Source organism: Pseudochaenichthys georgianus, chromosome 13, assembly GCF_902827115.2.
Source record: "Pseudochaenichthys georgianus chromosome 13, fPseGeo1.2, whole genome shotgun sequence".
In the NCBI taxonomy this organism is placed as follows: Eukaryota; Metazoa; Chordata; class Actinopteri; order Perciformes; family Channichthyidae; genus Pseudochaenichthys; species Pseudochaenichthys georgianus.
In genome coordinates this window covers 21,784,666-21,845,613 of record NC_047515.1, presented here as the reverse complement: position 1 = coordinate 21,845,613, position 60,948 = coordinate 21,784,666, and the positions used below count along the sequence as shown (strand labels likewise).

General features: G+C 42.8%; 2 protein-coding genes and 1 pseudogene across 2 annotated transcripts; all 3 read left to right on the top strand.

The window, feature by feature from the left end:
- Positions 1-2,376: 2,376 nt before the first annotated feature.
- On the top strand, positions 2,377-15,008 carry LOC117457003 (extracellular calcium-sensing receptor-like; annotated as a pseudogene).
- A 10,133-nt stretch (positions 15,009-25,141) lies between these two features.
- Positions 25,142-29,105, top strand: LOC117457731 (extracellular calcium-sensing receptor-like). Its single transcript, XM_034097951.2, has 9 exons — positions 25,142-25,281; positions 25,398-25,692; positions 25,930-26,016; positions 26,216-26,485; positions 26,660-26,868; positions 26,953-27,223; positions 27,571-27,798; positions 27,907-28,030; positions 28,207-29,105. Exons 1-9 carry the CDS (start codon positions 25,172-25,174, stop codon positions 29,103-29,105), a joined length of 2,493 nt encoding a protein of 830 aa, XP_033953842.1. The 5' UTR covers positions 25,142-25,171.
- Positions 29,106-52,100: 22,995 nt separating this feature from the next.
- Positions 52,101-56,520, top strand: LOC117457001 (extracellular calcium-sensing receptor-like). The gene is made up of 9 exons (XM_034096873.2): positions 52,101-52,297; positions 52,563-52,857; positions 52,998-53,084; positions 53,306-53,575; positions 54,157-54,363; positions 54,450-54,725; positions 55,083-55,307; positions 55,392-55,515; positions 55,601-56,520. The coding sequence occupies exons 1-9, from the start codon at positions 52,101-52,103 to the stop codon at positions 56,518-56,520; spliced, it is 2,601 nt and encodes an 866-aa protein (XP_033952764.2).
- Positions 56,521-60,948: the final 4,428 nt, after the last annotated feature.

Below are 60,948 nucleotides of genomic sequence, written 5' to 3'. Positions count from 1 at the left end.
CACGAGTAATTTTTCAAAAATGTGCTCCTCAATTAAGTATCATATTGGATAGGGGCTGAACCTGTCCTGCATTGGAATTTTTCCGATCATTCCCCTAGGAGGAGTTTGCAAGAACGTGCGTAAAATGGCTGAAAAACGCACATTTTTCAAAATGGCCGACTTTCTGGGGGGCGGGGCTAATGGAAGGCAATTTGAAATATGTGTGCAATCATAATAGCAATATGTATACAGCGTTTCGTAAATATCGGAATAACTATATCCGAGTGGTTTGGAGTAATTTGCGACATGTAAATCGTCAAAAATGGTGTATTCGCTGTTAGCTTACGACCTCCACGAGTAATTTTTCAAAAATGTGCTCCTCAATTAAGTATCGTATGGGATAGGGGCTAAACCTGTCCTGCATTGGAATTTTTCCGATCATTCCCCTAGGAGGAGTTCGCAAGAACGTGCGTAAAATGGCTGAAAAACGCACATTTTTCAAAATGGCCGACTTTCTGGGGGGCGGAGCTAATGAAAGGCAATTTGAAATATGTGTGCAATCATAATAGCAATATGTATACAGCGTCTCGTGAATATCGGAATAACTATATCCGAGTAGTTTAGAGTAATTTGCGACATGTAAATCGTCAACAATGGTGTATTCGCTGTTAGCTTACGACCTCCACGAGTAATTTTTCAAAAATGTGCTCCTCAATTAAGTATCATATGGGTTAGGGGCTAAACCTGTCCTGCATTGGAATTTTTCCGATCATTCCCCTAGGAGGAGTTCGCAAGAACGTGCGTAAAATGGCTGAAAAACGCACATATTTCAAAATGGCCGACTTTTTGGGGGGCGGGGCTAATGGAATGTATTTACAAATATATCCGCAATTCCATGAGAAATGTCTGTGCCAAAATTCGTGAAGTTTTGAGAAACTATATGTGACTACCACACAATAGGGGGCGCTAGTGAGCAGTTTTTTTGAAAATGTACGTTTTTTTTTTACATTTTCGAAAAGGTCCTGGGCTCTGACGTGTGTCCCAAGTTTTGCGTCCGAAGCTCATTTTATGCTATCGCAATTTAAAAATAATGTATAGGCCACGCCCACATTCTGAATTTGTTGCGACACTTTGAATCTAAGTTCGTAGTCTCCCCGAGAGTATGTGTAAACAAAAAACAAAAAGATTAGTCCATCCGCTCTTGAGTTATAAATTGGTGGTGTTTTTGGCGCCCCCTATAGTCCAAAATGAAAATACTTTGGTGTGCCTATTCCCCAAGACAGATTTAACGTTTCCACCAAAATCTGTGATGTTTGGATACATTGTTAATGAATTAGGAGCATTTCTTTCTAAGTCCCGCCTTTTTGCGAGTACGTTTTAATTCATGGCGGAAATATTTATCATTTGAACATGCTCATCTCCTAGGGTAATGTCTATAACCCTCCGGCGATGCTGTATACGAAGTTTGGTGTTGATAAATAAGAAATTGAAATTTAAGTGAATATTTAAGTGTTTTTAAAATTATGCTAATTTAAAAAAAATTAAAGTAGGCGGAGCTAAGGATTCCAATTGGATTATTTGTAGAGCAGGTCCACCCGGATATGTTTGCAAAATATTAGGTCATTCGGAGTTACGGTGGGACTTTGTGAATTTTTCCAAAATGGAATTGAAATAGGTGGCGCTAGCGAGCATTTGAACCCATTGACTCCAGAATATTGTATTTTTCACCAGTCCTGGCGTCACGTGGTCTATCAGCCGACATTATTTACGAACAATTTCGGTGCTTTAGTCGGTCGTTTCCCCTGTTTTTGGCAGGTTTATCGGTCGCTGCGCACCGATTTTTTCCAATTTCAATAGGGTCTTCGCCGACCTAGGTCTCAGACCCTAATAATAATGAATAATCCGTCCAGTTTCAATCATGTTCGATTTAACATTGACGCGGATGGGACCCCCTCACTGTACCTAGGCCGTCTGTCTATAACATGGAAGGACTTTTGGCCCTTTTTGACCCTGTTTTTAGAAGGTTTTGCATGGTTATCGCTTGCTTCGCGAGCGACTATGATGATAGTTACGATATCAATTATGCGATTTGCATAGTCGGTCGTTTTCCATGTTTTTGGGTGTTTTTGGCAGGTTTATCGGTCGCCGCGCGACCGATTTTTTCCAATTTCAATAGGGTCTTCGCCGACCTAGGTCTCAGACCCTAATAATAATAGCAATAATAATTGGGAGGGTGGGTGCGGCTGTTCTTATGTTCTCTGAGGGGAGGCTCACCTTCCCACACTTTGAAAAACCCCTGATATAAACCATCAGGGGGGCACCAAATCTCCACACTTGCTAGTGGTGTCCCAGACTCTCCTGACCTGGGCAGCCCCTTGCCTGGCCAGCCTACGGGCAATGTATCTACGAGGAGAGCAGAACGAAGTCGCTGACTTCCTCTCTCGTAACAAGCCTCCACCGGGGGAGTGGCGGCTTCATCCAGAGGTGGTGCACAGCATCTGGGGTGTCTTCGGCAGGGCAGAGGTAGATCTCTTTGCCTCGAGGATATCGACCCACTGTCCCCTATGGTTCTCCTTGACAGAAAAGACCAGCCCTTTGGGTCAGGACGCCCTGGCTCATTCATGGCCAAGGTGTCTTCTCTATGCCTATCCACCCCTTCTTCTGATCCTACCAACACTTCTCAGAGTGCTTCAACGAGCCACAGGCTTCTTCTGGTGGCCCCCTTCTGACCAGCCAGGACTTGGTTCTCCCTGCTGCACAGACTCTGTTGCGGGACGCCTTGGCGTCTCCCCAACAGGAAGGACCTCTTGTCTCAGCCACTGGAGGGCCCAACACACTGCTGAGCGACTGCATAGAGCCTGTCAAGAGAACTATTCTCAATGCCAGGGCACTGTCTGCTCGTATACAGTACAAAAACAGGTGGAAACTATTTACTGACTGGTGCCAAGAGCAAAACGAGGACCCAGTACATTGCTCGGTGCCTACTATCCTTGAGTTCCTACAGTCCCTCCTGAACAACGGCCGGTGTCCTGCTACCGTCAGGATGTATGTGGCTGCTATATCATCGCAGCCACATACATATTGTCAATCGCAAGGGTTGACAACAACACAGTGGGGAGCCACAGGCTGGTATCCCTCTTCTTAAGGGGAACTCTGAGGCTGCGCCCCCCGAACGTCCCAAGGGATCCTTGGTGTGTGGCTTATCTTTCTTACAGTGCAGACGCTTTTCCGCTTGCTCTTGCCTCTGCTTACTTTTTATGCTGATTTTCCTATTCTTATTCTCTGAAAACTTCGAGCAGCGGCTCCTGGACATTAACTTATCACTGGGACAGTTAATCTTCGTAAATAGACGGAGGGTTTCAGCCATATTTCAACATTTTTACGATAACCTCAGTCTTACAGTAGCGTGGCTTAGCAACAGCTAAAGCCTGTACTACATGTTATTTAGCTTAAGCTAGTTAGCAGCAAAATGCCTCCGTTCTCTACAGATGACTTCCACAAACTTATACAGAAGATGGCTGTGTTGGAAATGAAAATGCAACGGTTGGAAGTTAACGTGGAAGTGAATGGACTATGTCGTGGGAATGACACCACTTTACCAGTGTTGCAAAATAATGGAAAAGGGTATGCTAACTCACAGCTAGTTAGCAGCTACAAGGATTCCATGGAACAGGAGGGCTGTGTACTGGGTAATAAATCTACAAGTGGTAGTCCTCCCTGGAACTCTCTGGGTGCAAAGCCTAAGAGTAAATCATTTCCATGGGATTTGGGAGGACGGATAACAGGCAGAGCCCAGCGCTCTGAAATCTGTGATGCGACCGGCTGGCCTGCATTGTTATCGCCCAGGAAGAGTGCCTCTTCAACCCCTATTCATACTAGGAAACAGCCGTGGACAGCTGCTAAAGGGAGAATTACAAACAATCCTCCTAAACCACCAAGTTTGCCAATCCAGAACAGATACACTCCGCTGACCGGGAACCGGAGATCTCTTTCTGATGACCTGGATAACCTGTCCTCTTCACACAGCAGGGTAAGGACCAATAGCTACTCCAAAAGTAAAAGGCTAGAGGTAAAGCTAACGACTGGGCCTGAAACTCTGATTGTGGGTGACTCTGCTGTAAGAGATGTAAAAGGTCTGTGTAGTAAGAACAACAACAAAGTACTCTGTTTTCCCAAGGATGTGGTCTCTGACTTGGCTGAGAAGATCCTGCATATTGGGGCTGAAAATCTGACATTGGAACAAATTATGTTGTGAAACAACAGTCAGAAATGCTGAAAGAAGACTTTAAATGTTTGCTGGAAACTGTCAGCTCTCTAAATGCGGAGGTGTTCATCAGTGGCCCTCTACCACCAGTCAGAAGAGGAGTGGAGAGATTCAGCAGATTGTTTGCACTGAACACGTGGCTTTCAACTGTCTGTACTGACCATTCTGTCCATTTTATTGACAATTTTAACTTTTTCTGGGATCGCAGACATCTTTTCAAGGCAAATGGAGTTTGCCTGAACAAGTCAGTAGTGAAATTGTTTATCTCTAACATATTCAACTGCCTGCGTCATCAATCTGTTCCCTCTGCCAAGGACAAGCGGCAAGAGGAATCAAAACAGGAGAAAGACACAACACATCGCGCAGAAAACCCTGAAGAAGTATCACTGCACCCGCCTGAGGAATGTTCTGATTATGGGAGACCTATGAGACAAATGGAGGAGTTTCCACTGCCCGTCACCCCCCCTGTCAAGGCCTTTGAGGATACTCTTCATTCATCCCCCAGCTCTCTCTACTCTCCGCTCACCCTTTCACCCTCGCCCTCCCCCCTGGAGTTCGATGACCGCATGAAGGCGACACGCAGGGTTGGCAGCATGTCCTTTACCCCCGCCCCTCAACGACGCCCACCAAAATCACCGAAGCAGAGACGCGCACCATCTCCCCCGGCTTCATCACCATGCCTACCACAATCATCCAAACCAAAACAATACAAGGAAGATGGAAGCCGATTTCTAAACCCCCCTTTCTACAGTGTAGCCCTCACCCTGCCCTCCTATGATGAGAGGAGCAGGGTGGTGGGTCCTCCCCCTCCTTCAAAGCCTGATAGGGATGTGTGGGTACAAAACGCTGCAAACTGATATCTGCTGGGTCCAGGCTCAAGGGCGTATGGCACTCTCAACTCTTTCCAGGACATGCCGGGCCCTGCCTGCCTGTAGCTTTGCCGATATCTGTGTTGATAGGTAATAGATTAAGAGCGGTGAATCATCTTAGATACAGGAAGCGCTCAAACGTTTGTGTGAGTTTATCAAATTTAGCAGTGATTCCATGTCAGCCACAGCTTGTTACAAAAAACCTGACTGATAGTGTGTTTAACAAACTTAAACTAGCTTTATTAAATGTCAGGTCTTTGGCAGGAAAAACATTTTTAATCAATGATTTTATCACTGAGCACAATCTCGATTTTATGTTTTTAACAGAAACTTGGATTGAACAAAAATAACAGTGCAGCTGTTCTTATCGAATCAACACCTCCCAACTTTAGTTTTATGAGTCAGGAAAGAATGCATAAGAAAGGGGGTTGAGTTGCTATTCTGTTCAATGATTCCCTTCAATGCAGGAAGACATCTTATGGGAACTTTGATTATTTTGAATATGTGGCCCTTCAGCTGAAATGCTCCTCTCGAGCTCTGTTCATAAATATCTATAGACCACCCAAATACTGTGCAAGCTTTTTTGATGATTTTACTGAACTGCTGTCTATAGTGTGTATTGACTTTGACCGTCTAGTCATTGTTGGTGATTTTAACATCCATGTTGACAACCCCCAGGACAGAGGGGCAAAATAACTGTTTTGTGTTCTTGATAGCTATGGACTGACTCGGCATGTGACGGAGCCCATGTGTAACCCCGGTGTAATGTCCCCTCAGCAACAGACCACTCAGAGCTGGTGATTACTTCAGTTTATTTCCATACCTGCATTGCAATGGACAACACACAATGGACACGTGAGCTGCGTTTCTCAACAGATCCTCACGCGGTATGACAATCTCCTTTACAAAATAAGTGTCCAATAATCAACAACACAACAATGATCGTATAGTGGTAGTATAAACAACGTGAAACATTAAACATAAACAAACTGGTGTATAAAACTCACATACCTGCATTGCAATGGACAACACACAATGGACACGTGAGCTGCGTTCTGTTGGAGAGATAGCACCACACTCACATTAGCCTATTAGCTCAAATTAGCTATTGACGAACACATTAATAAATCATATAACACAAATAGTGAATCACACAAAAAACATGTTGCTGTGAGCATTAAACGACTAACATTAAACTAAACAAATACAGCAGAACGTTATTGTCCTAATAAAATAATAACATACATTTTGTCCACTGACATAATACAATAGCACCTTACTCTCAACAGATCCTCACGTGGTATGAGAACCTCCCACAATCCATTGCGGTAACAAAGCTACAGCAATGCAGGCACGCGTTTGTAACACCAGATGGCGTAATTCTCCAATTTAACCCGGATTTTACACCAACCTTTATAACTCTGTTACACACGCACAATAAGGGGCACACTCTGGACTTAATTATCTCAAAGGGTCTGAATATCTCTAAGGTTGTGGTGACTGATGTTGCACTCTCTGACCATTCCTGTGTTTTCTTTGAGAGCTCTATTTCTGTTCACAAAAATGTTCAAAAAGAGGTAACCACAAAGCGATATTTAACTGAAAATACTAGGGAAATGTTTACTCAGAATTTTTCTTCCACACTTGCCCCTGCTAACATCTCAGTACATGAGCTAGTAGATCATTTTAATTAAAAAATGTAAAATGTTATAGATGCCATTGCTCCAACTAAGGTAAAGGAAGTGTCTGGCAAGAAAATATCTCCATGGAGAAAGGCCATGACCGTGAAAACAGAAAAAAGAGAATGTCGAAAAGCTGAACGCAGGTGGTGAAAAACAAATCTCCAGGTTCACTTTGAAATCTATAAAGAGAGACTTGGTCTTTATAATTTGGAATTGAAAAACGCACGACAATCGTTCTTCTCTGACATCATTACCAAAAACAAAAACAACGCACGTGCCTTGTTTGCTACCGTCGACAGACTAACTAACCCCCCAGTGTCAGTAGCCTCTGAATTTCTATCCACCAGGGCATGCAATGATTTTGCCTCCTTCTTCACTGACAAAATTCAGAAAATCAGACAAGCAGTCAGCGCCTCTGCATCAGGTACAGCAAATGTGTTGTCTCTGTGTCCACTTAAAATCAATTCAAACACCATGACACAATTCCATCAGATTAATGAAAAAAACCTAGAGGACATTATTCAACTTCTGAAATCCTCCTCCTGCTGCCTTGATATTATTCCAACAGGATTTTTCAAAGATGTTTTGCCTTGCATGGCCTCAGATCTACTTCATATAGTACACAAATCTCTTCACTCAGGTATTTTTCCACAGGCCCTGAAAACTGCAGTCATTAAACCGCTCTTAAAAAAGAATAATCTAGATGCCTCAGTAATGAACAATTACAGGCCCATATCAAACCTCCAATTTCTAGGTAAAATCATTGAAAAAGTTGTTTTTCAACAGTTGAGTAATTTCTTGCATTTAAATAACTGTTTGGATGTGTTCCAGTCAGGCTTTTGTCCAAACCACAGCACTGAGACTGCTCTTGTAAAGGTCTTCAATGACATCCACTTAAACACAGACAGTGGCAGAACTTCAGTGTTAGAATTATTAGATCTCAGTGCTGCGTTTGACACTGTTGACCACAACATATTACTAGACCGACTGGAAAACTGGGTGGGACTTTCGGAAACAGTTCTAAATTGGTTTGAATCCTACTTAAAGGACAGAAACAACTTTGTTTCTATAGGTAAATACACATCTGAGTTGACAAATATGACATGTTGTGGGGTTCCTCAAGGCTCCATCTTGGGGCCTCTTCTCTTTAACATCTACATGCTACCACTGGCTCAGATAATGAAGAACAACAAAATAAGTTACCATAGCTATGCAGATGACACACACATTTACGTAACAATTTCACCAGGAGACTATGCTCCAATTCAAACACTGAGTAAGTGCATTGAATAAATCAATGACTGGATTTGTCAGAACTTTCTCCAATTAAACAAAGATAAAACTGAGGTAATGGTTTTTGGAGCCAAGGCAGAACGTATAAAAGTTAGCGCTGAGCTTCAGTCTGCAATGTTCAAAACAACAGATAAAGCCAGAAATCTAGGTGTAGTCATGGACTTTCAACAGTCACATTAAAACAGTTACTAAATCAGCCTAGTATCATCTAAAGAATATATCTAGGATTAAAAGACTAATGTCACAGCAGGATTTGGAAAAACTTGTCCATGCTTTTATCTTCAGTAGACTCGACTACTGTAATGGTGTATTTACAGGTCTCACTAAAAAATATATTAGAAAGCTGCAGCTGATTCAGAACGCCGCTGCTCGAGTCCTCACTAACACTAAGAAAGTGGATCACATCACTCCTGTTCTGAAGTCTTTACACTGGCTTCCTGTGTGTCAAAGAATAGATTTCAAAATACTGCTGCTGAAAAAAAAGCACTGAATGGTTTAGGCCCAAAATACATTTCTGACCTCCTGCTAAATTATGAACCATCCAGATCTCTCATGTCTTCAGGGACTGGTCAGCTTTCTGTCCCCAGAGTCAGAACTAAACATGGTAAAGCAGCGTTCAGTTATTATGCTCCAAATATCTGGAACAAACTCCCAGAAACCTGCAGGTCCGCTGCAACTCTTACTACTTTTAAATCCAGGCTGAAGACTTTTCTTTTTGTCGCTGCTTTTAAATGAACTATTCATATCTTAGACTGCACTGTAACTTTTATCCATGTATTTTTTCTTATAATGTTTATTTTATTAGCTTTTTTTTTTAATGACTGATTTTAAATGCCATTTTCTTAATGTCTTTCATTTTTTGTAAATCACTTTGAATTGCCTTGTGTTGAAAAGTGCTATATAAATAAACTTGCCTTGCTTTGCCTTGCCTTGCCTTACATGGGACCTGCCCTTGGTACTGGACGCCCTATTGGACGCCCTTTGAACCCTTGTCACAGGCAGAACTGGAGTGGCTCTCAGCCAAGACTGCTTTCCTTCTTGCCATCACTTCAGCAAAGCGTGTAAGCAAGCTACAGGCCTTGTCCGTGAACAGTTCGTGTCTGATGTGGAACTCAGATGGCTCGGGTGTCACTTTATGGCCGAATACAGCGTTCCTCCCTAAGGTGCTGGCACGCTCTCATCTCAATCGGCCGGCTGTGCCGCGCCCCCATGGGCATCCCGAGCACATTCGCCAGATACCACAGAGTGAATGTTGCCGCCCCTTACCCGTTGGGTGTGGTCCTCCTGCAGAGTCCACCTAGTCCATCCCTATGGGTACTCAGGTTTCCTCGTGACTCTGTTGATATAAGTCATTCATTGCTAAGCACCGCCTCTGGCGGTCAGTAAGGATGTAATAGAACGAAAGTTAACATATGTAACGACGGTTCTATGAATCCTGGATGACCGCCAGAGTTCTTAGTCACTCGGAATCTCGTGTTCCCGCGAGAAGATTCCATAAGACTGAACTCGTTGACAACACCGGAACTTATGCTTTCCAGGGTCATGCGAGGTCACGTGTGACTTTGTAATATATACAGAAATATATCAATATTGTGTGTTTTGGGAATACATTTTAAATGTAGATTTGTAACACTTTCGGCAGTTCTATCTCACTTAAGGCCTAGGGAAATTGTTTCAGAGCTATGAATGCACTGGTATATATAAGAAGACCGCGTTTCACCATGGTCACTGCTGTTACTTTGCACTCTGCAGATTTGTATACATGTTTTGATGTGTATTTCATCATATTTCTGTATTTGTGTTGTATTGTGGTTTTATAAAATTAAAAGCAATTTCTTTTTGTATTCTTGTGTTTTTGTATTCATTGTTACAAATATTTTATAAAGACTGCATGAAAATTAAGATCAAAATTAAGTCCAATTTGAAAAATCTACCCCAGTTTTGATTTCACCTCCTGGCTATCTATTTGTTGTCAGAGGTTTGATGCAACAGGACTACTGTATATATTGCTTATTCTTGGGTTTTCTGTTACACAGAGATGGCAAAAGTACAAACATCCTTTACTCAAGTACAGATACTCGTATTTAAGAATACTCTGGTAAAGAGAACCTTGTGACTATTACTTAGCGGTTTGAGAACAACGTTGTTTGTTGTGGGGTGCAGTGTTCAGAGTGCTGAAACAGAGCATTGGAGATCTACGTAGATAGACAGACAATGCGATTCTGACCTGGTTGTTTTTGGTGTTTGTATATACAACTTGTGGCCACAATTCCAAACAACCCGAGCTATCCAAAGAATAAAAGATAGAGATAAAATCAGATATTCATCAACACCATAGCCTGAATGGAATGAGTGTCTGTTTCAAAACCATATTTTCCTACTCTTGCAATAAAACAACAGGGTAACTGCCAGACAAATCCGTCACATTAACATCCAATCCTTGAGTAATCGACTATTCTGGGTTGATCCGGAACTGGAAAATAATTGCTATCTCTGTTATATTTATTTATTCTTGTTTACTTTTATTTTCCTCTTTATGTATTAGAGTTAGAAAGATGATTTTTTTCCATTCAGCAACATTTTACAGAGTTTAGGTTGCACTCCAATTTCAAATTAACAAACAAATTAAGTACCCGGATAAAGAAATTAACAGAAAATACAGCAAATAAATAATGTCATCATCACATTGCCTGTAAATCTGGTTTGATATGTATGCCCTGCCCTTACACTACTGCCTGTGCCCCGATGGGCGGTGTGAAACTATGACGAAAACCAGCATGACCAAAGACATGACTTAGCCCTACTTATAAAATTAGGTAACATTGCATGAAGCCAAATGGGTGTAGGAAGGAGGGCCATTATGGGGGCATTTCTAGAGACATTTCTGTTCTTGATTTGGTTCTTGTCTGAGTCTTCCTCTCTTTTCTCCTCCTGTAAATTAAGGAAACAGTTTAATTTGAATAAGATGCAAAAGGCTGGTGATGTGATCCTCGGTGGTCTGTTTAAGGTCCACTACACCTCTGTCTTCCATGAGCCGACGTTCACGTCAGAGCCAAATCAGGTCAGCTGCCAAGGGTAAGTTTCAAACACATGAAGTAGACACCATTTACCGATAATGATATATATATATATATATATATATATATTGATTTTTCAAGTGGTTAATCTAGAAATGTTTTTGTTAGTTTTGACCCTCCAGGGTTTAGACATGCCATGACCATGGCCTATGCTATTGATGAGATCAACAAAAACCCCAACCTGCTACAGAATGTGTCTCTGGGATACAGTCTTTATGACAACTGTGCCACACTTGTAATTGGATTCAGTGCTGCATTGTCACTAGCCAGCGGTCGAGAGGAGCAGTTTCTCCTTCAAGAGACCTGTTTAGGGACCACCCCAGTCCTTGGGATTGTGGGAGATCCCATTTCAACATTTTCAATCGCCACATCTGATGTGATAGGTTTATTCAAATTGCCCATGGTAAGTTTCCTGTCTTCAGTTTTAGCTTTCTTTTGATGCACCAAATGTGTATATACTTAAAAGTGAAAGGATGGTAAATGTTACATTACATCTCAGGCTTTATTTGGTAGAAGTTATTTTTTAATGCATATTTTAAAACAGTTCATTTGTATAAGCTGAAATTATTTATTTATTTACCCTGAATTGAAGTAATAGTAAAAAAGTCACACTTGTGTTAATACTGTATGTCTTTATAGGTCAGTTACTTTGCCACATGTTCCTGCCTGAGTGATAGGCGGAGGTTTCCATCCTTCTTCAGAACAATCCCAAGTGATGCTTTCCAGGTGAAACAAACTATGTTCTAGAAATGCAATACATATGTTTTACAAAGAGTTTACTGAGCTGTAATTTAGTGTAAATGTACTGTGTTTGCGTTGTGTATCCTTAATGAAACTACGTAGATATAGAAAATAAGTGTAGTGGTAAAATCGACTCTTATTTTATTGTGAGACATGAACAGATATCCCTGTGCTCTATTTTTATTTAGGTGCGTGCTATGATTCAGATTATGAAATACTTTGGCTGGACTTGGGCCGGTCTGCTGGTCAGTGATGATGATTATGGCCGCCATGTTGCCCGATCCTTCCAATCGGACTTAACTGAGTCTATTGGAGGTTGTCTGGCCTACTCTGAGATTTTGCCCTGGGGTGACAACCCAGCTGAACTTAAGAGGATTGTCCATTTAATGAAGAAATCAACCGCTCGTGTGGTCATTGTGTTTGCACATCTGATCCACATGATTCAACTAATGGAAGAGGTATTTACAGTATCAATCTATATCTCTATCTATTTATAATCTACCCATCTAAAATATCTGTTTTAAATATAATGTGTAGTAGTTTAAGTATTCATTCCTAGTAAGTAAATTATGTTATGTATACATCAGTCTGAAAAATTAGATCAAATAAGAGCAAATTACAGGTGGTAAGGCAGAATATGACAGGCCTGCAGTGGATGGCCAGTGAAGCCTGGACTACAGCAACTGGGCTCCAGACCCCCCGCTTCATGCCGTACCTGGGTGGCACCCTGGGCATTGCCATCCGTCGAGGAGAAATATCTGGGCTTAAGGATTTTCTACTTAAAACAAGTCCAGACAAGTCCAATAATCATAGAAATAGAATGGTAACCTTGGTAATTGTTACCTTACAATCATTTCTGCAAATTCCATAATTATAATTGCTATTCTGTGAATTCTTTGTTTTAATTACATTTCAGGTAAGTCAGTTTTGGGAATAGACATTTCGGTGTAAATTTGCACCACCTCCAGCAGGTTGGGTGGAAGCTGGGGGAGCTGTATGCACTGGGCAGGAAGATCTAGCAAGTATGGAGACTGAGTTTTTGGATGTTTCAAACCTCAGGCCAGAATACAATATTTACAAGGCTGTGTATGCCCTGGCATATGCCCTTGATGATATGCTGCGCTGTGTGCCAGGGAGAGGGCCTTTCAGTGGGCACAGCTGTGCTGCTTTGCAAACACTGGAGCCATGGCAGGTGTGATATCAGTTTGCACTACACCTGTTTAGTTTTTGAAATCTCCTGCTTCATCTTGAGTTAATTAATTAAATAGATTTGGGGAAAAGAAGACATACTCTCCTGATTGTCTTTGAGTAGAGGACGACATCTTTAATCATAGAAGTTACAAGACAAAATAAAATTCCCTTTTTTTCTTGTGACAAACTTAATTACTTAATGGCAACAGTGGTTGATGTTTTTGACTATAATAATTGACAAATAAATCCACAATATATCATACAGAACATTACAATACTAATGCAAAATCAACAACAGCAAATATTTGTTCTCACCTTCTCAAATTGTATGTCTGTGTTGTATCCCTGTGTAGCTTATACATTACTTGGAAAAAGTCAACTTTACAACAACATTTGGGGATCAAGTATCATTTGATGAGAATGGTGATGCCTTACCCATATATGACATCATAAACTGGCAGTGGCTCCCTGATGGAAAAATAAATGTTCAGAATGTGGGTGTTGTTAAGAAGTCTGCCGCCAAAGGTGAATAACTCACACTTGATGAAGAAAACATCTTCTGGAGCTTTGTCTTCAAACAGGTTAATCCTGTTTATTGTTTTTTCTTTTGATTTCTGTACTTTATGACACACAATAACACAATCAAAAAGTGTTGAATAACTGTTCTATAACTTTTACAATCCTGACAGCCACCCCAGTCCAAGTGCAGTGAGAGCTGTTCTCCAGGTAGCCGCATGACCAGAAAAAAGGGACAGCCTGTTTGCTGTTATGACTGTGTCGCTTGTTCTGAGGGAAAGTACAGCAATGAAACTGGTTGGTATCATTATAAAACGACATCCTAAACCAGCGATTATACATTTGTCACTTTCATGATGCCCAGGTGTAAAAAAAGCATATGTCCACTACTAGATACATAGCGAGCAATAAAGTTTTGGGCATTAGTGGCCCATTCAACTTAACTGTCAGTGTTCTCTTTTCCCTTATTTTAACAGACTCCATGGAGTGCAGCATTTGTCCAGAGGACTTCTGGTCCAGCCCCCAGCGTGACCACTGTGTTCCTAAAGAAACGGAGTTCCTCTCTTATCAAGAGCCTCTTGGTATCTGCTTGACAACCGCCTCTTTACTCGGCACGTGTATCTGTGCTGTTGTCCTAGGAATATTTATCCATCACCGTAGCACACCCATGGTACGCGCCAACAATTCAGAGCTGAGTTTCCTGCTCTTAGCATCACTTAAGCTATGTTTCCTGTGTTCACTGCTGTTTATCGGCCGTCCCAGACTGTGGACATGTCAATTGAGACATGCAGCATTTGGGATAAGCTTTGTACTTTGTGTCTCTTGTATTCTTGTTAAAACCATGGTGGTTATGGCTGTGTTCAAGGCCTCCAAGCCAGGAGGTGGAGCCAGTCTGAAGTGGTTTGGTGCTGGACTGCAGAGAGGGACAGTTGTGCTTCTTACATCCATTCAGGCAGTGATTTGTACTGCTTGGCTTGTCTCTTCCTCACCAGTGCCTCAAAAAAACACTCAATACTACAATGACAAAATAGTGTATGAGTGTGTAGTCGGGTCCACCGTTGGATTTGCAGTGTTAATGGGTTATATTGGCCTACTGGCTATACTTAGTTTCCTGTTAGCATTTATGGCAAGGAATCTTCCAGATAGCTTCAATGAGGCCAAACTCATCACTTTTAGCATGCTGATCTTCTGTGCTGTGTGGGTGGCCTTTGTTCCTGCTTACATAAACTCCCCAGGCAAATATGCAGATGCTGTAGAAGTATTTGCCATCCTGGCCTCCAGTTTTGGCCTCTTGATGGCGCTGTTTGGTCCCAAATGTTACATTGTGCTGCTGAGACCAGAGAGGAACACAAAGAAAGCTATCATGGGTCGTGGAATAACCAAGATGGAAATGTAGCACAAACAATAAATAGATTAAAATGTCTGAGGCCTAAAACATATAAACTTGTTTTTGTAATGTTTTATTTCCTTTGTCCAAATAGAAGTCTTGTTCACACAAGCACTTTAAAAGTCACAACACAATGAGGTAGTATTTGAGGCCAATGGGAAGGTTTGCCAACACAACGGGTCAAAAACCAAACAGGTCAATAACCAATGGCGTTGGCAGCCACATTTGTGTAATTACAAGCCAAAACTCTGTTCTCCTTGTCCATACATTTACATTGAAAATGAAGTTCCTGAACATCGTCACCTTGGTAGTTTTACATAAGCTTAATGATCAATGGACTTAGAAGCTGTTTGGGTGTGGACCAAAGGCCATAGTAATTGGTATGTTATTGGAAATACCCATGTGGTGTTGCCGGAGGACTTAAATATTTAATCTATTTCTAGAATAAATAATGAAATGTCTGGGTAAAACTGATTATTCCTTTATTATTCCCTTCATTCCCTGTGTTTTAATATAATAACACAAGCAAATATATGACAGTTTGATGTAAAGATACCATTGTCTAAGCAAAGAATCATAACTCAGCCTAGGTTGCTCTTACTTTACCATCTGAATTGTACACCTTTCCTTTATCATATTTTGCATTTTTGCATTTGAGACGAACAGATTAAATATCATGTACATATACACCAGTGCTTCTCAAAGTGTGGTCCGCAGACCACTGGTGGTCCGTGAGCGCCCCCTAGTGGTCCGTGAGTATATTGGTAACATTTCACATTTGAAATAAATTAATTAAAGTTATCCGCACTCTCGCGGGAATATCTCCGCAATGGAGCGAGTTTAAGTTTTCGATTGCATGATATAGCCCAGCGCAACACCTTCATCACACATGTTGCCACTTGTTTGTACCATTTTCAGGTGATTTGTAATCTGTTCTAGAAAAACGATGTGTTTTTGGATATTTTTGGAGTTAGGTGGTCCGCGAGTGTTTTTCTATTGGTTAAGTGGTCCTTGGTATGAAAAAGTTTGAGAAACACTGATATACACGAATGGATTGTTCAACTATTATTCCTAGATTGAAACCCTTTATATTATTGCATGTTCTGGCTTCTCTTTGTTGCTTTCATAAAAAAAAACGTTGTGTTCATTGTTCCATGAAGAAAACTTAAGAATACAAAATAAAATATATGGTTATAGACTTATTTGCTGAAACAAATAATGTATTTGCTGATATGACATAGCATTTATTCTAAAGTTTACTTAACATAATTAATTAAAAGGTGTACTTTGTCCTGCCCCCAGTCTGTTCCCTGATGGGTGGCACAACATATCCCTGCTTATAAAATTAAGTAATCTTATATGAAGAATAGAATCAGATGTGAGCGGGGAGGCCATTAGACACATCATGTTCATGTGTATCTACCTTGTCTTTTTGTTCTCCTTTTTGTTGTTGACCTTCATCCTTAATCTTAATGAAATGCAAAAACCTTGTTATGTGGTTATAGTAGGGCTGTTTTAGGTGCACTACACATATCTGTCTTTCCTCTGCAGACATTATCCAGAGCCACAACAGCTCAGCTGAAAAGGGTACGTTTCACACATGTGTACAAATGATGCGTTATTTATACTGAGGAAGAAAATCTTACTTTGCTGAATGTAAACACAAGAAGCAATCTTTCAGGAAATTCTAAAGATACTTTTGAATTATGAATATGTGTTAAAAATCGTTATTGTTATATTGTGTATTTAAAATGATATAATTCTTAAAGTAAAACTTTGTTAAAATGTCTTGTCTGATTAGTCAAATAAATATGCTCTTAACATATATATCCTGTATATAAATTAACTATTTACATTGTGTAACAAGTAACTGTATATATTCACAACAATTGTTCATTTGTTAAAGACTATAACAGCTGTGGTCGGGATGTTTGCAGACAAGTTCCACGTGAGTCAACGGGTCAAGAGCAGTTCTATTTCATCCTTACTGACCCCAGCGGCAGTGCTTAGCACTGGATATCTTCTGTCTCACGCAGAGGTCGCGTTAACCGATTTTTTTTAACAATGACGAAAAGATCTGAAAGCAGTCCGTCATTTTGACAGATTAGAACAATAGAACAGCACCAAAGTTTCCCAGCAGCGAGGCTCCGGTGTTATGCCTGGGATAGAGTGCACTTATGTTTTTCCCATGCTCCTTAGGGACCTGGGGAACATGATGCGTAGTAAGCTCCATACAGAGTCTTCCGCACTATTTTTTCCATGCACACTCTACACGAGGTAAGTGTGTGTGAGTGTGTCTTATCCAAGCTGCGGCCCCGACTTCTCCACGGTCATAACCGGATGGGAGGAAGTGGGGGTGCGGTGGCTGTTAACCAAAAGCCGATCAGGGGCAGTGTGATGGGTCGATGTTGTTGGACGACAGGGCGTTTATACTTCAGGGCTCCACCCACTGTACCCATAGAGTCCAGTAGAGGGCGGAGCCTGTGTGATATATAACGGGGGGTTACGTATTGTAAACCTAGTTATATAAGCACAGTCGGAGCCCTCTACCTGGGGGCCCTATCTTTCCTATGCCGCTCGCTGAAGAGGGTGTAGGATGACAGTCGGGAGGCGTAGCCCCCTTATATACTGTGGGCCTGCGCGCGCATTCAGGTAGGCTCGCCCCGATTGGCCGGCTACGTTTATGCAACTCAGTAGGTGAATGCCCGCATAGCATGATAGAGAGTAGTACCAATAGAGTCCAATAGAGGGGTCCGTCTGTGCTTATATGCCTAGGGTTACAATACGTAACCCCCCGTTTCATATAAACCAGCAGTTTTCAAAGTGTGAGGCGAGCCCGAGAGAGCTTCAGGGGAGGCGCAGCGTGAGAAAAAAATAACGAGAAACTGTGAAATCTAGCTGGTTAACTTCAGCTAACTTTATGCGAGCGGCAACATGGATCGATTTTTTGTGAAGTTACCTAAAGTGAAAGAGGCATTTGCACACTTTTGGCTGTCTGTGGAGACCGAGTTCCCCCACCTCGCCAAAAAGGCTGTAAAAGTGCTCATTCCCTTCACCTCCACCTACCTGTGTGAGTGCGTTTTTCCGCATTGACTTTGATTAAAAGCAAGTACCGGTCAAGCAGGGGCGGATCTACCGGGGTGGCATGGGGTGGCAACTGCCACCCTAAAAATAGCCTTGCCACCCCAGTTGGCAGCTTTGTTTTGAAATAAAGGTTGTGGCTCATCGGACATTTATGAGAGAAAATCCCTAATGTCCGAGTGCAAATGAATGCAGCACAAGACGCGAGCCTTGTAATCCCTCCCCCGGCCCTGGCGGGAACGAGGAAATGTGATTGGCGACGATTTCATTTGAACGGGACGGCGCATTCGCATATTATATTTTGACCTAAATGAAAATATAATATTATTTTCAAAAGCTTTTTTTGTCTGTGGCTTCGATTAATTTTAAACAGACAGTTCAACAAAAGGATACCCAAAAAATGAAATGTTATCATTTACATAATGAATTGTTCTCTCTTAGTAAGATCTCATTTTCAATACAATTGCGGTCTTACCTTGACTTGAAGATGAAGTCCATTTGCCTATCCTTCAGGACAAAAATCTCTATTACTTTTTTGCAAAAGTCCTCCTTATCTTCTTGTAGTTTCAAAAGTCTATCATAAATCTAATCGATAGATTTATGATTCGAAATTATAAAAGTAGGGTAGACATGTGGATATTATCCGGCTGAACAAAACATGCATTTATCTAACAGGTACGTTTCGCACAGATCTTATTTCGAGCTATTTTCTAAAATCCTATGGAGAAATCACATTGTTTTTTTGTGGAGGGAAGCCATGCGCAGCTTACTTCCGGGTTTTTTTTAAATATATTTTTCTTTCTGGGGGTCTGCCCTGTCCTGAGAAAGTCAAATAAGACGGTGTGTAAAACTACACTGCCCAGCCAAAAAAAGTAACCACTTTGATTTAACTAGGCCAGTAAGTAAGGACATTCCACTGGATAATAATACCCCTGCATTATAGCAACAATAATAATAATTAGTGGTGCACGATAATTATCGGCCCGATATAATAGGAATTATGACGTCATCCCGATAAACCCGATAAAAGTATTAATAGCCCCGATAATATACAATATATTTTTTGGGTAAAAAAAAAAGAAAAAAATACTGCGGTGTGGGTGGATTGGGATGAGGGGCGCTTGTTTTTCACTCGGCTCCTCCCGTTTTGCCAGTACTGTAGTATTAGTGGTTTAGGAAGAGGGGAGTTTTTCACAAATCCAGCGCTCCCTAACTCATGCCTGGCTGTGACGTAAATGGTGTGCGGCCGTGAAGCCAGGACAGTAAACAAACATGTTGTCGGTAGTATGGGACTATTTCAAAGTTTCAGAGTTAGATAGTTCGCTTGCTATTTGTAATGCAATGCAGAAGTTCAATCAGGAGAGACGTGATGTATGGAATACATGTTTATTATCGGTCACATTATATAAATGAAACATAATGATGACAGTTTATAACAGAAACAGAAATGAAATGTGTTTTGGCGATTAGGCCCAGGTTTTGTAGGACATCATTCGGGAAGGGAAAGAACCGTTTCCGATGAACCCCCCTGGGTCTAGACCTGGTGGTGGTGATAAGTGGTTAGGTCCGGTTGGAAGGGAGAAGGTTGAGCTTGGCCCTGAGTTGGAAGCAGGAGGCGAAGGGGTGGAGGAGGGTTGCGCGTTGACACCTGGAAGACGGCTGATAGAAAAAGGGAGAGCATATATAGAGGGATTAACAGGTGCGATAATTAGGCTTGTGAATGGAGGGAGGTGATAGGTTTAGCTAAGGAGTGGCGCTCCCTGTCATCTAGTGGAGGGAGCGAGTATTGCCATGATGAGCAATACGGAGTGATAGGTCTTCCTGCCTGAACTTGCGCTGAGCTTCATTTCCACGAGGAGGGAAAAAGGCAACGAGCTATAATACTTCCAACCTGATTAGTCACCTGAAACATCGCGTGTTAAAAGCGTACGAAGACGCCTGCACTGCTAAACTAGCGGGGAATCCAAAGCCAGCTGCAAAGGCACCGGGGCTTTTACCTATCGACGAGGCTTTTGAAAAAGGCAAGAAGTTTGCCAGAGTAATGCCAGGTAATAGTTGTTTCCATTTCTTAATATGGACCACTCATTGTTCACTCATTGTTCAGGGAAACACATTGTCATTGACATTGACTGATTGACTCAATTATATTTATTTGGGAAAATAAATATGGTCACTTTGAAGAGTCAAAACTGTTCTTGGCTTTGTTTTGTTCATAGTAGTAATGCTCATGTCATTTGCTCACTACTAGTCTTTTTTTTACCACAAGGTGTGCAAAAACTACAGGTACATTTAATATATATATATATATTATATTATTATCGGTAATCGGTATCGGTCTTGAGAAGCAGGAAGTTATCGGTTTCAAAAAACCAATATCGTGCATCCCTAATAATAATAATAATAGCAATAATAATTGGGAGGGTGGGTGCGGCTGTTCTTATGTTCTCTGAGGGGAGGCTCACCTTCCCACACTTTGAAAACCCCTGATATAAACCATCAGGGGATCACCAAATCTGCACACTTGCTAGTGGTGTCCCAGACTCAACCTGACCTGGGCAGCCCCTTGCCTGGCCAGCCTACGGGCAAGTTATCTACTAGGAGAGCAGAACCAAGTCGCAGACTTCCTCTCTCGTAACAAGCCTACACCGGGGGAGTGGCGGCTTCATCCAGAGGTGGTGCACAGCATCTGGGCTGTCTTCGGCAGGGCAGAGGTAGATCTCTTTGCTTCGAGGATATCGACCCACTGTCCCCTATGGTTCTCCTTGACAGAGAAGACCAGCCCTTTGGGTCAGGACGCCCTGGCTCATTCATGGCCAAGGTGTCTTCTCTAGACCTATCCACCCCTTCTTCTGATCCTACCAACACTTCTCAGAGTGCTTCAATGAGCCACAGGCTTCTTCTGGTGGCCCACTTCTGACCAGCCAGGACTTGGTTCTCCCTGCTGCACAGACTCTGTTGGGGTACGCCTTGGCGTCTCCCCAACAGGAAGGACCTCTTGTCTCAGCCACTGGAGACTGCATAGAGCGAGTCAAGAGGACTATTCTCAATGCCAAGGCACTGTCTGCTCGCATACAGTACAAAAACAGGTGGAAACTATTTTCTGACTGGTGCCAAGAGCAAAACGAGGACCCAGTACATTGCTCGGTGCCTACTATCCTTGAGTTCCTACAGTCCCTCCTGAACAACGGCCGGTGTCCTGCTACCGTCAGGGTGTATGTGGCTGCTACAGTATATCATCGCAACACACAAGGCTTGACAACAACACAGTGGGGAGCCACAGGCTGGTATCCCTCTTCTTAAGGGGAGCTCTGAGGCTGCGCCCCCCGAAAGTCCCAAGGGATCTTACATGGGACCTGCCCTTGGTACTCTTAGAAATTAAAATCAATGTTTTATGGCATAACTTAGTTTAAAAATACCGTCAGCTTAAATGCAGTTTTATTCTGAAAAAACAGAAGTTCTCGCACAATCAACATGCCAAGCTTTTATTCTGAAAATCCTTCATCTCCGGTTAGCATTTAGCATGTGGCTAATATTCCTTTTCTTAGAGTTGTGAATGTAAAGTTAAAATGTACATAGAGTGTTGCACATCAAAGCCTACTGACTTTAACACTACATCTATAGACATCAAGATATTATTATTGCTGAATATTAAATGAAGGTACAGTTTATTTTAATATGTTTTGTTTACAGACGTGAGTTGGTATGACAACATCCGGAACTACCGTAAATGATAACTGCCGTAAAGTATTTCTGGTATTATTAAAGTATTGATTACAGCCGTTAAAATGCAATAAATGAAAAGTGATGAAAGAGAATATGAGGAGAAAAGGCGTGTTTAGTTATGAATTGAATGTACAATGGCTGAGTCCTCTGTTATGCGCAAGAACACGCCGACGCAACAGCGTGAGCAGAGATAGACTGCGCAAAATATACAGATAGCAGGAGACAGAGGACAGCCATGGTCAGATAGGAAAACATTCAGGATCTGGATCAGTCTTATGCGACAATGGAAACTGAACTAAAGAGGACATTTGAAACTTTAGCAGTCTGCGTGATCTGCCTGCAGGGAGGGGCGGGCCGGCCCTGCGAGTAAAGTAACGAGTAAAGTAACGAGTTACTTTATTTAGAGATTAACGAAGTAGTGTAATATATTACTTTTTTTTAGTAACGACCCCATCTCTGTTGGTATTTAACAAAAGGGTGTGTTATAGTCTGTGTTGTAGTGTGTGATATTGGTATTTATGGAAACATTTTACACCTTTCCTTCAAGTATTATACGTTTTTGTTACTTGTGGGGTACTTAACATGAATAGTCATAGTTACTATCCTTTTACTCCATCACATTTCAAAGAGAAATAGGCTATTGTTATTTTAACTCCACCACAGTAGTAATCCATCATCAGCTTTACTGTTTAGATAAGATTTAACTCACAATTGATCATAACAGGCTTCAAAATACATACATTTTTATATATTACCAAGTGGTTTCATGTACAACCCACACAGGTATCATGCTAAATTAAGCATAATTACTTGCTAGCCGTTAGCTGCTAACTGCCGCGGCCGCCTCGTTAATATCAAATCCATCATAACAAATCCAATACCATGCTGTCATGAACGTGCAGGTGCTGTTACGTGTACGCAAATTGACGTGCTTAATGTGAACGAGCCTTTTGGGGGGCATGGGTTAAAGTTGCGCATGCTCTATGAGCGCACATACGGGTACTTCTCAGGCATGACGGGTAATCTGTGACGTTTCGCTCTCTCAAAAGTTGGCCCATTTTATCATCATGCGCCAATGAGCAACTCTCATAGGAATTAATGAGGCCCCGCCTCCCACGCTGTATCCAGTTCTTATTATACATCCATGGCGCCAACCGGCACACGAGGAGGAGCCATCGGAGGAATACTTAAACAGCTGATGTGTGTTTCTCGGCCCTTCCTTCGCTCTCGAGACGCCGAGAACACAGCTGTTTTCTCACGGAACAATATTCTGCTTGTAACATTACTGTGCCATTTTAATTAAAGTACCCATTTGAACCTTATTCGAGAGACTCCATTGGTCTCATGTATCCTAAGCTTCTCTCCTGGACGCGAGAATAACGAACAAAGCTAATAGTACTGGACGCCCTATGCTCGCCTCCCTTTGAACCCTTGTCACAGGCAGAACTGGAGTGGCTCTCAGCCAAGACTGCTTTCCTTCTTCCCATCACTTCAGCAAAGCGTGTAAGCGAGCTACAGGCCTTGTCCCTGAACAGCTCGTGTCTGAGGTGGAACTCAGATGGCTCGGGTGTCACTTTATGGCCGAATACAGCGTTCCTCCCTAAGGTGCTGGCACGCTCTTATCTCAATCGGCCGGCTATGCCGCGCCCCCATGGGCATCCCGAGCACATTCGCCAGATACCACAGAGTGAATGTTGCCGCCCCTCACCCATTGGGTGTGGTCCTCCTGCAGAGTCCACCTAGTCCATCCCTATATAGTGGGTACTCAGGTTTCCTCGTGACTCTGTTGATATAAGTCATTCATTGCTAAGCACCGCCTCTGGCGGTCAGTAAGGATGTAATAGAACGAAAGTTAACATATGTAACTACGGTTCTATGAATCCTGGATGACCGCCAGAGTTGTTGTTGTCTCGGAATCCCGCGAGAAGATTCCATAAGACTGAACTCCTTGACAACACCGGAACTTATGCTTTCCGGGGTCATGCGAGGTCACTATACAGAAATATATCAATAATATATGTTTTGGGAATACATTTTAAATGTAGATTTGTAACACTTTCGGCAGTTCTATCTCACTTCAGGACTAGGGAAATTGTTTCAGAGCTATGAATGCCCTGGTATAGGAAGACCGCCTTTCACCATGGTCACAGCTTTTACTGCTGTTACTTTGCACTCTGCAGATTTGTATACATTTTTGTATGTGTATTTCATCATATTTCTGTGTTTGTGTTGTATTGTGGTTTTATAAAAATAAAAGCAATTTCTTTTTGTATTCTTGTGTTTTTGTATTCATTGTTCGAAATATTTTATAAAGACTGCATGAAAATTAAGATCAAAATTAAGATTTGAAAAATTTGAAAAATGTACCCCAGTTTTGATTTCACCTCCTGGCTATCTATTTGTTGTCAGAGGTTTGATGCAACAGGCCTATATATTGCTTATTCTTGGGTTTTCTGTTACACAGAGATGGCAAAAGTACACACATCCTTTATTCAAGTACAGATACTCGTGTTTAAAAATACTCTGGTAAAGAGAACCTTGTGACTATTACTTAGCGGTTTGAGAACAACGTTGTTTGTTGTGGGGTGCAGTGTCCAGAGTGCTGAAACAGAGCATTGGAGATCTACGTATATAGACAGACAAAGCGATTCTGACCTGGTTGTTTTTGGTGTTTGTATATACAACTTGTGGCCCCAATTCCAAACAACCCGAGCTATCCAGATATTCATCAACACCATAGCCTGAATGGAATGAGTGTCTGTTTCAAAACCATATTTTCCTACTCTTGCTATAAAACAACAGGGTAACTGCCAGACAAATCCGTCACATTAACATCCAATCCTTGAGTAATCGACTATTCTGGGTTGATCCGGAACTGGAAAATAATTGCCATCTCTGTTATATTTATTTATTCTTGTTTACTTTTCTTTTCCTCTTTATGTAGTCGAGTTAGAAAGATGATGTTTTCCATTCAGCAACATTTTACAGAGTTTAAGGTTGCACTCCAATTTCAAATTAACAAACAAATGAAGTACCCTGGACAAAGACATTAACAGAAAATACAGCAAATAAATAATGTCATCATCACATTGCCTGTAAATCTGGTTTGATATGTATGCCCTGCCCTTACACTACTGCCTGTGCCCCGATGGGCGGTGTGAAACTATGACGAAAACCAGCATGACCAAAGACATGACTTAGCCCTACTTATAAAATTAGGTAACATTGCATGAAGCCAAATGGGTGTAGGAAGGAGGGCCATTATGGGGGCATTTCTAGAGACATTTCTGTTCTTGATTTGGTTCTTGTCTGAGTCTTCCTCTCTTTTCTCCTCCTGTAAATTAAGGAAACAGTTTAATTTTAATGAGATGCACAAGGCTGGTGATGTGATCCTCGGTGGTCTGTTTGAGGTCCACTACACATCTGTCTTCCATGAGCCGACGTTCACGTCAGAGCCAAATCAGCTCAGCTGCCAAGGGTAAGTTTCAAACACATGAAGTAGACACCATTTACCGATAATTATATATATATATATATATATATATATATATATATTGATTTTTCAAGTGGTTAATCTAGAAATGTTTTTGTTAGTTTTGACCCTCCAGGGTTTAGACATGCCATGACCATGGCCTATGCTATTGATGAGATCAACAAAAACCCCAACCTGCTACAGAATGTGTCTCTGGGATACAGTCTTTATGACAACTGTGCCACACTTGTAATTGGATTCAGTGCTGCATTGTCACTAGCCAGCGGTCGAGAGGAGCAGTTTCTGCTTCAAGAGACCTGTTTAGGGACCACCCCAGTCCTTGGGATTGTGGGAGATTCCTTTTCAACATTTTCTATGGCCACATCTGATGTGATAGGTTTATTCAAATTGCCCATGGTAAGTTTACTGTCTTCAGTTTAAGCTGTTCTTTTGATGCACCAAATGTGTATATACTTTACATTTTAAAATGAAAGGATGGTAATTATTACATCGAATCTCAGGCTTTATTTGGTAGAAGTTATCTTTTTAATGCATATTTTAAAACAGTTCATTTGTAATAGCTGAATTTATTTACCCTGATTTGAAGTAATTTTTTAAAAGTCACATTTTTGTGAATACTGTATGTCTTTATAGGTCAGTTACTTTGCCACATGTTCCTGCCTGAGTGATAGGCGGAGGTTTCCTTCCTTCTTCAGAACAATCCCAAGTGATGCTTTCCAGGTGAAAAAAACTATGTTCTAGAAATGTAATACATATGTTTTACAAAGAGTTTACTGAGCTGTAATTGTGTGTAAATGTACTGTGTTGGCGTTGTGTATCCTTAATGAAACTACGTTGATATAGAAAATAAGTGTAGTGGTAAAAATCTTCTTTTATTGTGAGACATGAACAGATATCCCTGTGCTCTATATTTATTTAGGTGCGTGCTATGATTCAGATTATGAAACACTTTGGCTGGACTTGGGCCGGTTTGCTGGTCAGTGATGATGATTATGGCCGCCATGTTGCCCGATCCTTCCAATCTGACTTAACTGAGTCTATTGGAGGTTGTCTGGCCTACTCTGAGATTTTGCCCTGGGGTGACAACCCAGCTGAACTTAAGAGGATTGTCCATTTAATGAAGAAATCAACCGCTCGTGTGGTCATTGTGTTTGCACATCAGATCCACATGATTCAACTAATGGAAGAGGTATTTACAGTATCAATCTATATCTCTATTTATTTTTCATCTACCCATCTAAAATATCTGCTTTAAATGTAATTCGTAGTAGTTTAAGTATTCATTCCTATTAAATAAGCTATGTTATTTATACATCAGTCTGAAAAATGTGATTAAATAAGATATACTGTATATATATTACAGGTGGTGAGGCAGAATATGACAGGCCTGCAGTGGATGGCCAGTGAAGCCTGGACTACAGCAGCTGTGCTCCAGACCCCCCGCCTCATGCCGTACCTGGGTGGCACCCTGGGCATTGCCATCCGTCGAGGAGAGATATCAGGGCTCAGGGATTTTCTATTAAAAACAAGTCCTGACAAGTCAAACAATCATAGGAATAGAATGGTAAGAGTGTTATCTTACTATAATTTCTTTAAATTCAATAATTATAATTGCTTTTTCTGTTAATATTTTCTTTTTATTACATTTCAGGTAAGTCAATTTTGGGAATACACATTTCGGTGTAAATTTGCACCATCTCCAGCAGGTTGGGTAGCGTCTGGGGGAGCTCTATGCAGTGGGCAGGAAGATCTAGCAAGTGTGGAGACTGAGTTTTTGGATGTTTCAAACCTCAGGCCAGAATACAATATCTACAAGGCTGTGTATTCCCTGGCATATGCCCTTGATGATATGCTGCGCTGTGTGCCAGGGAGAGGGCCTTTCAGTGGGCACAGCTGTGCTGCTTTGCAAACACTGGAGCCATGGCAGGTGTGATATCAGTTTGCACTAATCAGTTTTTTTAAATCTCCTGCTTCATCTAGAGTTACTTAATGAAATACATTTGCGGGAAAGAAGACATACTCTCCAGATTGTCTTTGAGTAAAAGACAACATATTTTATCATAGAAGTTACAAGACAAAATAAAGCTTTATTTCTTATGACAAACGTAATTATTTAATCGCAAAAGTGGTTGATGTTTTTGACTATAATATTTGTAGACCAGCATGACTAAAACCACAATATATCATAATGTACAATACTTATGCAAAATCAACAACATTAAATATTTGTTCTCACCTTCTCAAATTGTATGTCTGTGTTGTATCCCTGTGTAGCTTATACATTACTTGGAAAAGGTCAACTTTACAACAACATTTGGGGATCAAGTATCATTTGATGAGAATGGTGATGCCTTACCAATATATGACATCATGAACTGGCAGTGGCTCCCTGATGGAAAAATAAATGTTCAGAATGTGGGTGTTGTTAAGAAGTCTGCCTCCAAAGGTGAAGAACTCACACTTGATGAAGAAAACATCTTCTGGAGCTTTGTCTTCAAACAGGTTAATCCTGTTTATTGTTTTTTCTTTTGATTTCTGTACTTTATGACACACAATAACACAATCAAAAAGTGTTGAATAACTGTTCTATAACTTTTACAATCCTGACAGCCACCCCAGTCCGTGTGCAGTGAGAGCTGTTCTCCAGGTAGCCGCATGACCAGAAAAAAGGGACAGCCTGTTTGCTGTTATGACTGTGTCGCTTGTTCTGAGGGAAAGTACAGCAATGAAACTGGTTGGTATCATTATAAAACGGCATCCTAAACCAGCGATTATACATTTGTCTCTTTCTTGATGCCCAGGTGTAAAAAAAAGCACATGTCCACCACTGCATGGCGAGCAATAAAGTGTTGGGCATTAGTGGCCCATTCAACTTAACTGTCAGTGTTCTCTTTTCCCTTATTCTAACAGACTCCATGGAGTGCAGCAGTTGTCCAGAGGACTTCTGGTCCAGCCCCCAGCGTTCCCACTGTGTTCCTAAAAAAACAGAGTTCCTCACTTATGAAGAGCCTCTTGGTATCTGCTTGACAACCGCCTCTTTACTCGGCACGTGTATCTGTGCTGTTGTCCTAGGAATCTTTATCCATCACCGTAGCACACCCATGGTACGTGCCAACAATTCAGAACTAAGTTTCCTGCTCTTAGCATCACTTAAGCTATGTTTTCTGTGTTCACTGCTGTTTATCGGCCATCCCAGACTGTGGACATGTCAATTGAGACATGCAGCATTTGGGATAAGCTTTGTACTTTGTATCTCTTGTATTCTTGTTAAAACCATGGTGGTTCTAGCTGTGTTCAAGGCCTCCAAGCCAGGAGGTGGAGCCAGTCTGAAGTGGTTTGGTGCTGGACAGCAGAGAGGGACAGTTTTGCTTCTTACATCCATTCAGGCAGTGATTTGTACTGCTTGGCTTGTCTCTTCCTCACCAGTGCCTCAAAAAAACACTCAATACTACAATGACAAAATAGTGTATGAGTGTGTAGTCGGGTCCACAGTTGGATTTGCAGTGTTAATGGGTTATATTGGCTTACTTGCTATACTTAGTTTCCTGTTAGCATTTATGGCAAGGAATCTTCCAGATAGCTTCAATGAGGCCAAACTCATCACTTTTAGCATGCTGATCTTCTGTGCTGTGTGGGTGGCCTTTGTTCCTGCTTACATAAACTCCCCAGGCAAATATGCAGATGCTGTAGAAGTATTTGCCATCCTGGCCTCCAGTTTTGGCCTCTTGATGGCACTGTTTGGTCCCAAATGTTACATTATACTGCTGAGACCAGAGAGGAACACAAAGAAAGCTATCATGGGTCGTTGAATAACCAAGATGGAAATGTAGCACAAACAATAAATATATAAAATGGTCTGAGGCCTCGCTAACATATAAACAGGTTTAACGTTTTCTTTCCTTTGTCGAAAAACAAATCTTGTTCACAAAGCACACTAAGTGACAACACAATGAAGCGGTAATTAGGGTTTGACAACACAACGGGTCAATAACCAATGGCGTTGGCAGCCACATTTGTGTACTGGCCATGTCACATCAGAGTACAATGTATCAGTGACCCCACTGTTTCTCAATTTATTGGAATAGACATTGTGCATTTATGTGTTGACATGTTAAAAAAATAACAAGGTTAGAACCAGCTCTATTATGGCTTTATCAGCTATTAGATGAAATGTTGCCTCATTTTTGACACCTAAAAGGAGGCAATAAATGACATTACAAGCCAAAACTCTGTTCTCCTTGTCCACACATTTACATTGAAAATGAAGTTCCTGAACACCTTGGTAGTTTTACATAAGCTTAATGTTCAATGAACTTAAAAGCTGTGTGGGTGTGGACCAAAGGCCATAGTAATTGGTATGTTATTGAAAATACCCATGTGGTGTTGCCTGAGGACTTTTTAAATCTATTTCTAGAATAAATAATGAAATGTCTGGGTAAAACAGATTATTCCTTTATTATTCCCTTTTTTCCCTGTGTTTTAATACAATAACACAAGCAAATATGACAGTTTGATGTGAAGATGCTATTGTCTAAGCAAATAATCATAACTCAGCCTAGGTTGCTCTTACTGAATTGTACATCTTTAATCATATTTTGCATTTTTGCATTTGAGAAAACATAATAAATATCATGTGCATATACACAAATGTTTTTTTTTCTTATTATTACATTGATACCCTATATATTATTGCGTGTACTAGCTTCTCTATGTGGCTTTCATAAACAAACACGAATATCCTTGGTGCAGCCTGTCCTCCTACAAAAAACGACCATATAGGTCGATTGTTCAGCAGCCAAATACGACCCAGAGTCACGTTTTAAAGTGTAGCACTTCTAGTGGTCGTGTAAGAAACAACATGCTCCTGTCGATTGCAAACGCTCCGGAGGCTCGTTTATTCACAAATAACCCTCTCTGGGAAATCCTAAATTGTGGAATAGTTTGGCCATTAAAATGCTTTTTTATTAGATTTCTAGCGAGAAGTTTTCGCCGCTCCTCACACCGCGTATCGCCGCTCCTCTTGCCGCTCCTCTTGCTGCTCCTCTCGCCGCTACTCACACCGCGTATCGCCGCTCCTCTCCGAGCCTGTGCTACCGGCGGAGATGTAAAGTGGATTAAATAGCCGGTGTAACGCGGTGGGATTACCTTCTCTACTCTGCTGTGCTGCTGTAGCTGAGGCCTGGTTTCACCTGCTCTGCTCTGCTCTGCTGTGCTGCCGCCCGCTGAGGCCTGGTTTCACCTGCTCTGCTCTGCTGTGCTGCCGCCCGCTGAGGCCTGGTTCCACCTGCTCTGCTCTGCTGTGCTGCTGTAGCTGAGGCCTGCTCCACCTTGCTCCGGGAACAGCGTGGATACTGTTGTGCTGGACTGGGAGAATGGCGGGTGTCGTGTTTCTGCTGTGCCTTTTCTTGGCTGTGCTGGACAAGGAGAAGATCGCTAGTCGTCCTGAACAATCTACTGGATTCGGGTATGTTCTGCCGCCCGCTGTGGACATCCCCTGTACAGTTTCGGAGGTGTTGCACAAACAATTGCTGGTTGCACTGTCGCGGACATTCATTTCGGAAAATGTTTGTCTTTCTCACATGCCTGCCACGATGGTCCTTCAGAATTGTTTTTTAAACTCTAATCTCACTTTCGCGAAGTTTGCTGGTGAGTCTAGAACAGCTGACAATGTATGTGTGTTGATTAAGAGGAAAAGGTGCTTGGTATTTTTATTGTTGTTACTATCAGGAAATGTACAGCCAAATCCAGGTCCACCGAGCAGTATTAGTCAAATAGCTACTCCTGCTGATTTTATATCTAGATCTGGGCTAGGTTTAATTCATTTAAATGTGCGTAGTCTGTTACCTAAATTAGATTTTGTCCTATTTGGGCGAGTTCTACTGATGCTGATGTCATTGTCTTATCAGAAACGTGGCTAGATAAATTCATTTTGGCCTCTGACATTTACATAAATGGTTACAGTGTATATCGTACTGACCAGCCTAAAAAAGGTGGTGGCGTTGCCATTTATGTGAAAAATAAGTTTTGTGTAACTAATATGGTTTCCAAATCTGTTAGTAAACAGCTCGAATTTGTAGCCGTGAATATTGAGGTAACAAAGGGTCAACAGCTCATGGTGGTGGGCTGCTACAGGGCCCCTTCGGCTGTCAAGGACTCTTTATCATCATTGGCAAAACTGTTATCGCAACTTTCCTACAAGGAAATAGTGCTGCTTGGTGATTTTAATTGGGACTGGTTAACTTCTGTGTCAGAGGATTTTAAAAACCTGTGTACCTCTTTGAATTTTACCCAGATTATAGACAGTCCTACTCGCCCAAATATTAAGTCCCCAAATAAATCCTCCTTAATTGATCTAATTTTAACAAATGTTCCACATAAATACTCATCTGTGGGAGTATTTGCTAATGATGTGAGTGACCATTGTGTTGTAGCCACAATTAGGGACACTAAGGTCCAAAAGGTTAAACCATGTGTCATCACAAAGAGAGACAAAAAACACTTTGTGGAGCAGGGTTTTTTACATGATATGTTTGATTTTGATTGGGGTAGAATCAATTTGTGTGCTGATGTAGAAACTGCATGGTCTTATTTTTATCTTGGTTTTATGAAAATTATAGATAGACATGCACCTCTGCGTAAATTTAGAGTGAAGGGACGAAACAATCCCTGGTTTTCTGCTGAGCTGTCCAGTCTCCTTCATGAGAGAAATAATGCTTGGGCTAAGGCTAGGAAATCAGGCTCAGAGGTAGAATGGCTACGTTTTAGGCAGCTAAGAAATAGCTTCACATCCCAAATAAAAAGTGCTAAATCAAAGTACTATTTGTCGGTTACCACAGAAAACCTGAATAATCCTAGGAAATTTTGGAAAGCCATAAAATCGATTTCCACTGGTGATATCCCAAATGAGCTACCTCCGTGCCTTACCACAGCATCTGGCACTATATCAGACAGGGCTACTATGCTAAATTGTTTTAATAAGCATTTTGTGTCTTGTGGCTCTCTGTTTGGCTGTGTGGCTCCTGTGAACGCTCCAATCCTTGACTCTGAACAATGTGGTTTGGAAAACCCTTTCAGTTTTACTCCTTTAACTGTTGGTATTGTTCATGAAGCATTATCCAAGTTAGATCCTAGGAAACCGGCTGGCCCGGACAACGTAGAACCTTTCTTTTTAAAGATAGCTGCAGATTTTATTGCTCCACCTCTTACTTCTCTTTTTAACCTCTCCCTCAGCACGAACACAATTCCAAAAGTATGGAAGTCTGCTTATGTCTTGCCTTTACTGAAAGGAGGGGAGGCAACTATTTTAAATAACTATAGGCCAATCTCTAAATTGTCAGTTCTGGCTAAGGTGCTCGAACGCTTAGTGAGTGAACAAGTAAAGGAGTTTTTATGTATAAATGATATCCTGTCTAAACATCAGTCAGGATTCAGAAAGAAACACAGTACCATCACTGCGACAATGAAAGTGGTAAATGACATTACTACTATTTTAGATAATAAGCAGAGTTGTGCAGCTCTGTTTATTGACCTTTCCAAAGCGTTTGACACCGTTGATCATCGCATCTTAAAGCAGAGGCTACTCAGTATAGGCATATCCAGCCATGCAGTGGGGTGGTTTGTGAACTACCTCTCTGAAAGGTCCCAATGTGTTCACTTTGATGGGCTGTCTTCTGAGTGGTTAAACATTTCTAATGGTGTACCACAAGGTTCTGTTTTAGGACCACTTTTATTCTCCATATATATTAACAGTGTAGGTGATAATGTGGATGAAGCTACTTTACATTTTTATGCGGATGATACTGTAATGTATTGTGCAGGTCCCTCCATTAAAGAGGCTGTTGTTAAATTACAAGCTGTTTTTAACACTATTCAGACTCAGCTCTCTGAACTAAAGCTTCTTTTAAATGTTGAGAAAACCAAGGTAATGCTCTTTTCAAAAGCTAAAAAGACTCCAGAGCCTGTTTTAGATATTGTAACTACGCAAGGAACAAAACTTGAAGTTGTTGCCTGTTACAAATACCTTGGTATCTGGCTTGATGATTGTCTCTCTTTTAAACTTCATGTCAATAACCTGCTAAAAAAACTGAGGGTTAGGCTAGGTTTCTTTTTCAGAAACAAGTCCTGTTTCTCGCTTGAGGCCAGGAAAAGGCTAGTCACTGTGACCTTTTTACCTGTGCTGGACTATGGGGATTTGTTGTATATGAATGCACCTGCCAATTACCTGAGCAAATTGGATGCTGCGTATCACAGTGCTCTGAGATTTGTCACAAATTGTAAAGCGCTTACTCATCACTGTACACTGTATACCAAGGCAGGTTTACCATCTCTCTCTGTACGGAGGCTCAGTCACTGGTACACTTTTATCTATAAAGCTTTGTTGGGTAAACTCCCGTATTATATCTGCTCGCTGATAACACAGAGAGTTGCAAGCAGCTATTGTCTGAGGTCACATGATGTGGTCTTGTTAGATGTGCCAAGAGCAAGGACTGTCTCAGGTAAGACAGCTTTTATGTGCGCAGCTCCACTTGCTTGGAACAATCTTCAGCAAGAATTGAAACTGAGCAATCTCATTCCTCTGCATGTTTTTAAAGCTAGGGTAAATGAAATGCTTGCCGATACAATGGGCACTTGTAAATGTCTATAACTATGTATCCTGTAAATATAATGTATAATGTCCTTTATTGTTTCATGTGGAACCTATATGCTGCAGGTCTCCCTTGAAAAAGAGATCTATGATCTCAATGGGACCAATCTGGTTAAATAAAGGTTTGAAATGAAATGAAAGTGTATATTGTACTTTTATAATCCACGTCCAGTGGATGTGCAGGATCTACAGTTTGATAAATATACGAAGATGATTTGAGGTCTCGCCAGGAGAACGTGACCTGTATATGGGCAACTTCCATGTAAAGTTAGCGTGGGTGAAAACAGTATTTCCGGTCTCGAAGTTTTCATAATAAAACCGGAAGTATTCCCCACACTGTCAAATGATTACGCAGTGATATCTCCATTACTCATCCACTAACAAACATCAGTTTATCCTTGTTAATTACACAATATTGATTGGTTTAAATTGTGTACAATGCTTTTGTGTTTTTAACCTTCGATTTGGAGAAACAAATTGTTTTTTCGGAGTTTAGACACTACAGAGTTTCCGAAGACACTACACTACCCAGAATCCCCAGCTATCGTTTGGGACTACAACATCCGCCTTGCTTTACAAACCCCGTGATTAGCCCTCAAGCTCTGTGATTGGATATTGGAGTGGCAGTGCGACAAGGTTACGCTGTCAAACAGCTCTTTGAAATGGAATGGAACCACGCCAGACTATCCAAAACTGGACTTGGACGGGTCCAGCCCGGCCCTCCCCCCCAGAATTACACTTGCTGGCTATTGTGTGTTTCGCAACATGTTCTATGTCACGTCTCTACTGGGAAATGTAGTTTTAAAAGACGTTTTCGTATTTCCCACAATTAGAAGTTGCCAGTATTAAACTGTATACATCCCTGGAGGTTTAGGGGATACGAAACACATTGGTGTTATCAAATTTAAAACATATAATTAATACATGGGTGAAAATTGCTTGTGTCCATAATGGGCAGCATTAATACCACATGACAGCTGGTCTTATGTCTGTGACCCCTCCTGTTGTTAATTGATAAGCCTGAAACATGCACTTGTCAAGGTTCAGATGCACATTTAGCAAATATGGCAGTAGCCATCGATCATCTTAAGTTAAGATACTTTATTGATCCCAAGTTGGGAAATGTTTTTGTTACAGCAGCATGTACTACTTTGTTCTACTCCACTACAATTCAGAGGTTAACCTGGTATTTTTACTCTACTACATTTATTTTTGTTACTTTGCAGATTCTGATTAATGATGTGAAATATAAACAACCCTTAAATCAGACTTTAGTTACACCTGAGTAAAATTCAGCCTTATCAGTTTGTCTGTTTTGCACATCCTCCTGTTAATATCTTTGGACGTCCTGCACTAAACTGTTTTATTGTAGAGATCACTACAGTATCTTCTTGATATTTTCCATTCTATATTTCTATCATTGACCCCTATTTTGTATGTAGGCTACTCTTAATATTTAAATGTTTTCATCAAATATAACTTATTCTATAACTAAATTCAATAACGTGCTTTAACCACTAGGAGGTGCGGTTTAGACCAGTGATCTAGTTAATAAAACATAATAATATCGTACATAATATGACTATTCACTTTATTGTGAAATTAAAACAGAACGGTAAAGGAAAATACAGTTTCAGTCTCTCGATGTGAAGCTTATGCATTGTACCATGAACCTGTATAGACCTGTAACAGTCAACTGCATGAGGAGTTGGAAAGGTAGTTCATAAAATCAGTAATATCTTTAAAAACTACAAAAAAGTCCCTTTCTATCAGCTGTGCACCGTTATGGTGTAAATACAGACTATCTACTAATTGGATCAAATATAAAAGTCAGCCGAATTAGTGTTGATACTGCAAGGAGACGTATTGTGTGAAAAGAAATGGAAGATGTTGTTTAATTGTTGATATATTTATGGTCCACGTCACGTATTCAGTTTTGGCGGCATCTCTTCCAGTTTGTCAAAAGGTCTTCAGATCAGGGCTCTATAAATACATATCTAGGGCAGATATGTAATATTTAATGCAGCCGAACCGTGTATTGCAATGCCGTTATGTGATGACTTCCAAAGAGAAAAGCAAGAACACTCGGAATAAAGTATTATTATTATTTTTTTTAATGTTTTCCGATTTCATATCACATAAACACCATATCCCGACGTGCATTGCGGCGTGATTTTAGCCTATCAAAACCTCTGAAAAAAGAAATGTGTCTCTCAGAATCGAAAGAGAAAAACCTATGGGAAAAACACAAAAGCATTGTACACAATTTAAACCAATTAATGTCGTATAATTAACTAAGATAAACTGATGTTTTTTAGTGGATGTGTAGTGCAGATATCACTGTTAAATCATTTGATCATTGGTTTTATTATGGAAATGTCGAGACCGGAAATACTGTTTTCAACCCGTAACTTTACATGGAAGCTTGCCGCATATACACGTTCTCCTGACGAAACCTCAAATAATCTTCGTAATATCTATCAAACTATAGATCCTACATATCAACTGGACGTGGATTCTAAAAGTACAATATATACTTCTCGCTAGAAATCTAATCATAAAGCGTTTTAATGGCCAAACTATCCTACAATTTAGGATTTTACAGAGAGGGTTATTTGTGAATAAACAACCCTCTGTAACGTTTGCATTCAACGGGAGCACTCGAGGCCGACAATTTTAAAACGTAATTATAGGTCGTATTAAGCGCTTGAACAAACGACATATTTGGTCGTAATAAGGGCTTAAACAATCGACCCATTTGGTCGTATGAGTTGGAGGACGTGTTGCCTTGGTGTGTTCATTATTCCAATGAGAAAATGTAAGAAATCAAAATATGGACATCGACGTGAAGCAAATAATGTATTTAATGATATGACATAGCATGTATTCTATAGTTTATCATTTTAAACTAACATAATTAATTAAAATGTGTACTTTGTCCTGCCCCCAGCCAGTTCCCTGATGGGTGGCACAACATACAATATCCCTGCCTATACAATTAAAGGTGGGGTAGGTAAGTTTCAGAAACCGGCTCCAGTGCACTACAATTTGAAAGTACACAGCCGAAAAGAATCCGCCCCTTCCTTCAGACTTCCTTACAGAGCACCTCCTCCACACATGAACGCGCACATAACGTCAGCAGACTGATGAAAGTGGCCGCCTGTTGCTGGCGAGTCATTGAAGTACCGCTGCAATGCACGCCCAATGAGGGCACGAGATACATTTGTGCGTGCACGAGATGGAAGGCTGGCTTACACTGGCTTCCTGTGTGTCAAAGAATAGATTTCAAAATACTGCTGCTGGTTTATAAAGCACTGAATGGTTTAGGCCCAAAATACATTTCTGACCTCCTGCTAAATTATGAACCATCCAGATCTCTCAGGTCTTCAGGGACTGGTCAGCTTTCTGTCCCCAGAGTCAGAACTAAACATGGTAAAGCAGCGTTCAGTTATTATGCTCCAAATATCTGGAACAAACTCCCAGAAACCTGCAGGTCCGCTGCAACTCTTACTACTTTTAAATCCAGGCTGAATACTTTTCTTTTTGTCGCTGCTTTTAATTGAACTATTCATATCTTAGACTGCACTTTAACTTTTATCCATGTATTTTTTTCTTTTTATGTTTATTTTATTAGCTTTTATTTTTAATGACTGATTTTAAATGCCATTTTCTTAATGTCTTTCGCTTTTTGTAAAGCACTTTGAATTGCCTTGTGTTGAAAAGTGCTATATAAATAAACTTGCCTTGCCTTGCCTTGCTGACAGACAGGGCGGCAATCCCATCCGTTTAGCCGTTTACAGTATTACGGGTTCCACAGATGAAATTTTGTTATGGATATTTTGTCAAAGCACTTAAGATATTCATTGCTATCGGGATGTTAAGAGCATTCTATGGAATATAACAAAAAGTGTATCTCGAGCCGGTTTCTCAAACGTACCTACCCCACCTTTAAGTAATCTTATATGAAGAATATAATCAGATGTGAGCGGGGAGGCCATTAGACACATCATGTTCATTTATTTCTACCTTGTCTTTTTGTTCTCCTTTTTCTTTGTTGTCCCTCATCCTTAATCTTAATGAAATACAAAAACCTTGTTATGTTATGTGTGAGGATCTGCAGTTCTATTTCGTATATGGCTTCGCCTTCTAAGGCTATCGCTATTGGGTTATCCCTCTGCGCGACTGGCCCATCCAGAACAGGGACAACAACCTGTTTCTGGAGGCGAGTGGGGGGCAGGAGTCGGACGACTTCTACCCCGTCTCCCTCCATGGCTCGCCATGCGGCTCTCCCATTCCCCCTCTGCGGAGTGAAACGCAGCGTGTGGTGGAGGCTTCCTCGCAGCCCTTTCGCGTCTGCCACTAATCTGTTGATTAAGCAGACAGCAGGGCTCGCTGCAGAAGCCTGCCGGTTTTAACTTCGGTTAATAACCTGCAGAGCTTGCGGGATTTCTCTGTCCGAGATACGCCTCCTACACACGGTCATAATAAACCCATGAGCGCCGTTATAACGCCTCATGGGGGCAGCACTGCACACACCTCCATCCATCCCCTGAGCGTGTACACGCCTCATGATGAGAGTCGGAGTGAGACGCAGCGTGTGGAGGCCCCGCGCAGCCCGTTCGGTCCCAGCCCACCTGGGGTTGCCTCACGCCCTGAGTAAACCAGCTGCCTATAACCTGTCGGTTAATAGCCAGCAGGGCTCATTGCTAAAACCTGCACTATTTAATCTATCGATTAATAAGCGGCAGAGCACAGTAACTACACCAGCTGCCTCCAATCTGTTGATTAGTAGGCAGCAGGAGTCGCTGCAGAGGCCTGATGGTTATGACTTTTCGGTTATTAAACCACAGACCTCGCGGCATTCCTCTGTCCGAGAGATACCTCCTACACACGGTCATAATAACCCACGAGCGCCGTTATAAACGCCTCATGTGGACAGCACTGCACACACCGCCACTCATCCCCTGAGCGTGTACACGCCTCATGATGACAGCCGGAGTGAAACGCAGCGTGTGGAGGCTTCCTCGCAGCCCTTTCGCCTCACGGGAGGCTGAGTGCACCAGCGGCAGCGCCCGCAGCGTCAGGGCTCGCTGCAGAAGTCTGCTAGTTTTAACCTATCGGTTAATAAACTGCAGAGCTCGCTAATTAAGCCGGCTGCCACTAATCTGTTGATTAAGTAGACAGCAGGGCTCGCTGCAGACGCCTGCCGGTTTTAACCCCTGTTAATAACCTACAGAGCTCGCAGCATTCGTCCGAGATACGCCTCGTACACACGGCCTTCATAAACACGGCCTTCATAAACACGGCCTTAATAAACACATGAACGCCGTTATAACGCTTCATGTGGGCAGCACTGCACATACCTCCATCCATCCCCTGAGCGTGTACGCACCTCATGATGAGAGTCGGAGTGAGACGCAGCGTGTGGAGGCCCCCGCCTTGGGTTGCCTCACGGGCAGCGGCGGCAGGGGCTCTGGCGTGGCTCGTCACCATGACGACCAAAAAAACACATCTCGAGCACGTGCGCCCGCTCTCAGAGTTTTTCTCAGAGTGGCAGCGCGCGGGTCTGATGGACAGATGGATGAGCAGGCTGATCAGCAGAGGATACGTCCTGCAGTTCGCCTCCCCCCCCCCACAGTTCAATGGGATACAGGAAACACTCCTGTCCTCCCAGAAGCTATGTCTTGCGCTCCAATCTGAGCAGCTGGAACTCCTGTTGAAAGAGGATATTTCCAGGGTTCCTCAAAGGGAGGAAAATCAGGGGTTTTCACTCCCGTTATTTTTCTAATCCCGAAAAAGACTGGGGCAATGAGACATCCTCGATCTGTCAGTATTCCACATGCTGACGATCAAACAGGTGCTGGAATGTGTTCACCAGGATGACTGGTTCACTTCCACCTGAAGGATGCATACTTCCACGTACCCATCATCCCGAAACACAGGAAATTCCTGCGTTTTCTCATTTCAGGGAATATCAGACCAGACAATCGTCTGCCGTCGGATATTTCCTGGCTCCTCCCATTTTTGTGTAGAGAAGGCTGGAGCCACTACACAGGAGGGATGAGAGTGTGGTTTCCTCTGGACGACCTGCTATTTGCTGGCTCGCTCCAGGGAGGAAGTCGCTTTACAGACGGTACATCTCGTATCGCATCTGTCAAAGTCTGGGTTTCATAATAAATTGGAAGAAGATAAACTCAGCCAGCAGAGCGCGGCTCTCGCGGCAGCGAGTGGAGAAACTGACAGCTCTCCTCCGGCATGTCACAACCCACACAGCCCTCTCCGTGACGCAGCTGCTCGGCGTTGGCGTCAGCTGGTCACGTGATGATCACCCGGGGTCTCTTCCAACAGGGGGACACACCAGAGGTGGTTCATTTGCTGCAGAAGCCTGCTGTTTTAAACCTATTGGTTTATAAACTGCAGAGCTCGCGGCATTCCTCTGTCCCAGATATGCCTCCTACACACGGTCATAATAAATCAACGAGGACCGTTATAACGCCTCGTGTGGACAGCATACACACACCTCTCATCCTCTGGGCGTGTACGCGCCGCATGATGAGAGACGGAGTGAAATGCAGCGTGTGGAAACTCCCTCGCAGCCCTTTGCCTAAAAGTGTGAGGCTGTGTCGCAGGCATATGTCTCCTCTGGGGTGGAGCCCCCGGAGAACATTAATGCGCACTCCACCAGAGGAATTCCTCCTCCACGGCGTTGCACGGAGGAATGTCAGTGGAAGATATTTGCACGGCTGCATCTTGGTCTTCCCCCTGTTCATTTATTCAATGTTATTTGAGGGATGTCTCCCTTTCCTCTCTGACGCACCCTGTACTGGGTGTCCTGTCGGAGTGAGTGACGTCAGGGATCCAGCGGTGCGCCTCTCTCCTGCCTCTTGGCACACAGAGAGCAGCCCTTTTTTTCCCTCGTATGAGAGGGATGTTCCCTTTACTCTGACACACTTCGTACGGAGTGCCTGGTCAGAGTGAGTGACGTCAGGGATCCAGCTGAGCGCTCTCCTACCTGTCTGACACGCAGAGAGCAGCTGTTCCCCCTCTATGATCGCTGGACAAGGTGGGACCTTCGTCTCTACTTTCTCACAGCGGCCAGTATGTATTGTTCCCAGCCTTCACCCCGTCGGGAAGATAGGCATGTTTTGCTATGTTCCAGGGACGGTGATGCGCCATTACGCATGGCACAACAGGCAGGGGGGTATTATTGAGCAGGTGTGTCTGTGCTTCTAGTGCCGGGCGGACCCAGTGGGGCGCAGACTACATCATGCTTCGCCCTTAACCCAATAGCGATAGCCTTAGAGGGCGAAGCCATATACGAAATAGAACTGGGGTTACCTACTGTAACCCAGCTTCTATGAGTAATGGCACAGCCCTCTAAGCGCTGGGCCCCACTGGCTCTACGAATAGCTGAAGAAAAGTTATATTGTATGGGAGCAGATTGCCGGGCCTCCTTCCGGTATAAATAGGAAGGTGGCCCGGCAATCTGCTCCCATACAATATAACTTGTGGGGCCCACCTAGCGGGTGGGCGTGGACTACAAGTATTTCAGTGCTGCGCGGGGGCGCAGAGGGATAACCCAATAGCGATAGCCTTAGAGGGCTGCGCCATTACTCATAGAAGCTGGGTTACAGTAGGTAACCCCAGTACTTCCTCCTTCTTTTTCCCCTTTCTGTGTTTGTTTTGTCTGTTTGTCTATGTGTCTGTCTCCCTGGCTGGGCGTGGCTACCTACATTCCGATTCCCGCCAACTCACCTCCTCAGCTGCTGCTCATCTCACTGATTGCCACTACTCACCTGCACCTGCTTAAAACCCTGGTTCCCATCTTCAGTCTTCGCCAGTTCTTCGTTTATTCTTCACTGGTAAACTATCGTAAAGGCCTACTAGTTTTTTTTTCCTAGTGACTTTTTGATGCTCCTAGTGAAGGGAGATCATTTCCTAATCCTGCTTGTTTTTCCCGTTCCAGATCCACATACTCCAGCCGCTCTGCCTGTCACGTCCAGCCTCCCCTCCTGAGCAGCCCAGCTCCACGTCTTCCCTCTATGTGTGCTTCGTCAACTCCTTGTCAGTGTCTTGGACAAAATAAAGCCTTTTTGACACTTCACCACAGTCTCAGTTGTCGTGCTTGCATAGCGGGTTCTCATCTCCAGTCACTTCTCGGGAAACCTAACAGAAGAACTGGCCAATAATGAACCCCGCAGGCACTGGAGCGGATCCCGCCACAGTCCATTATGCCCTGTCTAGTCAGGGTTCCCTTCTGGGTCAACACGACCAGCTTATTCGGGCGTTAGTAGAGAGCAATCAATCCATGGCTCATCATGTCTCTGAGTTAGCTTGCCAGATCTCAGCTCTAACTACCTCGGCTGCAGTTTATCATGCCACTCCCAATCCAGCTATTTTTCCTACTCCACGCCAGGATTTCCCCATCACCAACCCTGAGCCATTCCACAGGTAGAGAAATGCAGGGGATTTCTTTTTTCAGTGCAACAAGGTTTTTCGCCAGAGTCCTGTTTCGTTTGCCGCTGATGTTACCAGGATTAATTATGTTCTGGGTTTGCTCCGTGGCAAGGCTTTAACCTGGGCAGAGGCTTTGAGCTCTTCAGTGGATTATAACTCTCTGCGTTTTGAATGCTTCTCAGATCGTTTTTCTTCTGTTTTTGATCATCCCAATTATTCTGGCTCTGCCGAGAGTCAGCTGCTCAGTTTACAACAAGGAAACCGCACTGGAGCTGAGTATTCCATCGAGTTTCACACACTCGCTGCAGAGGCTCGTTGGGACGAGGCGGCTCTCAAGCCGGTGTTTTTGAGAGGATTAAAGGATCAGCTCCGGGATGAATTTGCAGCACGAGATGTTCCAGCGGATCTCCCATGTGGCTTTCACACCAGCGCTTTTCCCTTTCTAGCTCCGAGCTAGAGCTTTTCTGGTTCAGCTCCGGTTTCCCTTTTCTGCTCCCGCTCTGTTCACACGGCCCAGAGCCCGACTGGTGCTGCCGCTGCTGCGTCATGACGTCACCGTTTACATCGCTGATTTGCTCCCCAACGGCGTTACGGCGCTCGCTCACAACAACAACAACAACAACAACTGCGTCGGGTCGATGATCGTGTTGCTTTTAATCACACGAAGCCAGAATAAATTAAATAACGACTTCTCCAACCTTATGCTTTTCTCCAGAGTGCCGTGGTTCATTGTTTATTAATGTGTTTCTGCGGCATTTACCGACTGCTGCAGTGTTGGCTGCTCTTCCACGGGAGTTTATTCTCCCGTTAGCTCCCGGTTAGCTCACACTGCAGCGGCCGCTCTAAAGTATTCACTGTCCAACTCACACAAGCAGCTGATACATATCCCCTGTTCCCCTTAAGTGAATGTGTGTCAGTCTGAATTGACGCTGTTTGGCATCACAACGCTGTTATGAAAGTTTCTCTGGTATAAAATGGGTGATGTTAGCATAGCAAAGAAGCTAAACTGACTACTTGCTATTGCTATCCTATTGTGGCATAAACCGTTTTCTACAGGCACATTTTACCGGCGTATTTTTATTACGATTCTACTTGTGATAGTCGGACATGACAACCTGTGCAGCCCATGTATTGATTCCATCCGATAGCTGCTATAATACAAAACAAAACGTCTGCCTCTCTCCACAATGATCAATAACAGTGAACGGATGGTCAAAGTAAGGTACAAATAAACAGAATCACACGAAGCCTGGTTAGTGTTGCCTGTCTTTATAAAGTGTGTTTATAAGCACTACTGCTTGTAGGCAGGCATGACAGTCGACCCATGTTCAGGGGAGGTGGGTTTAGTTTCCTGCACGCCTCGACGTAAGAGACATAAGCGACGCGACCGCTTAGCTCAGAAGCTCTTGCCTCTAGACCGACAATTTTTTGGAGCTGGAAGTGAACCGGATTCCGGAGCTAAGAGGCGGCGCCGCTGCGGTGTGAACAGGAAAAAACGGCACTTTTCAGGCTCCAGCTCCGAGCCGGAGCTGAAAACGCGTTGGTGTGAAAGGGGCACCAGAACTGATTTCCTTGGTGTCCCGCCTAGACTGTCGTTTGCGGGAGTGCCGAGCTGAGCGGACACAGCGGAATCCACCAGTCTCCCACAGTAAGCCCAGTTTTTCCGCCTACCCTGTCCCCTCAGTGTTTAAGTCTCCCTCCGTTTTCTCGCCGCCCAGCGTGCGCACCTCTTCTCACGAGGAGGCTATGCAGCTGGGGTGTGCTAGACTCTCTCCGGAGGAGCGTCAGCGCCGGATGTGTGCTGGCCAATGCATGTATTGTGGCAATGCCGGGCATGTCATTGCCAACTGTCCAGTACGCCCAAACGTGGAGGCTCGTCAGTGAGGTTGGGGGTCCTGACGAGTCCACAGCCATCATCTTTACCCCCTTCCTTGAGTCATTTTTTAATACCTGCCAAAATCTGTGTTAACACTATGACTTTGCCTCTACAAGCCCTCATTGATTCTGGAGCTGAGGATAGTTTTTTGGACCGGGAGCTAGCTGAACAGCTGGGACTCTCTGTCTGGAGCCTTTAGATGAACCTCTAACAGCCTATGCACTTAATGGGCAAATAATTTCCTCAGTGACAGCACAGTCAGCTCCTTTGACATTGATCACCTCCGGCAACCACAGAGAGCTCATCCAATTAAAGGTAATCTCTGCACCTTCCACACCTCTGGTATTGGGTTATCCGTGGCTTCACACCCACAACCCACACATTGATTGGGCTAAGGGAGAGATCATTGAATGGGATCAGAACTGTCTCGCTAACTGCCTGTTATCTGCCGTGCCTCCTGTCTCTGTCTCCCCAAACCCTGCCTTCTGCTCTGCCGCTTCTGTAGACTTAACTGGAGTCCCTACGACCTACCACGACCTGAGATTGGTCTTCAGCAAGGAGGGCTCTCTCCCTTCCTCCTCACTGGCCCTAAGACTGCTCCATAGATCTGTTTCCTGGGGCTCCTCTACCCACCAGCCGCCTCTACAACCTGTCCCGTCCGGAGAAGGAGGCTATGGAGCTATATATCACTGACTCAGTGGCTGCTGGGATTATTCGTCCTTCCTCCTCCTCCGTGGGTGCCGGGTTCTTCTTCGTTGGTAAGAAGGATAAGTCACTGCGACCTTGCATTGACTTTCGTGGGTTAAACAACATCACTGTTAAGAACAAGTACCCATTACCCCTTCTCACCTCTGCTTTTGAACCTCTCCATGAGGCAACCCTGTTCACCAAGCTTGTCCTCAGGAACGCCTATCACCTGATCCGTATCCGTCAAGGGGATGAATGGAAGACGGCTTTCAACACTCCCTTAGGTCATTTTGAGTACCTAGTCATGCCTTTTGGTCTCACTAACGCTCCAGCAGTATGTCAGGCTCTGGTCAACGATGTCCTGCGTGATTTCCTTAACCGCTTTGTCTTTGTGTACTTAGACGACATCCTGATTTTCTCCAAGAACCAGGAGGAACACGAGAACTATGTCCGCCTCGTGCTTCAGAGACTGCTGGAGAACAAGCTCTATGTCAAGGCTGAGAAGTGTGAGTTCCACCAGAACCGGATCAGCTTCCTGGGCTATATCATCAGGCAAGGCAGAGTGGAGGCAGATCCTGGAAAGATCAAGGCTGTGGTGGAGTGGCCAACCCCTACTACGAGGAGGGAGCTTCAGAGGTTTCTGGGCTTCGCCAACTTTTACCGCCGCTTCATCAGGAACTTCAGTAAGGTTGATGCGTCAGACACTGGGGTGGGTGATGTCTTGTCGCAAACAGCTGGTCCTAATAATATCCTCCATCCTTGTGCCTTCTTTTCACGCCGCCTCTCTCCTGCTGAGTGCAATTATGATGTTGGAAACAGGGAGCTTCTGGGAGTAAAGTTGGCGTTAGAGTGGAGACACTGGCTCGAGGGCAGCAAGCAGTCATTCCTGGTCTGGACAGACCACAAGAATCTCGCCTACATCCAGTCAGCGAGACGGCTGAACTCCCGACAGGCTAGGTGGGCTCTCTTTTTTAGCCGTTTCAAATTTAGCCTCACATACCGTCCAGGTTCCCGGAATGTAAAGCCCGATGCTCTATCCAGACTGTACTCGCCTGACTCTCCCGAGTCCTCTGCTGTTTCAATCCTGCCCAAGAGTTCTGTTGTAGACACTCTTGGGAGATTGATAACACCATCCAGGAGGCTTTGAGAGAGCAACCAGACCCGGGTAACGGCCCTCCGAACCGTCAGTTCGTTCCCGATGCTGCACGCTCCAAGGTCCTACAGTGGGTCCACAGTTCCCGGTTCTCCATCCATCCCGGAGTAAACCCCACACGTTCCTTTCTTAAGAGACACTTCTGGTGGCCAACTGTCAACAAGGACACTCAGGAGTTTGTGTCTTCCTGTCCCACGTGTGCTAGGAGTAAGTCCTCCCACCAGACACCTGCAGGATTGCTCCAGCCTCTACCCATTCCTTGTCATCCCTGGTCACACATTGCCTTGGACTTTTTTACCGGCCTGCCTCCCTCCCAGGGTAACACCACAATTCTCACCATTGTTGACAGGTTCTCTAAGTCTGCCCACTGTGTAGCTCTTCCTAAGCTTCCTTCAGCCCTGGAGACCTCCCAACTCCTCTCTGTACATGTTTTCCGGCTACATGGGATCCCTTCTGACATAGTCTCTGACCGCGGCCCTCAATTCACCTCTCGAGTGTGGAAGGAGTTCTGTCAATCCCTGGGAGCTTATGTCAGTCTAACATCCGGATATCATCCCCAGTCAAACGGTCAAACTGAACGAACCAACCAGGACCTGGAATCAGCCATCCGCTGCATCGTTGACCGTAACCCCTCTACCTGGAGCACCCATCTTCCCTGGGTTGAGTACTCTCATAATGCCCTAACCTGTTCTGCTACTGGGCTCTCCCCGTTTGAGGCCTCTTTAGGGTACCAGCCGCCCCTGTTCCCTGAAGAGGAGAGAGAACTAGCAGTCCCCTCGGTCCAGCAGCATGTTCGTCGCTGTCAGAAGATCTGGAGAGACACTCGCTCTGCTCTCCTCCTGACTTCTGCTCGGAACCAGCGGTCAGCCAACCGCCACAGACAAGCTGCCCCTCCTTACGTCCCAGGTCAGTCTGTCTGGTTATCCTCCAGGAACATTCCTCTCCTCTCTGAGTCCAAGAAGCTGTCCCCACGCTTTATTGGCCCCTTCCCCATTCAAAGGATTATTAACCCCTCTGCAGTCCGGCTGAAGCTTCCCAGAACTTTGAGAATCCATCCCACCTTTCATGTCTCCCAGATTAAGCCTGTTCACACCAGTGATCTGAGCCCTCCAACCGTTCCCCCTCCTCCCCCCCGTATCATTGATGACCATCCTGCCTACACGGTACACCGTCTCATGGACGTCAGGCGCCGGGGCAGGGGCTTACAGTACCTGGTGGACTGGGAGGGTTACGGCCTCGAGGAGCGATGCTGGGTCCCTCGCTTCTGAGTCCTGGACCCAGTGATGATAAGGGCCTTTCACAGGGCTCATCCAGATAAGCCTGGTGGTCGCCAGGAGGCTCCCGTTGAGGGGGGTTACTGTGAAGATCTGCAGTACTTCCTCCTTCTTTTTCCCCTTTCTGTGTTTGTTTTGTCTGTTTGTCTATGTGTCTGTCTCCCTGGCTGGGCGTGGCTACCTACATTCCGATTCCCGCCAACTCACCTCCTCAGCTGCTGCTCATCTCACTGATTGCCACTACTCACCTGCACCTGCTTAAAACCCTGGTTCCCATCTTCAGACTTCGCCAGTTCTTGGTTTATTCTTCAGTGGTAAACTATCGTCCAGGCCTACTAGTGTTTTTTCCTAGTGACTTTTTGATGCTCCTAGTGAAGGGAGATCATTTCCTAATCCTGCTTGTTTTTCCTGTTCCAGATCCACATACTCCAGCCGCTCTGCCTGCCACGTCCAGCCTCCCCTCCTGAGCAGCCCAGCTCCACGTCTTCCCTCTATGTGTGCTTCGTCAACTCCTTGTCAGTGTCGTGGACAAAATAAAGCCTTTTTGACACTTCACCACAGTCTCAGTTGTAGTGCTTGCATAGCGGGTTCTCATCTCCAGTCAAATCTCGGGAAACCTAACAGTAGGGCTATTTTAGGTGCACTACACATATCTGTCTTTTCTCTGCAGACATTATCCAGAGCCACAGCTCAGTTGTAAAGGGTACGTTTCACACACGTGCAGCAGCACATGTGTACAAATGATGCGTTATTTATACTGAGGAAGAAAATCTTACTGTGCTGAATGTAAACACAAGAAATAACCTTTCATGAAATTCTAAAGATACTTTTTAATTGTGAAATACATCTTAAAAAGTGTTAGTATTGTTATATTGTGTATTTGAAAATATATAATTCTTAAAGTAAAACTGTTAAAATATGAAAATATTTTTGAACTTGTCTGATTAGTCAAATAAATATGTTCTTAACATATATATCCTGTATATAAATGTACTATTTACATTGTGTAACATGCAATGTATACTTTATATATTCACAAGGATTGTTCAATATTTAAAGACTATAACAGCTGTGGTCGGAATGTTTGCACACAAGTTCCACGTGATTCAACGGGTCAAAAGCAGTTTTACTTGTGGTCATGTGTCTGTTGTAGATATAATTGATGTGTGCTTCAAAACAACATGGAACAGAAGTTTGCAGAAATATATAAATAGTGTATGTTTTGGAAATACATTTCCCAACACTTTCTAAACACTTTAACACTTTCAGGCCTAGGGAAAATATTTCAGAGCTATGAATGCCCCGGTGTATATAGGAAGACCGCCTTTCACCATGGTCACAGCTTTTACTGCTGTTACTTTGCACTCTGCAGATTTGTATACATTTTTACATTTATACTTTATGTATTGTTTTGTTTTTGTATGCATTGTTTGAAATATTTCATAAAGACTGCATAATGTTCCACCAAACCGTAAACTTTAAATTAATAACAGTTTTATTCTGTAACCGGATGTTCACGACATTGTCGACACACTCGACTTCCTGTCTAGGCAGACGGTGTTTGTAGCATTAGCATGTAGCAGCACCGTATAGATAGAATTATATATTATAGATAGAATAGTATAGGGCTCAGGGCTTTGGATAAAAGCGTCTAACAAGTAACATGTAATGTTAGTGCCCCAGGGCACTAAGTACCAATCGCGTTCACACCGGAGTACTTTTCCCTGAGGGAAGATTACGCAAATGAAGCCGCTGACGTCACTTCTTCTTCTTCTGCTTTCGGTTTACTGGCAGGCCGCAAACAACTTCACGGCGTATACTGCCATCCGAAGTCCCCGGCCGGAAGTCCCCGGAATGGGGACTGGCTTCAGTAGAAGCTGTTAACAACTGTCACTACCCGATCCGTCCCCCTGCCCGATCTGTACTGCGCATTTGCGAGATGGTCTGCCATATTGGAGAACTCCGGACGGCAACCCAGGAAAGGACACTTGACACAGTGGCCGTTTCTCAATCGCGAGGATGCTGGCTTGGTAGTCGCGTACTTCCAAGTCACTTCCTTCAGAAACGAAGCAAGTATACTTCCAAGCCACGGCTACGGAAAACGAAGAAGAATGGAACAGGCTAACAAGTGTGCCACTCTCTCTAACGGTTTCAACATAAACTGTACCAAAAATAAATACCTCACGATGTCTATCTAATTATGAACTTGCTTTACTTTCACGGAACACATTTTTCGTGATAACAAACAAATGTAACAAAGTAACATATTTACCAACACATGTTCTACGCCACTACATACTTACATTTAAATGTGTGCTGCGTCGGTTCAGCCATTCTCCGCAAGGGTTTTTGAAATTGGTCCGTGCGCAAAGCATTGTGGGGATTTTAAGGACGCGAAGTCTACCCATGTGCAGCCTCGACATTTCCCCCAAACCAAGGAAGCGGCCTCGGTGGAATTCCAAGTATACTGGAGATTGGAACTGTCCTTCGGCGGCACTCGATGACGTAGCATCCTTGAAATATTGGCTTGGAAGCCAAAATCCTCGCGATTGAGAAACGGCCAGTGGCTTTTGGCAAAGCTGAAAAATAAAACTGGAGAGAGATGAGTTATTGTTATTACAACGTGACTTCTCTATTATTTAACAACTCTTTTTATTGGGTTATTTTATTTGGGGTTGAGTACATTGTCAAAATAAGTGATACATGGATTTAACTTCTGTTAGACAGCTATCATACTGAATAAATATTTACTGTGAATGTATGCAAAAATGTATGGCATATGGCTGTCTAACAGAAGTTAAATCCATTTCTCACTTATTCTGACAATGTACTTAACCCCAAATAAAAGAACCCAATAAAAAGAGTTGTTAAATAATAGAGAAGTCACGTTGTAATAACAATAACTCATCTCTCTCGAGTTTTATTTTTCAGCTTTGCCAAAAGCCACTGTGTCAAGTGTCCTTCTTGGGTTGCCGTCCAGAGTTCTCCAATATGGCGGACCATCTCGCACATGCGCAGTACAGATCGGGCAGGGGGACGGATCGGGTAGTGACAGAAGCAGCTGGGACTCCCAGCAGCCTCTACTGAAGCCTTCCAAGTAAATCGCCAGAACGCCGACACCTCCTCATCACTCCACAGCTCCCATTTTTTTTTTGTGTTTCCATAAGTTATTCTCTCTCCGTTGGTGCGCAGGGCTAATTCTAATAATGCTAATGCCAGCAAATACATTGGCCACTTCCAAAAACTTTTCAGAGTTTTACGGGGCGTGGTTTGCAATTCGCCCAGCCAATATAAATTGGTACTTTTTTGGTACCACCTCTCTAGCAGGCACTAAAAATGGGGGTAAAAGTTCCCGGCACTAAGTACTCTTTTTGGTGTGAACGCGACATAAGGGGTACTAACGGAACTAAACGGGAAAAGTACTCCGGTGTGAATGCGCCTATGGATGGAGCAAGCTCGCTTGGTCTATCCATTTGCAAATTCATTGTATCATTGTACCATTGTTTTTATTAAACGCTGTTAAGTTGTAAATAAACTTCCTGGACTCTTTTCAGCTAATCCTAAACTCAGATCGTAGAAACTCCAACAGTACTGATACCAGAAAAATACCTACTTAAGTAAAGTAACAAAGTATTTTTACTCTACTACTTCCCACCTTTGGAATTACAACATATTTTGCACCCCTATTAGATGCTTTCTTGGGTTTGGGCCAGAACAAGTCAAATCATTAACCAGATGTGGGAGAGGTAATCAGATCTTGTACTTGGGTAAAAGTAGAAGTACCAGAATGTATGAATATTCTGTTACTGTACAAGTAAAAATCCTGTATTAAAAATGTTACTCAAGTAAAAGTACAAAAGTGTTAGCATCAAAATATACTTAAAGTACTCCAAGTAAAACTAAAGTCTTATTTAAGTATTGATTATATTTCACATTATTGATCCAAATCTGTAGAGTAACTAAAGGTACAGAATAAATGTAGTGGAGTAAAAGTAAACGATTTACCTCTGGATTGTAGTGGAGTAAAAGTACAAAGTAGCAGTATCTCAAAATTGTACTTAAGTACAGTACTTGAGTAAATGTACTTAGTTACTTCCCACCTGTGCCTATAACAATACAAATTGTACAGACAGTTTCAATAGGGATACCTGTCTTACATATGATTCTGCAAAAGGTAGTTTCACTAAAGAAACAATCACTAAATATCTTGGTGTGATGGTACCATCTAGTGGACATTCCTGAGGCTGATTTGAGCTTTTGATGAGTGTAATTTGGTGTGCGTATCACACACAAATGTGGGATTATACACAGTATGAAGTAGCTCTTCTGATACATACAATATACACACATTATTACTGATGTCAAGCTGCAGAGCTGTCTGGAAGAAATGTTGACTTTTACAGCAAAGCAAGTAGATGTTTTTTTGGAAGGCATCAATCCACATTATCACTTTAATGTATATATATATATATCAACGGCTAACAATTATGACATAATAATTCTAATAAAAAATGAATCTAAAATAAAATGTATGTTAGGCCCTGCCCCTACCTTTGCTTATGCTCTGATGGGTGGTGTGCAATATTAAACAATAATGCAAGTCAATAAAAAGGGTTGACATAGCAATAACACTTTATGACCTGGCTCAGAGAAGGGGTATACAGGAGGAAAGTCATGTTGCCTTTTTCAGATTTCAAGTTACTTGTGTATTTCATGTTTTATTTCTACTTTTCTTCTGCTTTGGCCTCCCCTCTTTATCCAACCACCTGCCACTTACAGGGACAATTCCGACTAAATGGGATACACAAGGCTGGGGATGTGGTTCTGGGTGGTCTGTTTGAGATTAACTTCTTTTCTGTTTTTCCTGACCTGTCTTTTACCTCAAAGCCACAACAACCTATCTGCCATGGGTAAGTGTGTCAGGGATATGACAAAAAGCAGAAACATGGGGATAGCAATCCCATTATTACAATGTAATACTAAGAGATTACTGTCATTTACGACATTGTTTATTCATGCCATTGTAGACATGTCACTCTATTATCTACTTTTATTCGTGTTCAGGTATTGTTGCAACTGTTGCTATTCAACTGGCTTAACTGTTTGTGAAAAGTATAAGTAGTTATGCAAAAAAGTTTCAGGCTGTACTTTCCAAAAGTGTTTTTTTTGTCTCAGTTTTGATGTTCTAGGATTTAGGCAGGCCCAGGCCATGGCCTTTGCTGTTGATGAGATCAACAGAAACTCTGACCTGCTGCCTAATGTGACACTGGGATACAGTCTTTATGACAACTGTGTCAAACTAGGAATTGGGTTTCGTGCAGCTTTATCACTAGCCAGTGGTCAAGAGGAGCAGTTCATGTTAAACGAGACCTGTGTAGGAAACCCGCCAGTCATAGGCATTGTCGGGGATTCTTCCTCTACACGTTCTATTGCCATCTCCGCCGTCTTAGGTTTGTACAGAGTACCTATGGTAAGTTTTCCACCATAATAACCTTTAATCATTTTGTTTTCATTTCAATTTAATGTGAATTGTGATGTAATAATAAACCTTTAAACAGTTGAGAGAGCTTGTAAAGGCTTGTTTTTAGAATGTAAATGTGTCTTTTACAGGTGAGTTATTTTGCCACATGTTCGTGCCTGAGTAACCGGCAAAAGTTTCCGTCCTTTTTTAGGACGATCCCAAGTGATGCTTTCCAGGTAAACATCAATTAGCAAAAAAGGAAATGTATACTAAAGCATCTGCATACAGACATAAACTTCTCGCTGGAAATATATTCCTTTTGTGTACCTGTCAAATTCTTTTTTTGCCATAGATATAGCTGTTTGGTTTTAGGAGATTATTTAACACAGTCTATTGTGAAACATTTAGCAGATCATACCAGTTTATGCAATAATCCCTTTACTGTGTATTTACCTAGGTGCATGCTATGATCCAGATTCTCAGGCGCTTTGGATGGACTTGGACCGGTCTGCTGGTCAGTGATGATGATTATGGACTCCACGCTGCCCGTTCCTTCCAATATGACCTGGCTCAGTCTGGTGGAGGTTGTCTGGCCTACTTGGAGGTTCTGCCCTGGGGCAATAATCCATTTGAACTAAAAAGGATTGTGGATGTGATGAAGAAATCTACTGCTCGTGTGGTCATTGTGTTTGCACATGAGAGTCACATGATAAATCTGATGGAAGAGGTTTGGTTTGATTACAACTTAATTATACTGGTGTGTGTGTGTGTGTGTGTGTGTGTGTGTGTGTGTGTGTGTGTGTGTGTGTGTGTGTGTGTGTGTGTGTGTGTGTGTGTGTGTGTGTGTGTGTGTGTGTGTGTGTGTGTGTGTGTGTGTGTGTGTGTGTGTGTGTGTGTGTGTGTGTGTGTGTGTGTGTGTGTGTGTGTGTGTGTGTGTGTGTGTGTGTGTGTGTGTGTGTGTGTGTGTGTGTGTGTGGGTGGGTGGGTGTGGGGGGGCTTTGGGAGGAAAAACTGTAGGCTAACAAAATAATATATAATGTAATCATGCAAATCAATGTTTTAATTGTGAAACATTGTTTGTAACAAATAGATTGAAGTGATTTTATCACACAACTTATTTGTTAAAAGCACTGTGAGTAGTGTTTTAGCATGAGGTCTTTAACTCAAACAACACTAACCCACAGCTATGAAATTGGAATCACTTTGGTGACAAGTGCAAAACACTGGATTTCACGTATGTATGAATTAGTAGGACATCAACTCTGTCATGCTAGTAAATGTATCTATTATAAATAATGCAATGCACAGGTGGTGAGGCAGAATATGACAGGCCTGCAGTGGATGGCCAGTGAAGCCTGGACTGCAGCAGCTGTGCTCCAGACCCCCCACTTCATGCCGTACCTGGGTGGCACCCTGGGCATTGCCATCCGTCGAGGAGAAATACCAGGGTTCAGGGACTTCCTGTTACAAATACATCCTGACCTAAACCACAAAAACAGCTATGGAAATAACATGGTAAGTCTAACATTGCAATCAGATCTGGTATTTGTAAGGAAAATCAAGTATGTTGACATTATTTATAACACATGTATATGTTTCAGGTAAATCAGTTTTGGGAATACACATTTCACTGTAGATTTGCACCACCTCCAGCAGGTTGGGTGGAAGCTGGGGGAGCACTATGCACTGGGAAGGAAGATCTAGAAAGTGTGGAGACTGAGTTTTTGGATGTCTCAAACCTAAGACCAGAGTATAACGTGTATAAGGCTGTGTATGCCCTGGTGTATGCTCTTGATAACATGCTGCAGTGTGAGCCTGGGAGAGGGCCTTTCAGTGGGCACAGCTGTGGAAATTTGCAAAGAATGGAGCCCTGGCAGGTGTGATATCAGTTTACACTCCACTTCTTTATGTGACTAAATCCTATGCTTCAGTATTTCTTGCAGAGAGCGTTTAGGGTATAGGATTACATACAAAGCTATTCAATTCCTAATAATAAAGGTCGCAACAGAAAGCTGACTAGTCTTTCTTTACTGGTAGACACTAAAGGATAATTTTGTAAATTCAGAGCCAAACATGTCTTAAAACTGTCAATTTCTATCGATTGAACTGCTTCCCGGTATATTAATATCTTGACATATACATAGGTGTAAAATGCAGTTTGATTATTGAATATGAGGTACAGCTGCGTTTACCATGGTAATATATAGAATTTCCTCTCCCTGTTTCTGATACAGCTTGTGAATTACTTGCAAAATGTCAACTTCACCACACCATTTGGGGATCAAGTGTCATTTGATGAGAATGGTGATGCCTTACCAATATATGATATCATGAACTGGAAGTGGCTCACTAATGGAAAAACTAAAATTCAGAGTGTGGGCGAGGTCAAAGAGTCAGACAGAGGTGGAGAACTCACACTTGATGAAGAAAAAATCTTCTGGAACTTTGAAGCAAAACAGGTTACTTTTGAATTTGATATATTTTTGTGTCCCATAGATACAGTGTAAAGAAGAAATAACAGATATGTATGTTGCTCCCTCCAGCCACCCCAGTCAGTGTGCAGTGAGAGCTGTCCTCCAGGTACGCGGATGGTAAGGAAGAAGGGGGAACCTGAGTGCTGTTTTGACTGCATCCCTTGTTCTGAGGGAAAGATCAGTAATAACACTGGTTGGTATTTTGCTTAAAACATTGCACTTTTGAGATACCATTTTAGCATGTACACCTATCTTATCACTTTCCGTTATTTTTACAGACTCCATGGAGTGCAGCAGTTGTGCAGAGGACTTCTGGTCCAGCCCCCAGCGTGACCACTGTGTTCCAAAAGAAACAGAGTTCCTCTCTTATGAAGAGCCACTGGGAATCTGTTTGACAACCACGTCTTTACTCGGCACATGTATCTGTGCTATTGTCCTAGGAATCTTCAAATACCATCGTAGCACACCCATGGTACGTGCCAACAATTCAGAACTAAGTTTCTTGCTCTTAGCATCACTTAAGCTATGTTTCCTGTGTTCACTGCTGTTTATCGGCCGTCCCAGACTGTGGACATGTCAATTGAGACATGCAGCATTTGGGATAAGCTTTGTACTTTGTGTCTCTTGTATTCTTGTTAAAACCATGGTAGTTCTGGCTGTGTTCAACGCCTCCAAGCCAGGAGGTGGAGCCAGTCTGAAGTGGTTTGGTATTTTGCAGCAGAGAGGGACAGTTGTGCTTCTTACATCCATTCAGGCAGTGATTTGTACTGCTTGGCTTGTCTCTTCCTCACCTGCTCCTCATAAAAACACTCAATACCACAATGACAAAATAGTGTATGAGTGTGTAGTCGGGTCCACAGTTGGATTTGCAGTGTTAATGGGTTATATTGGCTTACTGGCTATACTTAGTTTCCTGTTAGCATTTCTGGCAAGAAATCTTCCAGATAGCTTCAATGAGGCCAAACTAATCACGTTTAGCATGCTGATCTTCTGTGCTGTGTGGGTGGCATTTGTCCCTGCTTATATCAGTTCCCCAGGCAAATATGCAGATGTTGTTGAGGTATTTGCCATCCTGGCCTCCAGTTTTGGCATCTTGATAGCACTGTTTGGTCCCAAATGTTACATTATACTGCTGAGACCAGAGAGGAACACAAAGAAAGCTATCATGGGTCGTGGAATAACCAAGATGGAAATGTAGCACACACAATAAATATATAAAATGGTCTGAGGCCTGGCTAACTTATAAACAGGTTTTCTTTTATGTTTTCTTTCCTTTGTCCAAAAAGAAATATTTTTGACACAAGCACTTTAAAAATGACAACACAATGAAGCGGTAATTAGGGCCAATGGGCAGGTTTGACAACACAACGGGTCAATAACCAATAACGTTGGCAGCCACCTTTGTGTACTGGCCATGTGACATCAGTGTACAATGTATCAGTGACCCCACTGTTTTCTCAATTTGTTGGAATCAACACTGTGCATTTATGTGTTGACATGTAACAACATAACAAGGTTAGAACCAGCTCTATTATGGCTTATCAGCTATAACATGAAATGCCGCCTCCTTTGTGACACCTCAAAGGAGGCAATAAATGACATGCCAAAAACTCTGTTCTCCCACATTCAAATTGTAAATGAAGTTCCTGAACATCGTCACCTTGGTAGTTTTACATAAGCTTAATGTTCAATGGACTTCGAAGCTGTTTGGGTGTGGACCAAAGGCCATAGTAATTGGTATGTTATTGAAAATACCCATGTGGTGTTGCCTGAGGACTTAAATATGTAATCTATTTCTAGAATAAATAATGAAATGTCTTGGTAAAACTGATTATTCCTTTATTATTCCCTTCATTCCCTGTGTTTTAATACAATAACACAAGTAAATATATGACAGTTTGATGTAAAGATACCATTGTCTAAGCAAAGAATCATAATTCAGCCTAGGTTGCTCTTACTTTACCATCTGAATTGTAAAGCTTTCCTTTATCATATTTAGCATTTTTGCATTAGAGACGAACAGATTAAATATCATGTGCATATACACAAATGGATTGTTCAACTATTATTCCTAGATTGAAACCCTTTATATTATTGCATGTTCTAGCTTCTTTATGTTGCTTTCATAAAAAAAACACTAATGTCCATTGTGTGTTCATTATTCCATGGAGAAAACTTAAGAATGAAAAAATATATGGGTATCGACTTATTTGCTGAAACAAATAATGTATTGGCTAATATGACATAGCATTTATTCTATAGTTTACCATTTTAAACTAACATAATTAATTAAAATGTGGACTTTGTCCTGCCCCCAGTCTGTTCCCTGATGGGTGGCACAACATACAATATCCCTGCCTATAAAATTAAGTAATCTTATATGAAGAATAGAATCAGATGTGAGCCATTAGACACATCATTTTTATGTGTATCTACTGTTAACATGTAATCTCTTTGCGCCTATACTACAGGATATACGGTAGTCTAGGTTGCTCTCTTGACGCATGCGCAGTGAGTCTGTGTAGACCTGGAGCATGAGGTCCACTGTTCGTTAATGGCTCTGTATTGGTGTTATGTACGTTGATGGAATAAATCAAGTTAACAGAAGATAAACGTCGTGTTTATTTGTAGTAGACTAACATTGGTAGCAGAGGATGGTTAGCAGAAGATGGCTACTGCTAACTACAAAGTTCCACCGAAGTTCGACGAATCCCGACCATACGAGTGTTGGAAAAATGAAATCGCCATTTGGCAGCTGGTTACTGAACTTGATAAGAAGAAACAAGCCCTCGCCGTTGTCCTGGGGCTGGAAGGAAGGGCAAGGGACATCGCCATGGAAATACCCGCTGTGGATTTGAACAACGACAATGGTATGGACACACTGCTAGCAAAACTAGATGGCATGTTTCTCAAAGAAGAGAGACCGCGCATACGATGCTTACTCTTTTTTTGACTGTATCAAAAAGGAGAGCTCCGTATCCATGGCGGACTATGTGATTGACTTTGAACAGCGATACAACCGAATGAAAAAGTACGACATGACTCTTCCTGACGCCGTGCTAGCTTTTAAACTTTTGGACACGGCTTGTCTAGACGAGAAAAATAGACAAATGGCGCTGACTGCGTGTACAGATTTAACGTTTGCTGCAATGAAGTCCGCGCTGAAGAGGATCTTTGGGGGGAGAGTGCAAGGCGGCACATCAAACGGAATACATGTTAACGATGAAGCGTTATTCACAGAGCAACGCTCACAAGGAAGATTCAGACGTCCAACAACGCAGCAGTTTGGACAAGTTGGACAACAAAGGCAACCGTCACAGGGTACCAACCCACTGGATAGGTTCGGTAAGAGATCAAAATGTGCTATATGTCAGAGCACGTTCCATTGGGCTAAAGACTGTCCTCACAAGAGTAGCGAACAAGTAAAGCTAACTGAAGATCGAACAAAGGTAGAGGAATGTGACGTTACACTGTTTACTAAAGCCTCACTGTCTGAATCAGAGGTATTCCTAACTGAGTCTTTAGGGACAGCTATCATTGACACTGCATGTACCCGTGTGGAGAAAAATGGTTGGACAGCTTTGTCGCTGATCTCAGTCAAAGTCAAGTGAACCAGATTGTGAAAAGTGAAACTCCAAGCTCCAGACCATTCCGTTTTGGAGAAGGAAATATAGTGCATTCCTCCAGAATACTGCAACTGCCTGCCAAAATAGGACAGACAAAATGTCGAGTGGAAACTGAAGTAGTCAAAGCTGATATCCCACTACTTCTGAGTAAGACTTCACTGAAAAGGGCAGGAACCATCTTGGACATGGAGAATGATAGAGCTGTGATGTTTAAACAGAATATCCCTCTTGAACTCACCAGTTCATGACACTACTGTATAGATATCAGAGACAAGGACACAGGATTGAATCAAATTGAAATGAAAGATGAGGTCCTTACAGTCACAGAAGACAGCCAGAATGAAGATGAGGTCCTTACAGTCACAGAAAATATGACCTCAAATGAGAAACAAAAAGCTCTCCTGAAACTACACAAACAGTTTGGTCACGCCTCCGCAGAAAGACTACAGCGACTCCTCTGCAGAATGTGACATATGCCAGAGATACAGCAAGACCAAGCCAAAGCCTGCTGTGGGCTTGCCTCTGGCTTCAGAGTACAATGAAACGGTGGCAGTGGACCTGCACGAGTTGGAACCAAGTTTATGGTACCTCCACATCATTGACCAATTTACACGTTTCAGCGCTGGAAGCATTGTGAAAACAAAGAACTCCTCTGTGATGGTGAACTCTTTCCTTCATACATGGATCAGCGTCCACGGCCCACCACGGAGAATTTACAGTGACAATGGAGGAGAATTCAACAATGCAGAGTTCCGTGACATGGCAGAGAACTTTAACATTGAGACAAAAACTACGGCTGGATACAGCCCCTGGAGCAATGGGCTACTGGAGAGACACAATCAGACCCTCACCAACATCATCCAGAAGGTCAGACGGGAAAATGGATGTGACTGGCAAACAGCCCTAGACTGGGCTCTCATGGCTAAGAACAGTATGCTCAATGTGCACGGATACAGTCCTCATCAACTGGTGTTTGGCCATAACCCCAACCTTCCTTCTGTACTGGTTGATAAACCACCTGCGCTAGAAGGTACCACTATGAGTGCTAGAGTAGGAGAGCACATTTCAGCCTTGCATGCCTCTAGAAAAGCATTTACTGAAGCAGAGTGCTCAGAAAGGATAAGACGAGCACTACGTAAGCAGCTCAGACCCACAGATGAGAAATATGAGATGGGTGACAAGGTGTATTACAAACGAGCTGAATGCACTGAGTGGAAAGGACCAGGGATAGTTATTGGTCAGGATGGGGCTGTTGTTTTGGTGGTTGTCTAGTGAGAGTGCATCACTCTAGGCTTTCCAAGGTGAACACAAAGGTTAATGAAGAGCAAATGGTACAAAATGATGCTGACACAGAAGCAGGAAGTGAGCAAGGTATAAACAATGCAACTGGTAGTTTAGACAGTGAGCAAAATACAGAGAATGAACAACAATTCGGTGACAGGGAAGCCAATACAAGTGAAGCGATCGATCCTCCAAATACTTTGAGTAGCGTAACACAAACTGAAATGGCGCATAGGCCTAATGCCCATAATAATCCTGCCCCTTCTGCAGGTGTGAGTTTAAAAACAGGACAGACTGTAACATATATGAACAGAGGTGACAATACTCTACTTAAAGCAAGAGTCTTAGGGAGATCAGGCAAGGCTACGGGGAAATATAAAACCTGGTATAACATGCAACATCTAGAGAATGATGGTAGTGATGGGCAAAAGGAATCAATTGATATCTCACAGGTTGATAATCTCAACATTGAAACAGAAGACAGAGAAGCTGATGTACTTGTAACCAAAGACATCTCATTTGATGCAGCTAAACAGGAAGAAATAAAGAACTGGCACAATAATAATGTATATGAGGAAGTTGAAGATGCAGGGCAGAAATGCATTTCCACCAGATGGGTTTGTAGTCTTAAGGACACTCCCAAGGGTATAGTGCCTAAAGCCCGACTGGTTGCCAGAGGTTTTGAAGAGCTGAATATTCAAGATTTACCGAAAGATTCC

Coding starts and splice junctions, on each gene's coding strand:
- LOC117457731 (XM_034097951.2), top strand. CDS start 25,172: ATGCACAAGGCTGGTGATGTGATCCTCGGTGGTCTGTTTGAGGTCCAC. Junction 25,282..25,397: donor AATCAGCTCAGCTGCCAAGG/GTAAGTTTCAAA, acceptor TGTTTTTGTTAG/TTTTGACCCTCCAGGGTTTA. Junction 26,486..26,659: donor TGATTCAACTAATGGAAGAG/GTATTTACAGTA, acceptor TATATATTACAG/GTGGTGAGGCAGAATATGAC.
- LOC117457001 (XM_034096873.2), top strand. CDS start 52,101: ATGTTTTATTTCTACTTTTCTTCTGCTTTGGCCTCCCCTCTTTATCCA. Junction 53,576..54,156: donor TGATAAATCTGATGGAAGAG/GTTTGGTTTGAT, acceptor TGCAATGCACAG/GTGGTGAGGCAGAATATGAC. Junction 54,726..55,082: donor AAAGAATGGAGCCCTGGCAG/GTGTGATATCAG, acceptor TTTCTGATACAG/CTTGTGAATTACTTGCAAAA.